General features: G+C 41.8%; 1 long non-coding RNA gene across 1 annotated transcript; it reads right to left on the reverse strand.

The window, feature by feature from the left end:
- Positions 1-10,804: 10,804 nt before the first annotated feature.
- Positions 10,805-33,019, reverse strand: LOC142491085 (uncharacterized). The gene is made up of 3 exons (XR_012800272.1): positions 32,899-33,019; positions 18,176-18,232; positions 10,805-10,905 (listed from the first exon to the last, which is right to left on the reverse strand). It is a non-coding gene; the product is annotated as an uncharacterized LOC142491085 (long non-coding RNA).
- Between the last annotated feature and the right edge of the window lie 39,070 nt (positions 33,020-72,089).

Below are 72,089 nucleotides of genomic sequence, written 5' to 3' on the forward strand. Positions count from 1 at the left end.
ATGCTCAACAGCTACAGTGGCGACTCTAGACCTGGGCCTAGGAAAGCTGTCAGTTGCCTTGTATCCACTGCCCTTATGTGGGGACATCCCAACCACCCAAAAGGAAAGATAATGAACCCACAAGATGCACTCTGGTCTCACCATTTATTATCTATGATTTTATACTTGATATTTTCCTTTTTTTCTACTTTGTCACTTTTGGTGAGACAAGAGTGCATCTTGTGGGGTTCTTTATCTTTCCTTTTTAAGGGGGATGTTTTTAGAGTTTGACCGTTGTATGCAAAACATTGTATTAGTAGGCACAGTTTGGTACCAGCAAATTGCACAATATTAAACAGTTTCTTGACAACAATTTTGTGTACCATATGTAGGGGGTCTGAGGTACCCATAATGGAAGCCCGACCCTCAATGGACATGTAGACATCATTACCGTTCTGATTTCCTGGTCTATACTTCACAGGGAAGGTGAACGTTTGGAGGGACAGGTATTGTACCATCGCATGATGGGAGCATATCATGCTGTTGCACCACTATAGGTACACCAGTTTAAGGGAAAGCCTTGGCAGGGAAGCATTGGGATCTAAAATGATGCATCGTAAAGTGATCATCTTTAAGTGAGAATATATAGTTAGGCTATGTTTGACTAGAGGTGTACTGGGGACTGGATCTACTGCAAACTCTTCTACACAAGTCAACAAAGTTTGAGCTACTCTGACCACACTATGATCCCATACTTGTTAGCCTGAATTCTTAACCCCCCCCCCCTTTACACCTTATTTTACTGCAGCCTCTCCCAACACTGACTGCACACAACTGCCCCCCCTCCCCCACACACACACTCAACCCTCTGCAAACCCTGAAGAGGCCCTAGCATTGAACTGCAGCAAAACATTTTGACAAGAAAAAGGCACACCTCTGCTGTTTAGTCTGCACAAACTCACTTGGTTAATAACAGCTTCATGCAACATTACCTACCTCTGCGATAATGAACCTGCTATGTATCTCAACTTTGTTCTTTCATGTGGCCTCATGGAAATGTTTCTCTCTCTATCCACTACAAATTCATCCCTCCTGGCAAACACCCAACATCACCATATATCCTGGATTACTCAAAAGCCTTGCACTATCTAGTGAATGTTGGTGGAGAACTCTGAAAACCAGCACACCAAACACAGCTCACTCTAATGGCAAACATCATAAATTTACAACTTGCAAACAACGACTCAAATTTCTACTCATACTATTACGCTCTTTAGCAGGTGATATTGAACTTAACCCAGGCCCTTCCTTTTAAACTCTGCACCATACCCCTGAGAATACCCCCTTCAAATTCCAAAAAGGTCAATCTGTCACCCATATAAATATCCAGAGCCTGCTGCCCAAACTGGATGAATCAAGGGCATGGTGCCTTATGAATAAACCCAAATACATCATTCTCACAGAAATATGGCTAACCCCTCAAACTCTTGATGCAAATATCGCCATACAGGGATACTCCATTTCTAGAAAAGCTAGGTCAAAGAGAGGAGAATAGGTGTTATTTTATGTTGCAGACACCTTACAATTTACACTGTTAAAAATTTACACTAAACAAGCCCACCCTCTTTTGAAATCCTAATTGGCAAAATCTGCCTCCCCTTTCTATTCCATTTAACATTTGGAATGCAAATTGATACCCTGACATTCAAAACCTACACTGGCGACACACTTTATTCGAGCTCGGCTAGTCCCACGAATTCGGGTATACCCGAGTGTATTGAGGTTTGTGACTGTTTTCTGCCCGAGTGCATTGAGTTATTTTCCAGCAGGGATTGAAGCATTTTATTCCCGCTGGCTGCAATACTGCACAGTACATATATATATACTGCATTACAATTCATGAATTGATGCCATCTGGTAGACACGCGAAGCATTGCAGCCTATTAAATCCTAATCATTATCATTTAACAGATCAGCCGCCCGTCAGCCAGGCATGAACCCAGGCTGGGAAGGCAAATGCAACGGGGCTTGTCAGAGGTGAGGAGCGGCGCATTCCAGGTATCTGCCAGGTACATACTGGGTATTTGCTCGAATAAAGTGTGTCGGTGCAGTATGCCAAACTAGGTGTACTTTACAGGAACAAATTTCTCCCTAAGTCTGCTGGTCAGAAAGCGTATCACACAGCAGATACTAATGCTATGGGGACATAGTATACGACTCGGCACCCCAAACCCACCGTAGCAAACTTGATACCCTCTACAATTCAATATGCCATTTTGTTTTCCAATGTACTTATAACACACATCACTGAGAAATGCTCAAAGAACTAGAGTGGTCATCACTTGAGTCTAGGCACAAAGTTCATCTTTCCTTTCTTGCCTTCAAATACTTTCTGGGCAAGCTACCCAACTAACTGAACAAGCTCCTCACCCCTACCACATGCAGCACTTATCATCTAAGATCTGAATCCAAAAGACCCAAGGTCCCAAGGTTCAGCAAAGTATCCGGCCGCTCCTCCTTCTCTTATCATGCACCCCAAAACTGGAACAATCTACCGGAGACTCTCACAGCCACCATCAGTTTAAGTTCTTTCAAAACTAAAGCTGTCTCACATTTTAATCTGGTCTGTAACTGTTACATATGCCTATAATATATATTATCTCTAACTGTGCATGCAATGTATTGTATATAATGTATACCCTGTTCACTTATGTAACTACAGTATGTATTTGTAACCAATATAGAGAGGAAAATACTTCAGTGGTAGGTGCTACAAACCCTTTGACAATTGTATATAAATTGGAGATGCAAGCAATAAACCCTTAGAGTACAGGGATATGGGCCACTAAATGGTGAATGATAACTGCAGTAAAAATCATAGGAGCCTTGTCGGCAATCACATAGTATAGGGACAGACTGTCTCACAGTGATGCTAGAGTCCCCCGACGGGAACCGGCAGACCCGCTCGGCATCAGAGAGGCTCCTTTAGTGATCGATATGAGCAGCAGTGAACGGTTTGTGGTTTGAGTACTCACGGAACCATAAACAGGTGGCCCAAACTTCCCGGCGTGCGGCGTGTGGCCTCAGGTATTGTAGCAAAGCACCAAAATAGTAAAGAAACGGGGAGCACTGCAGAAAAATAGAGAACTGGAGGCGAAGTAGAAAAAATAACAAGCGCCCCTGCCGGGAAACGCGTTAGAGGTTTCTCTTTTTAATTAGGCTACATGCCTCAATAAATTGCTGTTATTTTTTCTACTTCGCCTCCAGTTCTCTATTTTTCTGCAGTGCTCCCCGTTTCTTTTCTATTTTGCTGTATTTGTAACCATGTATTATTTGTCGTCATCTTAACTCTGTGCCCAGGACATACTTGAAAACGAGAGGTAACTCTCAATGTATTCTTCCTGGTAACACATTTGATAAATATGTTACGTGTCTTGTAGCCAGACGTTTCTCACTTTAAAATACTCACTGGCATGATGATTTCCACAGCTCACTCAAATAAATAAAGAAAGCCAAACATAGTGTGGCATATAGATCAAAATATATTCATTATGTGGCAATACCACTCTCATTGGGTAGAATAAAAACAAGTACAGTATAAGGTGCAAGTTATGACGGGATCACAGCAGTGCTCAGCTCAGACATCAATCGGTCGGTCTCCTGTGACGACCTACGTCTCTTCCGGATATGATGGTAGGTAAATCGTCTCTTACTTCACAGTTAAATGTCTCCGTTTCCTCTGTACTCAAGCACTCTCAATCAGCTCTAAAACCTAGTATTACTTGGACTTTTCATATATGTTTATTGTTTATTACTGTACTTCCCTATAGATATTTATTACTTCTTTTGAGTACTCATCTGCGCTCCAGCAACACAAAGTAAACCATAACTGCAAAAGAAGACTAAGCAGAGTCTGCACTCAGGTTGGAGCTGCATCATATGTTCTGTGTGTCACTATCAGCTACTGTATATCACTACTATTTTACTATTTATTATCACAATTCATTTTTTATAATATTCACAGTCAATACTACAAAGATTTTCATTTAGAGCGTTCCTTTTTTCGTTGTACTTTTCTTTCCTCTATAATAGTTGACATTATAGTGCCATTAATCCTGTATTCTGCTGTAAATTCTAGTTGCTACACTCTTGACCATGTCTTCAATTTACCTAAATCATTATTCATGTTTCTTACCCTCCCCCCATGGAGTGGCAATCCAGTTGCAGATTCTTGTTTCATCTACAAAGGAAAACCTTCCCTTCCATGAGTTAGTGACATTGTCCTGTTACCCAGCAATACATAATACATTTAGCTTTGTGCGCTTTTTTAGGTTCTACCATGGTATGGTTCCTTTAGTACAAACATTGTTCCTCTCCCATGCTGCTACCTATTGGTTACCTTTTAATAAGCCATTTGAAAGACATCTGGGCTTTTATGACATTACCATTTAAATTCTAGTTATGAGTGACGTTCAACAGGTCAGATATCTGTTAACTATGTCCAGCATATCTGCACTAGTTACAATGCTGATCAAATGGGCAGCAATGTAATAGATGTGACGGAACGAATACACAAGAGAGGGCAGATAATAAGTAGTCTTTGTGATAAGGACATTGAAACTGTAAACGATGATGTCCCACTTGATGTGTTTAGAGTTGCATTAAGGTTTTTAAATAAATAAAATTGTACGTATTGTTCTTACAGAGAATCGTAGCAAGGACAAGAAACGACTTTTATATGACAGAGCTGACCTGGTGATATTTTCAATCGCTTTTCAGGGATTTAGACAGATGCTTCATAACACTGGAAAAGCGTTTACAATGTCGTTTGCGTGTTATATTTGCCATCTTCATGCTCACCACAAAGATTGAAGAGAAGCCATTTGAAGAAGCTTGACCCCATTTTTCAATACATCCCATGCTCTCCCTTCACTGTAAATAAATGATGTTAGATTCAATCCCAGCCTATTTCTAAAAACTATTCTTACAAAAAAAGTTTTATATCAAAGTAAACAGTGAGTCTAATTAATTTTCCTCATTGATTCCCCCCATCAATTCTTATGAGGGCTAAGGGAAAAGCAAATGGGCTGCATCACTATCTCTCTGTCTTCAAATGCCAAGTGTTGGTATGTTCTGTATCGCTGAACTGATTAAATCTCAAATGCACATTATTATAGATCTGAACTTCATTATTGGCTAGACAGATCGTACACCCTATTTAATTTGCTCTTTACACTGCGATAATTAGAAATGAATTGCAATCTCTATATTGGACAATAGCAGTGTAACCATTTCTAATTTGAAAACCATGTACTATGTGATCAATACTAGGGAGTGGGGCACATCTGACTCAAAGCATACATTTTGGAATTCATGTGACATCTGGTCTTAATCCCACAGTAGCCCCTTGGCTCTTTTCAAACAATAAGAAATGTCACATTTTCAGGATTTCTAATACCATGCTTCACAACTGAAAAAAGCTATTCCCCCGAGGAAAACCCTCATTTACATTTTTTGGTTCTCATGGAGAGAGACAGGAAGATTAAGGGAGAGAAAGTATATGTTCTTGAGATGTGGCAAGACTCAACATGCAGTGACAAACTGTCAGAATTGTTCAGTACATGGCACTTCATAACCCACATGAAACAAGTAATTATAGAAAGAGATAAAAATAAAGTCGTTCCAATGGTAAAATGATTAGAATTTTGGACAAAACAGAATATTCCAACTCACAAAACACTTTGGGGGCTTTTGTTTAAAAAAAACATCACATCTTAACACATCTAGTATGATAATTGCACACCCAGCCTACATTATGGATCTGTTAATTGGAGACACCAAAAAAAATGCATATCCTGTGTCTTATTTTTAGATTCAAAACCTGAATTTCTAATTTTCTCTCAAGCTGTGTGTTAATGATAAGGAATTATGACAGATTTTTATTAAAGTTTAACTACTGCCGGAATGTAGATACAAGTGTTCCCAACCTTTAACCATACCATAGATCAAACATTCATATTCTTAGATGGACACTTTTATAACAACTAATTATACTTTTATAAACATTTCTCATCTTCTGAACATACAAACCTGGCATACATTAGTACTAAAGGCAAATACAATTACCCATCTTGGTCACCGATTCAGTGTTTAAATTCATTAGTGAGCATTACAGGCTTTATCTCTCTAGTAATTTGAAAGCCTTACAATAAAATTAAAATAAAGCTTGCTTAAGCAACTGCTATGCGTCCATATATTGTAGAACGCCAGCCAAGTTAAACCACAGTATGGGGACAACTACAGAGCGGAATGTTGGGGTATTGTGCATTTAGAGATAAAATAATGGCCATTGCACAGTCATATATGCATATTTTCAGAGATGGGATTTTTAATTGCAAACTAATCTTTAAACATGCATAGTCTATAAAGGGATAGATTCACTATTCTCTATTAAATCAGGCTCAAGTAGCGTGATTTAACCTAAAACAGGACTGGCTATTATTTCCCCTGAGTTAACGCTTTATTCACCAAGATAACCATATGCAAAAACAACAGCCGTAGTTGTGCTCAATAGCATAGGGTTAACATCAGAATTAAACTGCGTTATCATCTAACATCATAACGGTATTTCAGTCTTGGTGTTACTCCCATTCAGACACTGAAAGAGACCAATTTGTAGAGGCTCCATTGACTTATATACCTCCAAATAGATTCAGCTATACTACATGTGGGGAGATACATGTGAACACAGCCGAGATACCTAGGGAATTCACGGTCACTATTACCACTGCTAACGAGTGGGAGTTCAGGTTGGGCCATGTGAGGAGGTGTCTTATCTTAGACAATGATGGTGTCAGGAGCTTATGTATGAAAGTAAAAAGTATTTCTTGAACCTTAGCCACAAAAATCAACTTCACCTGACAGCAGAGTTCCTAGGTTTTCACTGACATCCCATGGATAGCAGAAGGCTGACCTACTTGGAGGTAAGGATCAAGGGGTCTCTACTAGCTTAAAGCTGCAGTTCAGTCTTTTTTTTTTTATTATTTATTTTTTTACTTCAATAGTTTCATGTGTGCAATCTCTAATTACCTAAAGAACTGTATAGCTGCAGGTCAATTCGTTCTCCATGTATTGATAGGCGAAATTTGGTGACATAATTAGTGAAGGGATCTGTTTTTCTTCTGCTTCTGTCTCTCAGTGGAAGCTCATGAATATTTATGAGCACTCCTGCACTGACATGTGCTAGAGGGAGGGCAGGGCTGACAAAGGGGTGTGCCAGGGCTTGTGACAGGACATGAAGGGGCAGTGCCTTAGCAAATGGCTGTTAAAATAGAATACAAGAAAATTGGTCTTTCAAAGTTGTTGTTTTTAAAACAGAAAATGCTAAAAGTATTTTTTCTTACTACAGAACTGATTTATTAAAAAAAACACACATGCAGGATATTGACTGAACTGCAGCTTTAACATCTTGTGGCAGCACAGGGTAATCTCGCTCAACAGCTTCCCAGCACTTCTATGATCTGTGTCCTGTCTGTCCTCTCCTTCCTATTTGAAGTGGAAATCCTTTGGCTCAGCAGACATTCAATCTCTGCAAAAGGGCATGATACCACTGAGGTCAGAGGCTTGTGTCACCTAGCTTGCTCTTCTGGTTATTCCTAAACACACCCAAGAGGACCTCCCTCATATACTGTAATCCATGCTACTCCTACAGTAGGAGCCCTAAACCTGCTCTAAGATAGTTAACTCATTAGTGCCCTGACTGGTGTAACGGATTTTCTGACCTGGCCTGACCCACCCAATCTCATATTGGCCCCTGTGGTCTAACCAGCCCCCATTACATGGTCGTGTCTGGTGGTGCACCTCTTGGCAACAGGACTCCTGAGTCTCCCGCATGATATTGTGTGGGGATTGCCAACCCAGACAGGCAGCTGAGGTAGTGTGCATGAGTCCTACCTATATCCAGTGCAGCGCCTCCACCTCATCAGGATCCCAGCGTCCGCTTGTGGATGGTCCTGGTGAGGAACTCCTCTGTGGTGCACTCCTCTGTGTAATCACTCCACACTTACACATGAGGGTATGATTTAACAAGATCATCTTTATTGACTTGCGGCGGGCCAGCTGCCCCTCACAGCGGTTGTACTCAGCCGCTCATGTTCACCGCACTTCCCTTTGAAAGGTGTCTTTTCCCAAATTGGTGGATTCCCTATCTCCCCTTAGAGAGATATTCCCTGTGCCAGGTCCCTGGTCACAGTCTTATGAGCTGCATTCTCCCAAGTCTGTACTCAGACTAGCTCCTTACTCCAACTACCAACTGAACTCCTCTCATAACCAATGAACCACTAACTTCTTGAGCAGTGCTGTGCCTTATGTATCCTCTGGGGGCAGGCACAACTCTGACATCCTAATTATGGATTCAGAGTATGTGGCCACTCCCATCCATACATAGGGCACCTCACCAGGGTGTGAGGGCAAACCTCCATAATTACTGCTGGCATGCCCATAACTTGCCAGGCCTTACTGTCAGCAGGAGAGATGACTGTAATCCATTTTACAGCATGGTTACACTGGCTACACGTGTCAATGGTCATTCTCCTAAATCGTCCCAACCCCCTGTCTTTCCCCTCTGCCTTTCCCCTCTGCCTTTCCATGTGTGTTTATCTCTCCCCACTGTATCCACACTGACAACATTCAAGACCATGTTATTTTATTCTGACTACTGCCATTTCTGAAATAAGTTAATAGTTAATACAAAGATCAACAAAATTAAAGATTTTTTTTCTTTGAAGGCTTGCAGAATTAAATGGGATTTCTAAATCATTACCGAACATGAAAAAGACAAGAAAGAATTGATAAGAAAAGTATGGCAAGATTTTTCTTGGACTTGGTTTTGAAGAACCAAAGACTGAATACAGAGGTCTGAAAACTCTTATATAATTTACTCAAATAAAATTCCACTGGTGTTTACCCAGGCATTAGATGTGGGAATGCTGATGGGAAAATTAGGGTATTGAGAATCCCAGCAGAACATAGTATACCTTCAAATGATGTAGCATTATATATATATATATATATATATATATATATATATATATATATATATATATATATATATATATATATATATATATATAATGCAGTATATATATATTCAATTTCAGTGATATATTCCAGTATATTACATTAAAAATAAAGACCTACTGTAACATATTTATGGGAGCCTCAACATTCTGAAATAAAATTAGAAAGATATCTCAATAGACAAAGTACACCATGAACCTTTTACATTGTCAGCACTTTGTACCCTTTTTTATCCTTCCAAAATCTAATAACATTCATTGACTCTTCATCATGCCTGTTTTAGAATTGGAGAATATAACAAGCAAAAAAATCTGTGTTGAAATTCTATTAAATATGAAGTTGCCTTTTTAACTACTATAAAGGACAAGGATTTCCACTTAATAATTTCACCTCTAGAGATTGCCAAAATGATATCATTCTTATGTAGCAAATAACTACAGAAAAAGCCATATTTACAAAACATTACCAAAAGGTCCAGTTCATCGACTAGTGCTTTTTAAATGAATGAAATCTCAATGAGTATATCAGTGCATAATCGTATGTAAGTGTTTATTGAGGACTTGAAAGTCTTTGGCTAAAGACCATGGTCCATATTTACTAAGCTGTGTTATTCCACAAAATACATTATGCAGACGAAAGAAATCTTATGGCCCATTCAGGTGGACCTTTCTGGAGGATTCTTTCAGCAAAGCAAAACATATTCTGGAATAGCAACGCTTAGTAAATATGGCCCATTCCATTATTCATTCTACACTCTTACCAGAACTAATCCATTTGTTATTAATAACTAGTATCTCTAGATCCAAGTCTCCATGGCCACTCAAATGAAGGGCTCTATGTATGAAAGGCAAAATGTTGGTGCAAAGTCGTTATTTTGTTACAACTTCCCACTGAAATATATCTGTGCCAGGTAGAGTCTATATACAGTATTAATCTTAGTTAGTCTATATATTAATCTTAGTTGTCCATTTTTCAGGTATGTCTGCGACGAGATAAAGCAGAGGTCCCCAACCCCAGTCCTCAAGGGCCACTAAGAGTACAGGTTTTACGGATACCCCTGCTAGAGCACAGGTGGTTCAGTCAAAATGATTGGGCCACCTGTGCTAATGAGAGGCTATCCTTAAATCCTGCACTGTTAGCGGTCCTTGAGGACTGCAGTTGGGGACCTCTGAGATAAAGGATTTAAGGGAGCAATTGGAAGGAGTTAGGGTGGAGTTACATATGTATATTAGTGCAGGTCTACAAGTTTTTAAAAAAATGTACAGCGTACGCTACTTTGGAAAAAAAAAATTTCTGCGTTGGTTTTCTCCGTTACTTTAAAGGTGGTATAAGCCTTTTGCGCAGAATACTAGTGCAGCATGTGCCAAATTCTAAAACAGTACAAATAAATTTAATAAATATGTTGTGTTTTAGACAAAAAAAAATACAAACATTTTTACGCAACTACGTCAGCGCACACGTACCTCTTGATACATAGAACCCGAAATCCTAATACTGTACCTGAAAAAGTAGACCATGAATGCTGGGATGAAATTACATCTATTCATCAATAAGTTATCATCTTTATACAAAATCTTGACTTTGTAGCCTTGAGCCCCCCTCAATATCCTTCTCCCTTTCCAACCAAACCTTCCACCCATATCATAAAATAATCCCGGACACCGAGCTGGAGGTTAAACGACGCCAGCTTTATTAACCAAAATGTTATACAAAGATTTAATAAATGTAACAAACAGATTTTTTTTTTTACCTGATGCTGGTCTTCAAGGTGGATGGCGTTAGATTGCGGGTGATGACGTTGCGGTACAAGAGCTTGCAGATACAACGGGATTCGGAGGGTGAAGACTTCTAAAGGTAAGAGAAATAATGAATGTATGAAATTGGTTTTTTTTTATTGTATTTATTTATTTTTATTTATTTACTTGCACATTGACTGAGAATGTATTAATCTATGCCCAGGGTACAGATAAATAAAGTGACAGCCAATGCATTTTTTGGCAAATGCTTGTTTTCTATTGATTGTTATTTTTTTTTTATTTCTGTTTATTGTTTGGATTACATTGTTTTGAATTTGGATTGCTTGTTTTTTGTACATTTTAGGATTGGTTAGCGTTTTAAATTAATTATTTGTTTTGTTGGCTAGTGTTTAAAATTAATAATTTTTTGGGGGTTAGTGCTTTTATTTCTTGAATTGATTGGTTGGCTTGTGCATTTATTTATTTATTTATTTAATTGGTTGGCTAGTGCTTTTATTTCTTGAATTGGGGTGTTTAGGTGCTTGTATATCTTTTATTATTGTGTATTTTTTACCTTGATTATTTGTATTAGGTTGACCATTGACTGCTATAGTGGCTTATCATGCACATATTATATAGGTATGATATACCACTGTGCCAATCAGTGGGTATAGTGGCTCTTGGGTGGGTGGTTAGGCCTCCCGGGTGGGTAGCGGGGGACGGGCGTTAACCCCTTAATTACTATAGCGGTTATTTACCGCTAAAGTGATTAAGGGGTTAGGAGTATTTTTCTTGTATTCTTGCTGGCATCGGAGGACATGGACCTGCAGTATGCTGCTGAGGACGCCCTTCATGATGGCAGAGGTAAGTAGAAAGTTTTATTTACTTTATTTATGCTGGCTGGCTAATGTTTGATTTTATAATGGGCAAATGAGCTACACCTGCGGGGACCACCGAGGAACCCCAGAAACCCGTGGGGACCACTTGAGGACCCCCGGACACCTGCAGCCTCTGATACCAATCATGTGAGGGTAGAGGAGGTGGGTATTAGTGTTATTGTGTTTTTAATATTTATTGTGGGTAGCAGGGGTGGGTGAAGGGGGTATTTGGCCCTTGGTGGGTGGGTAGTGGGAGGGGTTAACCCCTTCATTGCCTTAGCGGTTAGCTGCTAAGATAATGAAGTTGCCTGTAAATGCATTTTTGTAGCATGGCATTCATGGCGGGGGTTTCTGGTGCTGATATTAATGGTTATCAGCTCTGGAGACTCCCGGCATCATCCGCTGCAGAAAAAATGCATTTTTTCGGCATCAATCCGCTGCAGAAAAAATGCATTTTTTCGGCATCAATCCGCTGCAGAAAAAATGCATTTTTTTTTTCTAAGTCATGTCTCGCCGCCTCTCAGCAGCTTCTCACCAGCCTCACACCATCTTTTCGTGGCGTGAGGATTTTGGGAGAAACTCACCATTCTAGAGCCATGATTGGCCTCGATAACTAATCGTGGCTACTTGAATTGCACGAGTTTCAGAACCTGCCAATAACCTGCCTGGCTTATGACGGCTGAAAAATTTGGCGATTCATTCCTTTATCGCCCACTTGTCGAGGCTTACTGAATAGCAGTAAGCATTTTGGCCGATAAGTGCTCGATAAGTGACTTATAGAGGCTTATAGAGTAGGCCCCTTAGATTGTGTCAATTGAGTTTATTTCACAAAATCATACTAAAATGTAAAGGTGGGGTATAAGGGTAAGCAAACGTTAAGATCAAAGAGATCTGTGAACTTCCCTGAAGTAGTTTTATCTGAATTACTTATTAACTTATGTAACGGGTATTCCCCCACCCAATAACATATAGTATGTGTGTGCGGGGAACTTAATGTTACCAGGTGTGGTGCTTTACCTGTTAGGCTTACAGGAGGCCTAAACCTCCGCCACGGGGAGCTTGGGGCAAGTATAAATAATAGGAGTAACCTCGTACTCGGTGCAGCGCCTCCACCTGCGATGGCTCCCACCGGAGGGGGAAGTGGTTCGTCGCAGGACAATATATATCACACACACAGCATGTAAAACAACCAATAACTTTACTGTAGCAACCGTACTTATGCATATATATCAACAGGTGTCCCTCTCTAGAGGAAACACTAACTACTGCGTCTCGCAGGACGCTACCCCCTTTCACCGGGTGATCCCACCCCGTGTCCAGTAACCCCACACAATATGTCCCTTCACGTGAGATTGATATGTGTGACTGTGCAGCCACTATGTCTTATATGAATAGATGGTATAGTTGGTGCACTTGTAGATTACCTGCCAAGCACTCCAGTGCCCGGGCCTGCCAAGGAGCTTCACAAAGGATCCTGATGACGAGGGAATACAGGAACTACCATCCGGGGCGATCCCACCCGGATGGCTGCTGCAGCCGCAACGGAGGTTTGAGCCCGCTGTGTCCCTAACTGACTCTAGATAATAAGGGGCAGGGTCCCTAACCTGGGGCCTGTCCCTGAACAACACAACACTACTGGTGACTCAGGGCTATCTGGGGCCTAGGGGGCTGCTGGCCTAGTGCAGGGAGTCACTGACTCCTGCACCCTACCTCCTTCCCCTAGCTGCTCCGGTCACCATCTGCCTAACGTGCTCAAAGCCCGCAAAATGTATCTATTCTCCTCGGCAGGGAGATGCTGTAGCCCTATTTGCTCCCTGGGGTCACGTGGGGCGCTCCTGAGGCTCATGGGAGATGTAGTCCCTCTCTAGAGCCCTCTGCTGGTTGTCTGCCTCTCGCGCGCTATCACTGCGCATGCGCGAGCTTCCTTGGTGGCCACCGCACAAAGAGGTTCACTGCGCATGCGCGAACTCATGCGAAATGGCGGTGCCCTGACGCCCTGCTTCGGGAGCGCCGGGAGTCCTCGCAACGCGATCGCGGCCCTAGCAACGGGCCGCACGCGTCCCCGGCAACCCCCCGAAGCAAGATCCTACCGCGCCCACTCTTGCGGCCGCCCGACGGGACCGCCATTGGGCTCTGCGGCACCCACGATCGCCAGCAATGTGAGGGGGGCGACATGCAGGGGGGACACGGCTGCACTTATTTGCAGAGATTTTTTGTCCTGCACTTATATTCCAACTAATGAATTGAACGTCGAGAAGTAAACACTACACAGTGGCTGCAAAGTGGTTCAGCTCCTGTACAGAAAAGCAGTGAAAATAGCTCCTGTTTTCCTTTTATGCATCAGTGCACTGAGCACAGGCCCAGGAGCTATTGAAAATTATGGGGGAAATGTGTCTACAGCATCAATTTTTAATTGGCAGAGATTAAGTCATTCTGTGAGAAATAAATATAAAACCTTATTACCATGCTCTTTTAAAATGTCACAGTGTTTATAATGTATTCTTTTTGGGGTTCTAACAAAACAAAAAAAACTGTGGTAAAAAAAAAAAAACATATATATATATATATATATATATATATATATTCCTTTAAATGTACTAGCCTTCCATTTGAAATTCATCTTCAAACAGCCCAATTTTGACATGCTTCCATAATCGCATATAATGAGTATAGTATGTATTAAAATTGTCTGCAACTAACGCCAAGAAAAGAAATAACAAGGCAGTGACTGGAATAATTTGTGAAAGATGAGGAAATATTAGAAATATCCTGGTTCAGTACCGCAGCAATCTTTGCATATACAAACGTGTACGGAGTTTCAAACTACAAATCAGTCTTGACTGGGGGGGGGGGGGGGAGGGAGGGAAACTATATACCTTGCCCATTCGCTGCTGAAAATACCAAAGACACATTTCTTCTATGCAGTGTATCAGTCACCTCCAGCAGCAAAAAGGTTAATTATACCACTGGAATGACTTGTGGTTTGAAACCCCTTTTGGTATGTAAGTGGTTTTAAGTAGGTTTGAAAGCAAACATTCTAAAGTTTGGAAATACACCTTGGAGAATGGCTAGAACAAAAAAAAAATGATTTATTAAATAATTAAGTAATAGCTTCCAGCCATATCTCCCATTAAAATCTAAAGGCCATTGTATTCTATATTTCCTTGGTCCTTTTTCTTTTAGTTATGCTTCACCAGCTTTAATAAATAAGTAATACTGAAAAAAAAAAAAAAAAAAAACATTTATTTCACAGTGCTTTGCTATAGCCCTGTAGGGCTCTTTCATTCTCTCTTGCTCAAAATAGATTGACTCGGGAACAATCATTTCTCTGCAGACGAATGATGTTGCTGTTTTAAAAAAAACCTTAGAAGTTTGAGGTGATCAAGGAATTTAAACTCTAAAATTCACTTATGATCCTAAATTATTGTTTCAATCATTGTAAATAATGCATTTATAAAAAAAATAAAAAAAATAAAAACTCAGTCAAATCTGCCCGTTCCAATAGAAAATAATTAGTCATCATTAAGATAATTGATCCTTTCTGGACCACAATAAGGTAAAATAGCATATTTCACTCTGTTAGAAGTTTTAAGTATGTTGCATATACAGCACATCACATCCACTTCTCTCTGATTATGTTCTTAATTAATTAATTTATTCAAATGTCACAGAGTCTTTCAAACTCTTTGCAACAGGGAAATTACCATCTTCGTAAAGCGATGTTTTATAAAGTGATTTATGATGCACAGTGAAAGCTAAGATTAAAGACTCAATGAGGCTACCAGTGAGTGTGCTACAATTTGCGAAACATTGTGGATATAGGAGCCTACTGAATGTACATTGTAAACTGCTTTTTTTGCGCAAAATTGGTTCCCGGGAAATCTAATTTGAAATTGTGCTTGTGTGCACCTGTGTACCAATCTGAAATTCCTCAATCTGCACCATCAGTATCAAAATGCGTTTTTCTTCTTTTTTTGATGGACCAAAATGGACTGTGCTTGGCGCACAGCTGATAATGGTATGTACTATTTGCACATAAAGTAGAAAAATGGATCAGGAAAAAACAACTTCGGATGCCCCTAAATCCTGGGGAACAAGTGAAAAAATAAGCTGAAGAGGATGGGTACTAAAGGTAAAAAAATCCCAGTCAAGGAGCAGCATAGCAAGCAGCGGGTGCAAAGCACATCAATTGAAGAATAGAAGATGAACTTAATGCAAAGAGATCATTTAATGACTACATAAGTCAAAAGTATCCAATGTTTCGGTGCGGAGCACATCCTCAGAGATCCCTAGCCATTCTCCAAGGTGTATTCACCGCGCCGAAATGTTGGATACTTTTGACTTGTATACTCTTTGCATTATGATCTCTTTGCGTTACGTTCATCTTCTATTCCTCTATTGATGTACTATGTGCACCCACAAAAAATGAGAACGTGTGTCAAAATGAACTTGGCTTAAACCCTAAAACAACTGTTATCCCTCGGGAATTACATAATCAGACGGCATGGCCTCGTTATCACTGCTATGCAGATGACACTCAACTCTATTTGTCCTTTGCACCGGGCACTAAGGGTCCATTATCAGTCTTCAATAGATGTTTATCTGAGCTCCTCGAGTGGATGAGTTCCAGTTGGTTGAGGTTGACTCCTGATAAGATAGAAGTGCTCATGGTGAATTCTCACCGGCAGAAGACAACAAGACTGCAGCTACGTAACACACTGGCCTTAAGCTTGGGAGCTCCCAGCTGCTAAACTCTGTCCATGTGCAGAATCTTGGTGTTGTCCTTGACTGTGCAATGACCATTAAACTGCAGGTGTCAGCAATAATCAAATCGTCATTTTTCCACCTAAAGAACATAGCCAGGATTAAGCACTTGATCCCACCAGAGGATCTTACTAAACGACCTGTTCTTGTCACATGACACCTGTTCTCCATTCTCTGCACTGGCAGATTTATTTCAAGATTGGCTTGTTGACATTCAAAGCACTACATGACCAGGGTCCCAGCTATCTAAAAAAGCTTCTAGTTCCCTACACTCCCACTCGCTCACTTCGATCTGCAGATGAAGGACTCCTGACAGTTCCCAGAATCTCCTTGGCTTCCTTTGGGGCCCGAGCTTTTAGCCACGCTGCTCCCACTCTTTGGAACAGTTTGCCTTGTACAGTTCGAAAGATCCCCTCTATGGAAATTGTTAAAAACAGTCTCAAGACCTACCTGTTTTCCCAGGCATGTAATTAATGAACCACAACTTGTCTGGTATTTAACAGCTACTTTACCATCCCATCCTGCATTGTATCTTTCCTTATGTTCGGTCTCTTTTATAACCTTAAATGTTTTCTTCTTTTCTCTTTTTGTAACTGAATTGCTTTGAGTCCCATTGGGAGAAAAGCGATATATAAAAAATGTTATTACTATTATTATTATTAATGGATGTAATCACTTTTAATCCCTCTTATGGGATATAGGGTCACACAAAGCTTGAGAGGCCTAAATGACCACACATCTTTGCCCACGTCAAACAGGTGAAGAGGGTTGGGGGGGTGGGGTGGTAGTACTACCACTTTCTGCTGCAGAGGACTCAGGGGTTGTTGGGGTGTGAGGATTGGTGGGGTTTGTGGCTGCATAATGGCCATGCCTCGCTCCATCAGGAAGCAGAGCTGCTCATGGTTGGCATTGGCCTTCATGTTGACATGGAGCACATTTTTGGCTCAGTTTCCTTAAACAAATGTTTTGTTGTTGTATTAAATCGTTTTTTGGCCAATTTAGCTTTCAGAACATTATTTTTTTATCACATTGCTTTCTTTCTTTAGCAATATCTGCTGATTTGATTGTTTGATGTGCTCTTGCACACTTGTTGCAAGCACTACAATGCCCTGGTGAATGATGTTCAACTTGTACATGAGCTGTTAGCGGTGCTGGACCTGTGCAGAATGCAACCCCTTGCTTTCTGGGGAAACCCGGGAAAGCCTCTCTGGCCTCTGTGGCCTCTGTGGCTTTTTAGGAGGGAGCGGTGGCCTGGGTTGTGCCATGTGGTCCGGTGAAAGGATGGCTGCATAAATGGGTGGGGATTGGGATAGCTCTAGTGAAGAGGTTGTACGTTGCCTAGTTGGGCAACCTTCTCTACTTGTGCAAGGAGCTATAAGAATATAACATAGTATGTTTTTATTTAAGGTTCACTACATCATGATGTGTGATGGTTTTACCTACTGTATGTAAATGTACTAACCTTTTCAAACATGTATATCTAATATAGTATAGTCATATGTGCAATAACTATATGTCATTGAAATGGCTGTAAAATGTGACATTACATTTATAGAGATTTTATATATAGTTTTTTTGAAGGTTATTATATTAATGTCATATAGGTCATATTTTGTCTTCTAATGTATAATTACGTTATGTCAGTCACATAATGTGTGTAACATCAATAGAATGTAGTAGGTATGTGACTAGTAAAGAATAGTCTTTGTAAAATGGTAAGACTTGTTTTCATGAAAGTACCTGGTGAACTGGAACTGTGTGTGCGAGTAGGCACAGGTTTAGTACGGCTGGATGGACCTATAAGAAAGGTAACATAGAATTAATTAATTCTGTACATTGTGATGTGTGATGGTTTTGGACATTGACATGTACTGACACAGATCTAAATGTGTATGTACTATATTTTACAAATATATATTTACATAGTAACATGGCCTAAAATGAGACATGACATCTAAAGACAATTGAAATATAGGGTTATTGTGTATTATTATCAGTATGCCCTACAAATAATATTTAATAGTTAAGTGTATTGTGACCTCATGTCACTCAAATACTGTGTGTTACATGTAAATAATGTTCCAGGTATCTCACTATTGAACAATAGTGTTTGTACCATTTGTACACATTAAATATTATATGCTTACCTGGTGAAGACTAAGAAGGTAATATAAAATGTATAAATTTAACTTTCACAACGGAATGGTAAGTGTCATAGTTTTACATATTGACATACAATGTTATATGAAGACATTCATTTACATGTATAAAGATTTCTGTTATATGCCTTGATAAACGAAGTGCATATTAATTATAGTAACATAGGCTTATATGTAACATAACATGTTCAAACAACTCCTACTGTATATAGGATAATTATAGGGTTAGAAAAATATTGTTCACTGTGACTGAGTTATTTTAACAATAATTACATGCAATGTCACTCACATACTGCATGTTACATGAAGATTATGAGACATTTATGTGAATATTTAATAAAATGTCAAATAAAATCATAGAACGCTGCTGCCAGAATCACTCTAATCTTTCCTAAATATGTATTTCCTATATATGTCTCAGCATATTTCCTGCTGAAATCCTTCTCCTGGCTTCCTATCCAATCCCATATCACACACTCAATTCTCCTCCTCACCTTTAAAGCTTTACACTCTTCTGCCCCTCCTTAAATCTCAGCCTTAATTTCTCGCTATGCACCATCCCGACTCTTGGGTTCTGCTCTAGGATGTCTTCTCTACCCCTTTTCTATCTACATCCCTCTCCCGCTTCAAACCTTTCTCACTGACTGCAATACACCTCTGGAATTCCCTTCCCCTCAATATCAGACTAGCATTTACCTTTAAAAACCACTTTAAAACACACTTGCTTAATGAAGCTTATGAGTAGCTCTGCTGATACATTACACCTCATACATAAATCTTGGCCCCTTGAAATTGAAATTTCTCGGGCCCCCCCTGCCTGATGTAATCAAAATCACATGGAAAAAAAAAACCTTTATTAAACGATATACAATGTAAATACAAATATGTCTAAATACTTACATATTTCAAAAGCTCGCGCTTGCAAAATTAGGCTGCGTCCACGCTGCCGCTGAGAGTCGTGACATCACCAACTCTCCAAGCATGAGTGTATAATTTTGCAAGCACGAGTGGGGGGGAGGGGGGGGCCTTATGGCTGTGTGTGTGTGTGCATTGACTGCTGCTGAGCTCGCTTCAAAGTCAATGTTGTTTGTCTCCCCAAGCGCCAAGCTTGGGAGAGTGCACGTGCACAAAGGCAATCCTTTGGGGAGTGGAGGGGGGGGGCATTCATCCACCTCTTTGCTACCTCCCTTCCCTCTCTCCCCCCCTTTTTTTCCTTCCCCTCCCCTTTTTCCTTCTTCCATTTGCCTTTTTATTCTCCCTGCTCCTTGACTTGATGTCCCCAGTGTCATCCAAACTCCTACCTACAGTATTATGTATTATTTATTTATTTATTTATTTATTTCAGTTTTCAATGTTGTGTTTTCACTTTTTTTAAATTATTTCTGTACATTCATAGTATGATTGATATAGTGGCCGCCTACCCTTTCACTTGTAGAGGATCGCAGCGAAGCAGGTTGCAAGCAGAGGAGAATAGGACCACAGCGCTATTGCAGGGCAGACACCGGAAGGAGGGGCGTTTGACATCAAAGCACTGGGGCGTGCTCCTCCCCCTTACCTCCGAAGCCGCTGCGCCTGCACACACACCATCATGTGGCCACCCCCTGAACTATCATGTTCGCCCGCCCGCGCACATCTTCTTTGGCTGCCCGCCGGCTCACATCTTCTTGACCGCCCACGCACAGCTTTTTCGCCCTCCTGCGCACAGCATCTGCCGGCCCGTGCAAACCAGGTTTTGCCGCACGCCATATGTGACCCCCCTAGATAATCTTGTGCACCGCTGCATTTAATCACAACACCCACACACAATCACAACACAAACGCAGCACACCTACTCAATCACAACACACACAGAACACATACTCAATCACAACACACACACTCATATCACAACCAACACACACACACCACACTCAATCACAACTCACACTCAATCACAACCAACACACACAGACACAATACACGCTCAATCACCACACACACACAACCCATACTCAATCACAACCAACACAGACACAACACACACTCAATCACAACACCCACACACACACACCCACAACCAACACAGACACAACACACACAGCACACGTACTTAATCACAACACACACAGCACACATACTCAATCACAACACACACTCATATCACAACACACACACAATACACACTCAATCACAACCAACACAGACACAACACACACACACAGCACACATACTCAATCACAACACACACAGACACAACAAACACAACATACAATCATATAACAGTCACACCCTTTCACCTGGGGGGGAGTACAAGCATGCTCCGGTCCCCCGTGTGCTACTGCAAAAAGACAGGAGGAGGAGGGCTGTCTGTATGAAGAGAGAAGCCCCGCCCCTGCAGCAAGGCCCCACCCCCGCAGCAAGTACAGGGAAGTAGCAGCACAGCGCTTGAGCTTCTTGGCCTCCTGCGCACAGCATCTGCCCGCCCCCAGGTTTTGCTGCACGCCGCCTGCACCCCCCTAAATAATCTTGTGCCCCCCAAAGGGGTTGCACGCCCCCCAGTTTGTGCACCGCTGAAGTAGGGTCCAGTTGTTCCAGAGTATAGGCCCCACGGGATGTAAGCAAAGCAGCAAAGCATATCATCAAGCAGGCGAATAAAGAAGAAGCCTTTTTCCTTGAGCAGAGAGGGGTGAGATTCCTACAGTGGCGGCCGCCTTTATCCTAATGCGGCCGCCACCGCGGGAATTTTAAAACGCGGCGTGCATGCAGCTTTTTTTTTTAAGGTTTCCCACGCTGCGGGCGCTTTTAATGATAAGCGCCATTAGCGCTTAGCTTTTGAATGCGGCCGCCGCGCGGGAAACTCCGGAAGAAAAGAAGAAAAGGCCCGGATAAATGCAGGTAATTGTTAGACTAAAGGTGGCCGCAACAGTAAGTGTATTTCCCTGGAGCTAGGAGACCAAGAGCAGCTACTCTAACGTGTTAGGGGGTGAAGCCAGCCTATACGTGGGAGGGGTAGTGTGAGGTATTAGTTCTGTATGACTTACATACTGAAAACCTTTTGATTATTGATTATTGCTGCTTTGTATACCGATCCTGTGTCTGCTGGGGCTGACAATAAAGCAAGTATCCTGTTTTAAAAGTTGCTAATGCACTGTTCTACTTATTCTACATCTACTAATCACTACAGCCTTGGCCTTGATCCACCAGAGAAGCCCTAAGACCAGAGGTAAAACTGATGAAGCTACACTACGCTGAAGCAGGTAGAAATCCAGTCAGCAGAGTAGAAAAAGACTGATTGCGTGTACACCCTATCTTCTGCAGCCGGATGGGGATAGGGGTGTTACATGCACTTACCAGAACTCCCTCCTACTGTCTTTGTACGTTCTTCCTACCTACCAATTAGATTGTAAGCTCTTCAGAGCAGGGACTACTTTTCCTAAATGTTACTTTTATGTAGCACTTCTTCCCAATATGTGTTATTTGTATTTGTTATTTATATAATTGTAACGTGTATTATTGCTGTGAAACGCTACGAACATTAATGGCGCTATATAAAGACATGAATACATACATAGAAAAGTAAACATTATGTACTTGTGTCTTGTAAAGTATTGTCAGCTGTCTACATGTATGTTACATGTACTGTATGTAATGTAAAACAGTTGACAATAGTGAACATGTCATGAACATTTAATTACCTACTTCTTCATCAGACATTGGTTGCTCAGTATCTCTGAGATTTTCAATTCCCACTATAATTTCTGTGTGCATTATTGCCTTAAGGGTATTCTCATAGAGCCATGTACAGAATGTTTAGAGCAGCACCTCCACCTGTTTCTCTGGCATGTCTCTTTTCAAGGGCCATTTTTTTTTTTTATGTTTGCATATCATTTCTTGCAGCTCTGAATGATCTGTGGGAAGCTGCCAACACTATTAGCAGCAGCTGCGATGTCTTTCCATTTGTCGTTTTTTGATGGACATGGACGTTTTAGATGCCATATTCCCCAGAATCATTTTCTAACATGCCACAAATTTTTCAATTAATACTATATTCTCATTGCGCAGCCGCTGCATCACTACCATGTGCAGGTTGGGGAGGCTGTACATTTGCCTCCCCTGGGCCTTGCCCTGTTTCCTCACTGCTCCTCCCACGCCTCCTCTGACCTGTTCCTCTCTCCTCTCCCCTCTACCCGCCGTCCTCCTGCACTCACCTGTGTACCAACACTTCTAGACTCCTTCTCACCGCTCCTCCTCACACTCCCTCCACCACTCCTTCCATTCCTCCATTCCTGACTCCTCCTCACACTCTCTCCACTCCTCCGGTCACCACTCATACTCACACTCCTCTGCTACTGACTCCTCCTAACACTCTCTCCACTCCTGTGCTCCTCACTCCCTCCATTCCTGCACTCCTCACTGCTCTCACATTCCCAGCACCCACTCAACTCACTCAGTCTCCTCCATCTTTAACTCTCACACTAAACACTACTTAACACAATCACACAACAGATATGATCTCAAATTAATTTCTAAGTGTAGCCATGCCACCTGTGGCTACTAGTTTGTTTCCCTCCTGGCAGTAAGTCCTGATATAAGCAGGCCTTGCCTTTAGTTGATATGGGGTTTTCCCCCTCTAAGGAGCTGCAATTGAGTGACAGCGGGTGGCGGTGACATCAGGTCTGGGCATGACCAATCATGAGCCAGACCTGATGCCCTCCTCCTGAGTGTACTTAAGGGCAGTACCGCCCCAAATTCGGGAGTGCCTTTCCCCACTTGAGGAAGGCAGGTAACACAGTGGAGAGGCTGATTATTGGGTCTTCTCCAGTTCTCTTCCCTCCGGGGGAGAGTGAGTGTGGATCATACCTCTGCCTATGCTATTTATTTATTTATTTATAAAATATTTTACCAGGAAGTAATACATTGAGAGTTACCTCTTGTTTTTAAGTATGTCCTGGGCACAGAGTTAAGACAAATAATACATGGTTACAAATGCAGTTACATAAATGAACAGGGTATACATTATATACAAGACATTGCATGCACAGTTAAAGATAATATATATTATGGGCGTATGAAACAGTTACAGACCACATTAAAATGTGTGACAGCCTTAGATTTGAAAGAACTTAAACTGGTGGTGGATGTGAGAGTCTCTGGTAGGTTGTTCCAGTTTTGGGGTGCACGGTAAGAGAAGGAGGAACGTCCGGATACTTTGTTGAGCCTTGGGACCATGAATTGTCTTTTGGAGTCTGATCTCAGATGATAGGTGCTGCATGTGGTAGGGGTGAGGAGCTTGTTCAGGTAGCTGGGTAGCTTGCCCATAAAGAATTTGAAGGCAAGACAGGAAAGGTGATTTTGTGCCTAGACACGAGTGATGACCAATCTCGTTCTTTGAGCATTTCGCAGTGATGTGTGTTATAGTTGCATTGGAGAACAAAATGGCAAATTGAATTGTGAGGGTGTCAAGTTTGCTAAGGTGGGTTTGAGGTGCCGAGCCATATACTATGTCTCCATAGTCAATAATTGGCATTAGCATCTGCTGTGCGATACGCGTTCTGACCAGGAGACTTAGGGAGGATTTGTTCCTGTAAAGTAAACAGAAAAGAAAGTCTGCACGCAGTTGGAAGCTGCAGAATTAACTCTGCTCAAGCAAAGGAGGGACTAGATCCAAACAATTGCTGACAGGGTGGTGCTCACAGGGAATAAGTGTACAGTAAGTAGGAGGAAAGAAAGAGTCCCTTTAATGTGGCACTAGTAGAAATACACCCTAATTAAAACTTTACTTTATTATAATTGATTAAAATAAATTGTTTGGAGAAACCACATACATAAAACAAACAAACAAATAGTAATTAAAAGACGGAGAGGTGTGGTAGGGTGTTTATTGGAGGTGTAATTATATATAAATACCTATCTAATATTACTTAATAAACCCTAGAAAGTGGGTGATCTCTATACCAAGATAGGTATAGGTATATATATCTCTGGACCCCTATAACCAAAGCAATGGAAAGAGGTAAGGCAGGTGAATGTGCTTATCTGCTAGATAGGAAAGTGAGGCTTGATATACTGTTGACTGAATTGAAGCAGCCACTACACACCTTACTGAGTATATCAATATACACTATGTAAGCTCTATTACAACCAGCCCATTGAAACGTGTCATGTGACGTCGGCTCATCGGTGAGGTGTGGGTGATACACTGTCTGAGTGCTTCGTAGACTGCGTCCGTGGGCAGCAAGAGCACTCAGACTTCAGGGTTGATCTATTATATACAGGCAGTGAGTGTGGCTGGTCTTTCAATAGGCTGGTTGTAATAGAGCTTACATAGTGTATATTGATATTTTCGGGCCAATAAAATGGTCACTTTATTCTAGCGCAATATTAACTACATATTATCGACATTTTATGTATCCAGGCCAATGTTTCAAAGCAATTTTGGCACAAAACGGGGACATTTTTCATCCTGTACTTGTCTATGAAAGAACTTTGCTCCAATTTTGCCCTGTTTTTCTCAGCTTGTGACTTGGGCCGCGTCAGGACGAGTTGGGGGATGAGTTACATGGTGCACAGATTATAATGAGATGTATCACATTCTGCATCTATGTGCACCATTATTCTCTCCCGTCTTGATTACTGTAACCTTCTGCTGTCCGGCCTTCCTTCCTCTCACCTGTCTCCCTACAATCTATCCTAAACACTGATGCCAGAGTCACGCTACTCTTCCCTAGATCTGTCTCAGCATCTCCCCTCATGAAATCCCTCTCCTGGCTTCCAATCAAATCTCGCATCTCACACTCATTCTTCTCCTCACTTTTAAAGCTTTACACTCTTCTGCCCCTCCTTACATCTCAGCCCTAATTTCTCGTTATGCACCATCCAGACTCTTGCGTTCTTCTCAAGGATGTCTTCTTTCTACCCCCTTTGTATCTAAAGCCCTCTCCCACCTTAAACCTTTTTCACTGACTGCCCCACACCTCTGGAATGCCCTTCCCCTCAGTACCCGACTAGCACCCTCTCTATCCACCTTTAAGACCCAACTTAAGACACACTTGCTTAAAGAAGCATATGAATAGCACTGTGGATATTCTGAACACATGATACATATAGCTTGGCCCCATGCAGACGCACTTACCAGAACTCCCGCCTACTGTCTCTGTACGTTCTACCTACCTACAAATTAGACTGAAAGCTCCTCGGGGCAGGGACTCCTCTTCCTTAATGTTACTTTTATATCTAAAACACTTATTCCCATGATCTGTTATTTATATTATCTGTTATTTATTTGATTACCATGTGTATTACTACTGTGAAGCGCTATGTACATTAATGGCGCTATATAAATAAAGACATACAATACAATACCATTATTTTTAAAAGAAAATTGCCCTGGAACTCTGCCATAAGAAACTATTCTTATATACAGTATGACGCAAGTCTGCTCCAAACAGAGCACTGCATCAAAACACACTTTTCAATGGGTTGATACATAGATAAATATGTAATTTAAAAAAACGAGAATAGACCCTGTAACAAGGAAGGGCCTGTTACCCTGGGCTTCAGTGTGGCTACATACAATACCTGCTGAGCATGTCTGGGTTTCCTGTGAGCTAGGGCTGCTCTGAGAGCAGGGCTCGGGTGTATTTCAGTCTCACTCATGAAAGGGCTTCAAAATGCAGCTTCTGAAAGACACAGATTTCTCTCTCTGGCTAAAGGGAGTCAGCAGAAGGCCGCATTAACATGCTAAAGGTGTTATCCCTGCTCCTATGGGCTCTATATAGAGTGGTGCTACCTGTTATGTTGGACTCTATTTTCTTTTGCTGAATGAAGCTGAATTTGAGTTGTTGTCAAGTATACTGCCTAGTGCTTAATAAAAGCTAAGAATTATGAGCGGACGAGCTTCTGTGTCCAGTCCCTCCTTCACCCTGCAAGTAGACCCAAATTTGCGACATTGAGCTCTGATGAGTTGATGTAAATTGTGGTTTCGAATTTGAGCAATTTGAATTTGAACATGCAGTTCAAGTAGAGGCAGATACAAAAAGTGGTTCCCAAAGTTGCTAGTACTAGTGTAGTATCAGATACTTTTTTTGTATAATCTCTCCACATGGATAAAGTACATCCACATTATTAAGGTGTAACGCCTGCTAGTTTTGTTTATGTAGTATTCGCAGAGAAGAAGACATTGCACAGGAGAATCATATGAGACAAGAAGCCATACACATATTGTTTATTTTTCTCCTAAACTGTTGTCCCCTGGTAAAGTAGACTAAGCTTAGTCTCACTGTGATATCAATGCTACAATGTTAAGAATAACGGAATCGGACATCGGATTTTTAGGTTAAGGGATTATGTAAGGGGAATAGGGTAAGGGGTTAGGCAAAGGGGTTTTAGGGAAAGGGGTAAAGGTTTTTAGGGTAGGGCGTAGCCTTAGTATTAGGGGTTAAGATTAGGTTTTTTTAGGAGAAGAGGTAAGGTTAGGGATTTACCTTGGCAGCAAAGCAACCGGTGGAGAGATGTCCCGGTGAGTAGCGGCTAAATGGCGGCGGAGATTTGGTCGCGGCTAAACGGCCACGACCAAATATCCTAGACTGAAGAATAACTCCTCAAACACCATACTCAATGGTCAACAATGGCAAAGGGATGAGTGTAAAATCTAATAATGCAATAAAGTAACAACAGATAATGGCCGAATGCTATGATATATATTAGTGTTTGACAGGATCTTGAAATCCCCTGTCTCCTGTGCCTAGAAGAAGCAGTAAAACGGGTGTGTTAGTCCTACATTGGACGTTTGCTCAAACCAGACCTCAGAGATTTTAGTGGCCAAAATCAGAATTTTGTTCTGTCCCTGCCAACAGGTCCAGAAGAATTAACATAATAAAGATGGCAATAGATAGACGTTATTCCTTTTGTGTTAAACAAGGTGTTGTTGCTAGAAATTGGTTCAGTGCTTCTGCCAGCATGGGGTGTCTAGTCACCCAGAAATCAATCATAATATAGGGAAAACTGGTCAAGATGTGTAAGAACGCCAAATACTATCTTAGTAACAATTAAGGATATTATTAGTGAAGAAAGTATGCAGTCAATCAATGGGCTCCAAAAGGGAAACAAGGTAGTATTGGAACAAATATACCTATGTACAGTATAAAGGTTTGGGTGGTACTGGGGACACAACTGGAAAAAAAATGGAGTTGACTAATTTCCTTTCCTAGGAAATGCTTTATTCGCTTCTCTTCAGTGAGGCCCAAGTCTGTTTTTATAAATCCTGGGGATAAAGACAGTTCATTGCAGAATACAATGAATAGTGTCTATTCTCTCTTCAATTGGTCAACAATGCAGTGTAATTAATAGTGTTGACTGACCTGCTGCACATCAACATGCCTTTCATTTACCATTCTGCTGGCACCTGAGACTTACTGAGCCATTGATCTCGCAGAAGGAAAGCATGCGTTAGTGTTTCAGTTCGGTTATTAATGCTGAAATCATGTATCCAGATATGCTGCAGAGGCACCTTCTTTAAAATCGCCTTGTTTTTTGCCAGTGCAAAATGTTGCAGCACTAGCAATAAATGTACAAATGATGGCAATACAGCATTCTTACATCCAAACAAAAGTGTCACATCACTTTGATTTTTATTGGGGTTTTGCTAATAATAGTAGTGTATTCATACCTATTTTGGTCTGTCTCCATTGTGACAAGATTTATTTTCCTTTTCAGGGTAATGAAGGGCTCCTCACATCTGGTTCGGAAAGTCTTGATTAAATTTCAAACACAAATAGCTTACATGGAGAAACTGAATCTTTACCAAGGGAATTTAGCACAGAAGGAGGATGCAGATGATCTTATTAATTCAGACCTACAGTACATACCATAGTAGAGATGGAGCAATATAAAAGGATTTGATCAAATCTATGCAGTTGCTTTAAGGTTAATACTACTCTGCAATCACTGCCTAGATAAAGATTATGAGTTTTGCTCATGTGACAGACTATGCATCCTTGATACTTTTTGCAAATGGATGTAATCCTTATCCTTTAAGACTGAAAGGATTCCTTTTTTTTTTTTTGTTGTTGCTTTCTTTCCCTGGAAGGGGCGTGTGAAGAAGAATGACTGTGGCTGACCTTGGAGAACAAGGGAGCAAAAAAGCAATGAAGCGAACAGGGGACAAAAGTCAGCAGCTCCTCAAAAAAAAGAAATGAGAGGGCAAGGAGGAGGAAAGGAAGAGGGGAGGCACAAAGCCACGTATATTATCATTGAAAAGTCATTAGAAATCTGGTAGGCACATCGGCACAGATTGCCGGCACTGACATAGTATAAAACCACATGTTTCTCCCCATCATGATGGAAATGGAAAAGCAGTGAGCAGGGCTCAACGTAGACACAAATCAAAAACAGTCAAACAAGTTGCCCGTCCCTCATAGTATTGTTTCGTTTCTCTTCCTTTTCTCCATTAAAAAGGTTGTATTCATGAGTTGTTAAGCTTTCTGTTCAGCAAATCAGTTTATCCAAGTGACCTCCTCTTGTTTATTTTCTAGATGCCAGATGGCACCGAAGAAAGACCCTAAATCCAGACCCCACTGAGCCGATTTGCGTACATAGTTTGGAGGCATCAGCTTGTCCAGCACAGCCACAGGAAAGGCATTTGTTGTAGGAGATGAGAGAGAGACAGGCTTGAGCCTCTTAACGATTATCAACTTTCCTCTGCTATTTGCAAACATACAGCTAACTTGGCGGGATTTGCAGTGTCACATTATGGCACGTAGCCTATGATTCCCGCTTCAATATTCCCAAATGATAGCACTTAATTGAAGCATGACCGTATACTGCAATCTGTCTGCACACACAAAAGTGTGCTAAAATAATAGGACACAAGTTTGATCTGATCAGCAACATTTCCTTTCTTTCAGCAAATTGGGCAGGGATCAGAAAATACAAATTGAATGGAAGAGTAGCAGAGAGCTTCTATTCATTAAGTCCACGGCACCATCTACAATGCCATCTGGTCTGTCTAGCTACTGAAACCCGACTTCTTACTATACAACACAGATCTCAGAAGTGATATGGCAATACAAACACATAATTCCAGAGATTATTTATCTCCTGTGCTGTAACTGATAAGTATCTTGTCCAAACTAGTGCAGGATACTTTATCTGCCAGAGATTAATACAATCTATCTTGGTTGTTTTTCTCTTTTTCCATTTGCAATGTATTCACATTGCAAGTCACTTCTTATTTGGTTTATGCTTTTATCCCCACAAATTTCCCATCCAGTGTTTTATATATATATATATATATATATATATATATATATATATATATATATATATATATATATATATATATATATATATATATATTCTCCGTCATATAATTCTTATTGTAATATGTCACTCAATGTAACACTGTGTTCCCAGGAAACAAGATGTACAGGAGAACAAGAGATATAATACTGAATATGTAAAATCTGACACAAAAATAATCACATTGATATGCCAGGCACTTTATTCCCTGGTATGCTTTTGTATTATCCTTACCAGCATTTTCTCTTTCAAAATGAATGCTGTCCTGCTAGAACAAGCACTCAAACAGCAATCATTGATAGCAAGAAAATAAGGTTTTTAATAAGGATGCAATATGAAGAGGTTAATATTCTGCAGAAAAATAGCTTTGTATTAGTCAATGGAAATTTATGAAATGATAACGTCATAACTTTTACAGTAATCAATAACATGCATACATCCTAACGGATATCCTTAAAGACTTACATAAAATAAACAGTGCATTGTCTTGTCAATCATTACAGCATCAGCAGAAAATATGATACAAGAAAAGTTAATAAACACTGCATGAAGCTGCAGCATAAATGCAAATGTCCTAATGCAAATAGGACAAAGCCTCGTCCAGGGTGGCGATGAGCGGGCGGGCGGGCGCGCTCACACTGGCCGCTCTGAAACACATTGAGGCAATGTGTGTGGCCAGCGTGAGCAAGCGCCCGCGCATGCTCGACGCTTAAATGCTTGCAGAGCAAGCACATTTGATTTTGCCGCTCGCAAGCGCATCACGTGAGCGGTTCACCCAATGAGGGCGAACCAGCTCTGTGACGTCGTGGCAACGCCCCCAGACGAGCACGCACCTAGCCGGCCACTAATTGCTCGGCCGAACAGGGCGCAGCGCACGAGCGCCAGCGCGCCGGCTCCCTGCTTGGCCGCAGCCTAATACACATGCAAATTGCATGCATTGCAAGGACCACAGGACTACAAAGTAATAGCCATTAATATTTTGCCAAATAAAACTGTGTTACAAGCACACACTAGATTAAGAGCGATAGATTATTTATTGTGTTTGCCATGTATGGTAGCAAAGATAAATTCTCTTGTTCCAGTAGGAAATTAACCATGGCACAATCTCAAAAGAGGAAGTCAAATGAATGCCATATTTAGGCTTTCAACAGTTTTCTTCAGTGATATGGACGTTGTACGTACATTTGTTTTGTTTTTCATTTATTCATTTTATTTTACCGTCGTTTCATTGACGACTTATTGTTTATTTGGGATGGTGATGTCACTACGTTATTATTATTTATTGATACACTTAACACTAATAATTTCAATCTCAAATTCACATACACTTTCAACTATCATCACATACACTACCTAGATTTATATCTATATATTAATAACTCACTTAAAATAAACACTGATGTATTCCGAAAACCGAATTCTCGGAACACCTTTTTGCGCGCTAACAGCTGCCACCCCAAAGCCGTAATCAGAAGTATACCAAAGGGCCAACTAATACGACTCAGACGCAATTGTTCCACTAATGAGTCTTTTAATACCCAGGTCAAAGATCTATATGACCGCTTTATCAAGCGGGGCTACAATCACCATGATCTGGTTAAAACAATTAAGGAGGTCTCAGCCATGGACAGGAAAGACCTGCTCCAGCGGTCCCCAGGGAAGCCCCCCCTGGATGAGTGCCCACTCTTTATTACCCCTTACAGTAAACAGGGAGAACAGATAAGGAATATCTTCAAAAAACATTGGTCTGTTCTCTGTCTAGACCCTGTTTTAAGACCAATAGTCTCGTCAGGTCCAAGAGTTGTCTTCAAAAAGGCCAGAACTCTAGCCAATACCCTCTCACCAAGCCTCTTTAACAAAGCAATAGCAAAACACCCAAACCTACCAAAAGGGACATTTAAATGTAACAAATGCAAAATATGTCCAAAGATGAAACAAGGTAATACTTTTACATCTACTGTGAACAGAATGATTTATAATAATAAGATGTTTATCAACTGTGATTCAACCTTTGTTATCTATCTGATCACGTGTGGGTGCAGGTGCCAGTACGTAGGCCGTACGACCAGATGTCTCAAAACCAGGATGATGGAGCACTTCAGGCTCATATCCAAAGGAGATCTCAGTCACCCTGTCTCCAAACACTTTTCATGCTGTAATAGAGGGGGTTCTACTAATTTCTCTTTTCAAGGTATTGAAATAGTTACTCCCTCAATCCGAGGGGGTGACAGAACCCTACAGTTGGATCGCCGTGAGGCATTCTGGATCTTCACATTACGGACCAGGGTGCCTCACGGCATGAACATTGACTGGGACCTCACACATTTTCTGTAGCTGTTTTTTTAGGTTCATCAACACATATATGAGTCTGAAGTGCTTATGATCATTATGGTCAACTTATCTTCCACATTTGAAGATAATGATATTCATATCTTTTATTTCTATTGATTATGTACAATCACAGGATGATGTTTCCTTTATATGTGTTTTGATTTTTGTTCCTCTCTAATGACCATATGGTATGATGTCTCTATTATATATGCTTATGTCAAAGCAAAATTATGCATCATCAAGGGTTTAATCATTTGTTCTTTTTTAACTTTTTGATAATAAGGGAGATTATATTCTCTTTTAATAATACTAACTATATCCAGGTATCTATATCCAGTATTTTTCTATTTTTCTTTTTTCCTATTTTTCTTTTTCCTTAATTATTTTTTTTGATTAATTTTTACCATATGATATATTTTATGATTCCTGTTATAGATACTTCTATCTTGTCCTTGGGGTTAAAATAATAATAATTTTATCAATCACTTGTGTTATAATGAGTATTTCTGTGCATCTTTTATATTGTTTGCTGGATTCAGTACAAAGAAATAATTGCATACTATTAGCTATATACCAAACTATAGGTCATACCTATTTTATCCATACTGCTTTCAATGTATGATTACAGCTCTAACAATATATTGAGATTGGGAATGAGAGTTCCCTGCTCCCTTAGCATTCTTCTGATATACTTACCTATATACTTGGTATGTTGCCAGGAATTAGGATTGTTATCCTCTACCATTAATTGTATAGTACTGTATATGCAATTGTAGGCATTGATTTGATCACTCCTAACTAGGTTTCCATATTAAGTATATATTTTTAATTTTATTTTTTATGGGTTATTGATTGATCTTGTCTGCCCTCCTCCTTTTCTAAGGAGACAGGCTCAATCATATATCCACTGGTTTTGTCTATATGAGTTTCTTTTGTACAAATGTGTGTTTGACGAAGTTTTTTTCATTAAAGTTTTCACATTCAATATTATTGTTTTTTCAGCCAATCGCGGCGTTTCATGCGTCCTCTCCATTATGGGCGTGAGTTAGGAGCCTAGCGCACGTCACAGTAGCGACGAGACCATCGGTCGCATGGAGATGACGTCATAGATGCCGCGATTTTGGCGCGAAAAGATTTGTGGCTATAAGGATGCATCTATGAACCTCTCATTACACCTTGAGAAAGTCCTTTACGGACGAAACGCTTAGGTGCGTCCCTACCATTGTTGTTTTGCTCTGACCATTAAAGTACCCTTTTAATACATATCCCTGTTTGGAGTTACCCTCATTTTGGTGATCCACTAGCTGGTATGCTGCCAAGAAACGCTGCTGTGCTCCTCTACATCCTCGCTGCTTGTGTTCACTCTGAGAGGACTGCACGCTGGAACGGATCCACTCATCAAGGACACCATCAAGGAAGGTAAAGGGCCTAGGCCCATTATACCATTACCCTCCAGTGCTGGACTGTTTGAGCTATTTCCCCAGGGTGTAATATACCATTACTAGGAGACCTATTTTGGGGTACCCGCGTGGGCACCACCAGGCCTCTGGTTTTTCACCCTGGGATGTTATGGATGTTATGGATTATACTATATGTCCTTGAACTTGGATCCATCATGGTATATGGAATTATCATTATATGAGCTATCTATGGTGATGCACCAAAACACCACTCACTTACCTAAACACTGCATGAAGCTGCAGCATAAATGCAAATGTCCTAATGCAAATAGGACAAAGCCTCGTCCAGGGTGGCGATGAGCGGGCGGGCGCGCTCACACTGGCCGCTCTGAAACACATTGAGGCAATGTGTGTGGCCAGCGTGAGCGAGCGCCCGCGCATGCTCGATGCTTAAATGCTTGCAGAGCAAGCACATTTGATTTTGCCGCTCGCAAGCGCATCACGTGAGCGGTTCACCCAATGAGGGCGAACCAGCTCCGTGACGTCGTGGCCACGCCCCCAGACGAGCACGCACCTAGCCGGCCACGAATTGCTCGGCCGAACAGGGCGCAGCGCACGAGCGCCAGCGCGCCGGCTCCCTGCTTGGCCGCAGCCTAATACACATGCAAATTGCATGCATTGCAAGGACCACAGGACTACAAAGTAATAGCCATTAATATTTTGCCAAATAAAACTGTGTTACAAGCACACACTAGATTAAGAGCGATAGATTATTTATTGTGTTTGCCATGTATGGTAGCAAAGATAAATTCTCTTGTTCCAGTAGGAAATTAACCATGGCACAATCTCAAAAGAGGAAGTCAAATGAATGCCATATTTAGGCTTTCAACAGTTTTCTTCAGTGATATGGACGTTGTACGTTCATTTGTTTTGTTTTTCAGGTTTACCCTAATGTTATACTTTACTCAGGGCCGCTTTATACATTAGGCCGACTAGGCACAGTGCCTAGAGCCTACGAACCTTTTAGGGCCTACAATATTTCACTTGAAAAAATACCTAAACAAAAAAAATCACAAAATAAGAGAAAAAAGCAAATTTTTATTTAAAATGCCTTCGAAGTATCGATACCTTTAAATATCGAAACAAAAGTATTGATGCCAAATATCGCTAGTATCGAAAGTAACAAGCAAACAATGAAATTAGCATAAAAAGGAGTAAAAATATCGGACACACAGGGCTCTAGAAATAAAAGTGCCTAGGGCCTCCGAAGGTCTTAAAACGGCCCAGACTTTACTCAGGGGTTATTTGTTGAAGAAAGAAGCAGCATTACTCGTGAAATGTTGCTATCTATACATGGATGCACAATGTTAATTGTTAATGTTAAAGGCAAGAAGTACACAAACAGCAAGTGTGTGCACCTAATGCACTACTAAGATTGCAATGTAGGCAGTATAAAAGGTGACATGTAGCATGTGAGTGTATATGAAATTGCTTAACCTGTATTATTTTTAACACCTTTAACAGCGAGGGTTGTTGTCATCCAGGATAGTTGGCAACAATTCACAGTTTTTGCAATGCTATGTTTGGATAACCCCTTTTACACTCCAAATAGTGATCATTTTGTAAGTCTTCAGAAAATACAACATTTCTTCTTATTTTTTTTTAGGGTTAGTTAATGTGTTAACATTTTTGCAACAGAAGAGGGTGGTAGCCGTAACGTGGAATGAGGCGGATTTTGTTGCACCATTATATTTTCGGCCTTAACTAATCAGGACTTGCATCAGATACAAATGATACTTTATGAAAGTAGATAAAGAAGACTCCATAATAATCAATCAAAGCACCGCCGACCATATACTGTAGGCCCGTTGTTTCTAAGAGGTCTTATTCCAAAAGACACCTTCCAGCGCTATAATGTACCTTATGGTCCATTCAAGTTGATGGACTATGAATGGGTTATAAGGTACTTTGTGGTGTAGGAAGGTACTTTATGGAATGGCACTGTTTGATCAATATGTGAAATTGCCCCTAAGTGTGATAGATATCTGTAATCATTTTGTATATTATTATGTGTTCAATTTCTCAAGCCTGGGATACTTTTGAATGAAGGATACTGTCCCCATCAATACATGGTAACTCAATATTTGTGCTCGCAAAACACAGAATTGTAATTGTAAATTCAACATGTATTCAGATAGTTCATTTTTCAAAGAACATCCCAGAAAAACATTAATTACATACAATAGTGGTGACCCAAATACAAATGTAGAAATAACACTCTTTGTAGCTAGGCTGCCAATCTGCAAGCAGATTTCTTCCTTAGCCTTTAGGCTCTATGAAGGTATAACATCAGGGTGGGAACTTTAGAAAAGGTTTGGTAGGTTAGTAGTAGGGAAGGGTCTGTATGTATGTATATCTTTATTTATATCGTGCAGCACCATTTATGTATACAGGTATATCCCGCATTAATGTACGCAATGGGACCGGAGCATGTATGTAAAGCGAAAATGTACTTAAAGTGAAGCACTCCTTTTTTGCCACTTATCGATGCATGTACTGTACTGCAATCGTCATATACGTGCATAACTGATGTAAATAACGCATTTGTAACACGCTCTATAGTCTCCCCACTTGTGCACAGCTTCGGTGCAGGTAGGGAGCCGGTATTGCTGTTCAGGACGTGCTGACAGGCACATGCGTGAGCTGCCGTTTGCCTATTGGGAGATTTGTCCTTACTCGCGAGTGTACTTAAAGTGAGTGTCCTTAAAGCGGGGTATGCCTGTATAGAGATTCACAGCAGTAATACATGTGACATAATATTATAAGACATATAATATTAACACATGGGAATAAGCACCTGAGACATAAAAGTAAGATTAGGAAAAAGGATTCCGTACCCCGAAGAGCTTACAATCTAAGAGATGTGTAGAAAGAACGTACAGAGACAGTAGGAGGGTGTTCTGGTAAGTGCGTCTGCAGGGGGTGTCACTTGTCTCCGAACCTTACAGTAAAGCACATTTAACCAATATCACCAGGAGGAGGTTGGGTGGATCACCAGCAGAGAAATCGTGCTGCCTGCAGGGAATTCTTAAAACAGTGCTCCCTTCAGTTCGAGCTCCAGCAGTCCATGTTTGCTTGTTTGTGAAGCACAGGCCTGCACCATACACATTATCTCATGAGCTCCAACAGGTGTACCTAGAATCTACAGTTCAACCGTGCAGCGATCATATTGTTACTGTACCTTTTATATGTGTAAGAGTGTCTATGGTGATCCTACAGTTAAAGATCAGTGTCAGGTTGATATAAAACGTGTACATTCATATATATACAGTAGTGCAGAATAAATTAATCAAATGTTTTCCGTTCTTGGGTGCGTTTAAACATTCCATTAAGGATTTTAATATTAATAACATGAGGGGTTAATTCAGTCAATTACTCCTCACCTGCAATGCACTCCGCCCCTGCCTATCAGTGGACAGCCTATGTCTGATTTTTCATTACCCTGCAGCTGGGTACTGCCATTACCATTGGCCTCCTGCCCTTTAAGTACTGAGCCAGTCCTCCCACAAACTGGCTGAGCATAAACTACTGTTTATGTACCGGGCTTTCTACAAGCTGCTCGCTGCTGTGTTGTGCTGTTGCCTTGTCTTTTTCTCTTCGTTGTGACCCAAGCTCATGCCCGGACCTCTGTCTTCTCGTACCCCTGGACCTCGGCTCGTTATTGGACTCCCGCTCTCTCCTCAACCACGGCTATAGATTACGACTACTCTTCTCTCTCCAACCCCTGACTACGGCAAGTACCTCGACCTACCCAAACTCTCTTACACTGACCCGGCTACACGACCCTGACTCTGCAATCCGGACCTGGTCTTGTGGTTGTAGATCGGCGGTTATCTATATCGCCTCCTCAGCCCCGCGGTCTAAGTCCTGTATGTGGTGAGTGCCGTCTCTCTCTCTCTCGTAAGCATTCCTCCCTATTACCCCCTCTTTTAAGGGGGCCCACAGAGTCAATAATTTGAAACTAAAGATGGCTCACATTATATTAAGCCCATCAAAAATGTGTAGCAAGTGGAAATTCGAATGAAGGGACATCAAATTTTTGAAGAGCTTTCCTAATTTTGTGTTTGTGTTCAATTAGACGCTGATAGTGAAATAGTCCTCCTACTTGTTCAGTATCCCCCTGTACCCCTCAGGAAGGGGTCATGACTGAGGGGGCTGGAGGCCCAAGGACAGATCTGAAAGTGTTAAAGGAGTTTAGGTCAGAGTTAAGGGGCTTGGGCCTAAGGGGAGGGTATATAGTGAAGGAACTACTCAACCTCTTCTGCTCCTGTCCGATGAGGATCATGCTGCCGTAGAAATACTCCCACGTGCTCTCTCCTCCTCATGCTGCTGGGGCACAGGGCCAGGAACCTATGGTGTGGCCCCATTTTTGGAACAACAGCTCTTTGCTGCCACTCGATGTAGGACAGTGCATTGTAGGACCAGCTGGCCTTCAAGTGTGCTGGAGGCCCCCCTCCCTGCAGCTGCACACTCAGCTGCATCTGCGGAGCCCAATATAAGGACGTTCCAGTGGGGGAGTAGGTGGTTTTGCCGTCAGACCAAAGATCCGGACAACAGCTTGTGGCAGAGGCTTCCAGAGCCAGGAGGAGCTGGGGTTTGGTTATGGAAATTCCAGAGTGTGTAGATATCGGGTTTATAGGCCGAGCTCAGGATGAGGATTTGAGATTGCTTACCGGTTTATATGGCACTGGTAGTGGGGGTTCCGGCGGGAGCGTGAGGTGTCAACAACATCAGTGGCTATTTGGGATGGCAAAAATTAGGCAGAATGTACCAGTGGTTCAGGCCTGTGTTGAGCGGCCTGTGGGTGGAAAGGAGGTCAGGTCGGAGGGTTTAGAAGGGAAGGAGGGGGTACGAGAAATGTTGGCTGTGATGCATTTGCCAGTAGCTAGGCATTTTTTTTAATTATTGGGTGGGGGGGGATATGTGGATATTTGGACAGTGCTCTCAGGTTTAAAAGACCTGGTGAGAGTGGACAAATGGAGGACAAAATATGATGTGGAAAAAGAGAAGATGGTACGTAGAACTTTTGGTGATTGGCTAGAGGCATATGTCTTTCTTGCTAGCCTGATAGGTGAGAATTGCCTTACTTGTTCTAAGAGCTGGATAAATACCATTGTACCAGTTGTGAGTCTTTCAAGACATATGGAGAATTGGCCTGATGGAAGTATGGTGGAAGCCAGGGGAAATGGCAAGGTAGCCCTGAAACACTAGGCCTTGTCCAGGGCGATGCTGAGCGGGCACGTGCACTCACGCCAGTGAGCGAGCGCCTGCACATGCACGGCTTTAAGCTGCTTGCCGAAGCAAGCAAATTTGATTGTGCCGCTCGTTGGCGCGTCACGTGAGCGGTTCGCCCAATGTGGGCAAACCAGCTCCGTGACGTCGTGGTCGTGCCCCCCGACACTCTCCCCACACGCAACTAGTTGGCCAAAAATCACCCGGCCCAGCAGAGCGCGGGATGTCACCGCTCCATGCCTGACCGCAGCCCTGGTGTTGTTGCTTGGATACCTGTGTGGTAAATATGTACGTCTAATATACTGTATTTTTTATTTGACTTTACACTCTTTCTGATTATTAATTTGGATTGAATATAATTTTTGTAAATGTATTCTTTGTATTTCTAATTAAATATATATTGAACTGTACCCACTGAGTTAGCAAGTGTTTCTTTTTTGAGTGCTAGTCAAATTTCATTATTTGTATATGTTCATTGTACCTGTTGGTGGAGGTACTGGGCCTGAGCGCCAGATACTGTATACTTATCAAGAAAGGGTGAGTGCAAGTTATACTTTTTGTATTTTGCACATTCTGATATTACATACAATTTTGCATTGACTGTTTTTTTTGCAAATTTATACAGAACCTAGATACAATAAATAAAATGTATTTTTTTGCAGTTTCATGATTCAATGTGTACAGTCCTAAGAAGTTACAGTTAGGTAGGACATCTCTGACCGGCTTGCAAATATTAGCTTCTATTATGCTTGTGTAACGGATTTTCTGGCCTGGCCTGACCCACCCAATCTCACATTGGCCCCTGTGGTCTAACCAGCCCCCATTACATGGTCGTGTCTGGTGGTGCACCTGTTGGCAACAGGACTCCTGAGTCTCCCGCATGATGTTGTGTGGGGATTGCCAACCCAGACAGGCAGCTGAGGTAGTGTGCATGAGTCCTACCTATATCCAGTGCAGCGCCTTCACCTCATCAGGATCCCAGTGTCCGCTTGTGGATGGTGAGGAACTCCTTCTTGGTGATGCCTTCCCCTGCTTAGTGATTCCAGACTCACACAGTGAAGTGTCTTTATTCAAGGTCATCTTTATTGGCATGGTGGTATGGGCCAGCTTCCCCTCACAGCTATCAGCTTAGCCGCTCATTCCTTTGCTGCCCTCCATCTGGAAGGTTCCTCCTTCTCCTAATGGAGTTGCTTTCCACCTCTCCCCTTAGGGAGATTCAACAGCTTTTCATGTTCACCGCATTTCCCTTTGAAAGGTGTCCTTTCCCTAATTGGTGGATTCCCTATCTCCCCTCAGGAAGATAGTCCCTGTGCCAGGTCCCTGGTCACAGTCTTATAAGCTGTCTCCTCCCAAGCCTGCACTCAGTCTTGCTCCTTGTCTCATAGTCTCTTACATAACCTTCCAACAGCTTCTGAACTCCTCCTCTAACCACTCAGCAATAACTAACTTTTGAACAGTGCTGTGCCTTATGTATCCTCTGGGGGCTGGCACAACTCTGACATCACTAATCATGGATTCAGAGCATGTGACCACTCCCATCCATACATAGGGCACCTCACCAGGGTGTGAGGGTAAACCTCCATAATTACTGCTGGCATGCCCATAACTTACCAGGCCTTACTGTCAGCAGGAGAGATGACTGCAGCCATTTTACAGCATGGTTACACTTGTATACAAATGTATTCACAAATTTGGTCCCTTCTTGTGCTCAACAATACTTGGGATCTTAGTAGATATATATATGACAAAAAAAGACAAAAAATCTCAAGAAGAGGCACTCAGAATATCCACTACTGAATAAACAAACTTTAATGTTCAATATAACATGTTCAATACACCTATTTGTAGGTTGGTTATGCAGTATATACATCTTGCCAATTCTGTTATTTGAAGCATGTAGTGCCTATTTCAGGTCCCAGCCTCCCCCCCCCCCCTCCCCCTCCCCCTTTGTGTCTTTGGTTTTACACCGTTTTTAATACATGTTATATTGAACATTAAAGTTTGTTTATTCAGTAGTGGATATTCTGTGTGCTCCTTCTTGAGAGTCTACCCTTTGGTCTTAGTAATACCCTTTATCTTGAGGTGTGTATTCAGAGTCTATCTGTGTGTTTTATATATATATATATACTGTATATATATATATATAATCACCAACAGTTGAAGATTGGACAGTATCAGTCTAGCATAATGGATGTTTGAATCAACTATTTCTGACACCTTGCAAAGATATTCCAATATCACTGTAATACTTTATTTACCCAAAAACATATTAACCACTGAACATTTATGTTTTAAAATTAAATATTTCATTACTTCATTGTAAAAAATTTAACGTGTGTCAGACTTTAGCAATAAATAAGAATAACATCACAGAATATTAATATATCACTTTTTTAATACATTGTTTGTAGGTTCAAATATTAGTTTGCATCAATGGTGGGCAATGGAAATTCAGATAGAAGAGAGAGCTTTAAAATGGAAATGATCAAACTGAAGAGCATTCTAGCCAAAGTTGCAAACAATTAAGAAATTCAGGATGCAATTCTTTTCGTTTTCTTGATTGGTACTTTACACAGTCTGCATTTTAGTGTTATTACGCAGCATCTGCAGTTAGAGGGGGACATGTCTGTTGACTTACAGAAAATGTAATTTGTAAAAAGAAAACCAACAAAGGGTTTCAAATAGAAGATGCCTTCAATTGACTAACTCATGGTTTCAGGATTATGCGGTCTCTTTCCTACATTATCTGCATATTGTTTAGGTATCACTCTTCATGCATTGGACTATTACAACTGTGACTGCATCCTCAGTTAAGAGTAAAACAAACTGGTGGTCTTTATTCTGCATACATCAGACAGCATACTGACATACTGTATAGTACATCTTCATTCTTGCTAGGTCCCTGGAACCAACCCCAGGAGCTTGAGGTCCCAGGAGTCTCTCCTTAACTCCCATACTCCCTTTTGGAGTAAGGGTTAGATGCTTCCATTTCCCTGCGGGAGGGAAGGCCTGAAACCAGGTCCCTGGCTCTGCACAGAACACACGCCCCACTCCCCCTGAGGGGAGAGAGTAGAACAAATACATTTGGGCTGAAACCCCTTTTTGTTACCAGGGGAGGGTCCCAGGTCTTAGGCCCGGTTATGGGCAGTACCTAGGCCTTGAGCCCACCCCCCGGTCACTACTAGGGAGTTGTTTACTGCAGCAAGGGCAAGGATTAACCCTAACACTGGCTGCAATGGTACCAGGACGTATGTGTTAGGCAGAGAAATGTAGTAACCCGGGGGAACCTATCAACACAACATTTAGAAAAGTATGACGCCTAGGTGTAGATCAAAAATATTAAACTGGGAGCAATTTGCAATGTGTGGTACACTGGAATGAAAACAATAGGCTGCTTTATTTGAAAATTTGCATAAGTACGTTACACCTTTTATTCACAAAACAGCGATGGCCATTACTGATCGTTACAGACATTTATTTGAATGATCCCAAACAGATAACATTATTTAGCAATTTTGCTCCTAGACACACAATTTGAGCAGCTGAGGAAAAGATACTGTACAGTTATTTGTACTCGCCGTTATTTCAGATTGCATCTTCCTCATGAATAGGAAGCGTAGTTCTCTCAGTCCAATAAAGCCACTTTGCATATGCTGTGTTGACTTAACTTTGATGTAAAGTCAACATCTGTAATTATTCTACTTACATAACGGCTTAAAATACTGCATGCCAGAATATAACACTATTACATCATACACCTCATTTAGTAGTGCACAAGGAGATTCTCCAACAAGGGGTATCAGAGATCGATCCCTCATTAACTGCCATGAAAGTCTATAACAATTAAGACGGGATCGATCTCCAAAACCCCTTATTGGAGCTTAGTGAATCCCAGTCAATGTGTCAGTCCATTTAAAGTCCACTAAAGCACTGCTTCTATCCATATTTCATTTAATTGAACGCCCTGCAAGTTTGCAACTCTATGGATTTAAGAAGAAGATATCCATATGTGAGTAAAACTAATTTATTCTGAACATTCTTGTTTACCTTGGAGGTTTCTCTAGGCGCTGGGACACATAGGACTTATTGGATCTCTAGACAGAGGGGGAGTTTAGTCTAACGCTATCCTCCACAAGACATATACAGTTTATGTTATCTCATATATACTTGCTAACAGGGTCAGGTTTTTCAAGATTATTATATCTGCTACTGAAGGATTTCTGTCATTCATATACACAGTTTTCCTTTATTTTACAGTGTATCCTATTCCCTTGAGCCCCAGTTCTACCTACTCATGGAAATTCTATCCATGAAATTCTATGACAATTAAGACGGGATCGATCTCCAATACCTTATTGGAGCTTAGTGAATCCCAGCCAATGTAGCAGTCCATTTAAAGTCCACTAAAGCGTTGCTTCTATCTACTGTATATTTCATTTCATTAAACGCCTTTAACATAACATATAAGCTGCTAAATATGGACATCCCCTCCATGTCTAATAGGTATGATTAATTGTTGCCCTACATATATACAATAGAGTATATTTGAGATCTTCTGCTGAAATGTAAGAGCCAAACTCATATTCTGATTAGAAACAAACATGCCAATTTTGTTTTCTAAGTAACATTTTTCCCCCCAGGGTGTACGTGAGAAGCTGTATTCAACATTAAAGAGGCCAAAGTCCAAAATCTGCAGCAGTGGGGCTGCTGCCATGTATCAATATAATTTATATCACTATAAATTACAGTGCTCCATTTTTTTCTTTGTACTTTGAATAAATTGCTATAGCAGTCTGTAAGTCACAGAGCCCATTATTTGCCTCACTTCTGATGCTTTAACAAAAAAAAAAAACATTATTAGTATTCCTGCAATTACATAAGTGCACTAAGCTTTCAGAGATATTGAAAATTTTGACTTTAACCCCTGTTTACAAGATTTGTTCTCAGTATGCATAGGCAGACCTTTTTGGTAAATCACATGAGATCAGCTGTCTGGCTTGAAATAAAATATGCTTGCCAGTGTTTTAGAGTGGAAAAAGAGGGGCTCTTTATCAAACGCACATTAGCATATTCTGCCTCATTAATATCTTGGGTTCAGCATTAATTTGCTTAATTATCACATTAAGAATTCCACATGGCAGCTGATTAATTCGAAGGCTAAAAAAACTAATTCAGAACAGTAAAACACATAAACATGACAAAGACCGAACATTTTCTTCATGCTATTCTGCTCTCTATTAAACAGTGGGCAGCATTTAAAAATGAGACTGTGGAAGCATAATGGGACCACGGCAAAATATATATTGTTACAATTACAAACTATTGTTACTCCATTGCCTCTGAAAACCTTATTAAGAAAGATGAACATTTAATTGATAGATCATTTTGCTTTCAACATTTTGATGTGCATAAGGAGGTGTGTGAAATCAGAACCTTATATTCCAAACCCAAACCCTTAAGATTTTTTGTACTAAAACCCCAAACTTATGTAAAACCTAAACTAGAACACCAGGAAAAGTGCTAAATTGTATAGCAGAGTTGAAAACGTGGGGCGTTTCCCGACACATTTTTTAAATTATTTTAGCTATACAGGCTCGCTTATCCGACAGACTGCATCCTGCAAACCACCGTCCGTTAATGGTCCGTCGGATTGCGGGTCCATGTTAATCGGCGGCAGTGAGCACCGGATAAGCTGGTCCGATGTCGAATAATGCATCCGGTGGACTGCATTATGCGGCGTCGTTAAGCGGGACGTCGGTAAGCGTTTATGCGTTTAAATCATATGTTGATGTTTAATGCTATTTTAGCCTTTTGCTGTCTAATTTGTTTTTTTCCATAATTTGGTATAAAACTAAAACCAAAAGAGAAAAATTGAGCTTAGACAAAATCAGAACTAAAACGATGCTGAAACCCATACACAAAAATGCATTAGGACCGAAACCAAAACATGAATGAAAATACCCACCTTTACTTTTAACATTGGGAAAGATCTTTTCTTGTTGCTTATATCTTTGGCTTCCGGTGACCTCATCCCTAGACCTTTCCTTTTTTATAAAATCACCAGTTTTTAGCTGTTTATTTCTTCCTTTTTTAGGAGATTCAGGAAGCAATCGCTCTGCAGTGATTTTCATGCTTCATTTGACTTTTTAATGCACTTGCAGAATTGTTTTTTTAATGAAAATCTTCAACAGCAAACATACAGTTGCTACTAAACTCCAATATCAGCAGCAACTGTGAGTGTGTGGGTGTCATAGAAACCCGAGAATAAGATATATTATTTCAGGGTTCTTACAGTACTAAGTAACATTGAAATATACAGACAATAAAGCGACATAAAACGAATTAGCATAAAGTGTCAAGTAGAAAGAATGAAAGAAATCAGAGATATTGATTATCACAATTGATACAGTATTACTTGTAAGTGCTCCCACCATGCTCTCATCCCGACTGACATTAAGGTACAGGCTCAGTGCCATATATATGTATGCTTCTCTAGCAGCAGATGGAATAAAAATACATAGTACAAAAGCTAAGTAAACACCGTCATAGATGTAATAGTAGCTTGAGGTGAGTATAGGTACAGTATGCACTGCGTAAATCCAGTGTCTGAAATTCTCATCAACTGCTGTGCTGAAAAGCAAACTACTAGTATAAGTATGAGCATTTGTTTGATTACAATTAACATAACATTTGTCTTCTGTGCCTCACATGGGTTGATTGAGTGGTGTCATGGCAAAACTTAATTGTGTCAGGTGACGTCTTAGGTCTATATATTTAGAGACAGAGAAGGGGAGCAGCATCTGCAGGGGCAAGCATCAGCCAATCTTTGAAGTGGCCATTTTTTAAGTGGCATACAGTGTGGAGTTTAATAGGGAGAACTACAGAAGTGAAAAAATGAGGGGACAACTGCACACCTATGGGCCCGGGACTCTGGAGTTGCACTGTACTAGGAAGGAAGATATTTTTTTTTTATCAAAGACTCAAGAAAACACAATAACCTTCATTTTGAGCACCGCCATTCGTATATTGGATTTATCACATCTTGCACTTTGTCCTTATCCTAACTTTTCAGTGCCTTGCCCTCAACCAACTCCCGACACTGAACTTTCACTCCTACCACTGCCATGTCTCCTCTACATATATTTGTTCTAACCTCACTTCTTTTCAATGTACAACTTTCTACCGTCCACATTATTCCTCTAACTCGGGTCATATATCACCATGTCTCCTTCCTTCTCCACTTCTTAGTTCACATGAACTCCTTTCCTATCTGCGCTCTCTGACACTAATCAGCAATACACCATGCACTAAAACACACCCCTACAAATCCTCCTCACATATTCTGTTTCTTTCCATGCATCTCCTCCTTGCTTCTGGGGATATCTCATCCAATCTTCGACCGTCTTATTTCTACATGCTCTTGCCCTCACCTCTCACATCCAGCTATACATCCTCATGGTGTAAACCCCTCTAACCTAATAGACCTAACCTAATATACATCCCTTGTCAAATTCCCTCCTCTCTCCTGTGCTCTTTGGGATGCACACTCCCTCTCTAACAAGTTCCTCTCTGTGCATGACTTATTTCTCTCTCACTCTCTACTCCTTTTTTATATAACCGAGACTTGGCTCACTCAGTCTGACTACACTCAAAGCTGCCCTCTCTTATGGTGGCCTTTCTTTCTCCCACACTCCCCACCTTGATGGTAGGGGTGGAGGTTTGGGGTTCCTCCTCTCCTGAATCTGCCGCTACGAACCCTTCCTATTTCTTCGGTGTTCTTTCCTTCCTGCTTTCTCGCTCTAACCTCTTCTTTTGGCCTCCACCAATGGACTTCTGCCAGCACTCACAAGGATGGCCACAACCTGGACATGGTCTTCACTAAACACTTTTCTCTCTCTGATTTCTCTATGACCCCCTTTCCTCTCTGACCATCATCTCATCTCATTTTCACTCTCTCACTTCTCCCCTTCTCCACACCCATCTATCTCTCATTTCTGCAGGTCTGAGAAATGGGGTGGATGGAGAGAGAGAAAATGAGATGAGATTATGGTGTTCCATTAACCTACTGGCTCTTGATTCCACTTTGTGCTCCTCCCTTTCCCCTCTCTGCTCCGCTACAGACTCTCACAACCTGGTCATGAACTACAACTCTGCCCTATCCTTCTCTCTTTATCTACATGCCTCACTTTTTATCAGTCATTCTTGCCCTTCTAATCCCACACCCTGGCTAAATAGCCAAACATGCATGCTCCACTCCTGCACTTACTCCTCTTAACTCCTCTGGAGGAAATCTCAGGCTTTCGCAGAGTTTCTTCACTACAAATTTAACCTATACTTTTTCAACTCTGCCCTCGTCCAGGCTAAACAAACCTACTTTTCTTCACTAATCAACACTCACACGGCAAGCCCATACTGCCTCTTCTATGCTCAGACCACCGTCTGTTATTTGTTTTTGTTCCTCCATTTCACCTGAGGACATTGTTGACTATTTCAAGACAAAGGTAGATTCCATTTGTCAAGATATCCGCTCTGTTTGCACAAAAAAATAGAATGAACTTGCACTCACCTCGTCTAATTTAATTCAGATGGAGGTGCAAGGATCCTGCATCTATACTGCTAAATGCATATAAAAGAACTGTTGAAATGGACTGGGGGGTCTCTGGAGAAGAATTATGAGCAGTATTCAGAATCCATTTTGTCTGTCATGTCGTGTCTCAGTATCCATTTCTGTGTGAAAGAATGTGTTTGTTTGTAAGGTTGAGTTTTGCTAACAGAAGACTTTCAAGGCCGAGCCTGTGGCTCAACGCCCAGAAGTATAATGATAACAAAAGAATTCTGTTGTTGTACAGAATTAAAGTGATAAGATGTACCCTGATGTACCTTGTTGTTGTACTGAGCTGTTTTAAAGCAGTTTTTACTTACTTTTAATGATCTGCCTAGTAACCAATGTTAGACTATGAAAATGAAAAGTATATATAAAACCTGCTTGGGACCTCCCCTTGCAGAGACTGTTGACTCCTATATGATCATTCAGTATCTATACGCAATAAATTATTCAGTATAACGAACCTGTGTTTGCTCCTATCTGTATGAGCAAGCAGACATCCACAGAACAATACTGGATCAGCACTCAAACATAAATAAAAGAAAATGATAGACTTATGCCTTCCATTAGGTCTCACCAAATTTATTTAATGTATCAAAAAAGCAGCAATACAGAAAAAATATCAGAACACACAATGGAAGGAAAAGTTATCAGACATACCCTGTTTTATGTGCAAACTACAACAACGTTTCAAGGACCCCTGATGATGGGGGCAGGGGGCCATTAAAGAAGAAATTTGGTGAGACCTAAAGGAAAACGTAAGTCTATCATTTTCTTTCATTTAGTGCTTATCCAGTATGGTTCTTTAATCCCCTCTGTATCCTCCTCACATTCTACACTCCTCCTGACTCCCCTCCAGCCTTCCTCGGCTCTTTTTTTTCTGTCACAGAGGAGGGCATGTCGCTGCTGATCTCCTCTTCTCCCTCTACCACTTGCCCTCTTGACCCCATTCCCTCCCATCTCCTCAAGCTTCTTGCTCCTACTATAATCCCTACTCACACATTTTCAACTCCTCCAACTCCTCCAACCGTCTCTCCTCCTTCAAGCATGCAACAGTCATACCCTTATTAAAAACCGGCAAGCTTGACCCTACCTGTCTCTCTTATTATCGCCTGTCTCCCTCCTGCTTTTGGCCTCTAAACTACTTAAACACCTTGTATTCTCTCGCTTGCTCCATTTTCTCACCTCCTATTCTCTCCTAGATCCTCTACAATCTGGCTTCCGCACTGCTCACTCCATGGAAACAGCCCTCACTAAAATAACTAATTACCTCCATGCTGCCAAAGATAATGGTCATTACAGTCTGTTCATATTACTCGACCTCTCTGCAGCCGTTGATACTATGGGCCACCCTCTTTTCCTTCACATTCTTCAAACTCTTGGTATCCCTAACAAACCTCTATCCCGAATCTCCTCTTACCTCTCCCATCATACTTTCAGTGTCTCGTTTGATAGCATCTCCTCCTCTGTTGATCTCTCTGTGTGCGTATCCCAGAGGATTGTCCTGGGACATCTTCTCTTTTCTCTTTATACACTCTCTTGGTGACCTTATCACACCTCTTGGGTTCAAATATCACCTCTATGCTGATGATGCACATCTATGCTGCACAGACCAAAGTCTCTGAATGTCTCTGTGCTCTTTCATCCTGGATGGCTGTCCGTCGACTCAAACTTAACACGTCAAAGACAGAGCGCCTCATACTTCCTCCCAAGCCCTACTGCCCATTCTACATTACTGTTGGCAGCACTATCATACAACCATTATCACAAACATACTGCTTTGGTGCTAAATGTGACTCCTCCCTCATAGTCTCCTCTTCTAGGAATCTAGACCTCTGAATGGTGCATGGCACTGCAGAACTGGTACAACTGTTCGGTGGAAGCCTTTCAATGTCTGTTTAATCAGCATACAGTATGTGGTGCTCTAAACAGTATGTGACAAGTCTGAGCAGCTTTGCACAGATATAAAAGTATATACTCCTCAACTATATGGAGTGAATTTCAATACAGGTCAATTTAGGAAAAGCACAGCAAACATACATGCTATGTACATTTCAAGATCTGCAATCTATCTCTTCTGTTATGAGCTGCTTCTGTGTAACAGCTTTAACTCTATGTGCTGTGTGGAATCGGACATTTGGTTGTGGCCGTCTTGCCGCAATCAAGTCTCTGATGGCGTTTGGTCGTAGAGTAACCTTCTGGACCTTCCACCGCAGGCCGCTTTGCCAAGGTAAGTTAATTTCATGGTTAAGGATAGGGGTTTTAGGGTAAGGGTTAGGTTTTTTGGGTTAAGGGTTAAGGATTTTATGGTGGGGATTAGAGAAATGGGAAGGGTGACCATATTTGTCCCGGCAAGAATCTCACGCATGCGCAGACATGAGCTCTGACTGTGCATGTGTGAATGGCAAGTGTTGACTGCGCAAGCGTGGTCGGTGTTTTCTGGCTGCTTATGCGCATGTGAGATAGACATTTGCCAACCGCTCATACGCATGCCTGATCGGAGCTTGCTAATTTCGCATGCACACAAGCGGATGGCAAGCGCCAATCATGCATGCGCATTTGGCAAGCACCGATCATGCATGAACACAAGTGGACGATCACGCATGCGTGGCCAATACACAGAAAAATTGGGACAGGTGCCAGGAAAGTTGGGATCAGGGACAAACGGTGAAAAATCGTGACTGTCCCGGCTACATCGCGACATCTGGTCACCCTAGGTATGTGGTTAGGTTGCATTGAGTATTATTAATGTGTGCTATTTAGCATTTAAGGGGCACTATTTCAGGGACTAAGAGGGAACAATTGTTCCCTCCTTTGGTTTGCAAACCAGGGATTGCCTCATTGTGTGACCATATGCATAACATTTATACCTGTACTAGCACTTTATTTCCCTTAGCACTTTATATTGGAACATCATTTTCATTAGGATTGCTGACTTATCTGCACAGTTTTTACCTAATACTTGTGTATATGTAGTATTTTCTGTTTGATGAATTTTATTGTTGTTGTCATGTGTGGTATACTTGTGTGGTATACTTACCATCTGTGTGTCATTTTGTGATTTAATACTTAACTTAACATCAATTGTTAATAAATGGTATTTCTTGGAGTGCATTGTTTTGGAATACCTTTTTGTCCCCTTATTCTTCATTTATTGGTTTATTCCATATACATGTCTACTAATGTACTAGACTATTGATTGCCATATAATAAGTCTTGAGCTGGTATCTGAATTCCCCCCATGTTTGCAATAAGGGTAAGGGGTTAAGGTTTTTGGGGAAGGGGTTAGCGTTAGTATTAGGGGTAAAGATTAGGGGGTTTTAGGGTAAGGGTTAAGGTTAAGGACTTACCTTGGTGGCAAAGCGGGTCGCGGTGAGGTGAGCAGTGACTAAACACCGTCAGAGATCTGGCGGCAAAACGGTTGCAACCCAATGTCCTAGACAAGTGCTGTCTAGGTCATACAGCTCATTTCCTAACTCATTGTGCTGTTTGTCACAGACAATCTACTCCTTGGGTCTGTTGTGTAATTACCCCTCTGCTCTTGCTGAACTCTTGTTTTATACTATGTTTTTGTTTTCTATCCTCCCAGGACAAGGACTTATATCACCTCCCCTCCACTGTTCCCAGGCAACACCCTTCCACATATCAAAGGGCTTCTAGCACTGAGTCCTTCGCTCTGCAACAGCTCTATCTATACTGGCAGGAGATTGGCTGGGAGTATCATAGGTAGGCCAAAGCCGGGGGACTAAATTAATGTTCTTCCCTAGAAATCCACACACTGAGTTCTAACACTTCCCAGATTACATTATTGTATTGTCTGCAGCATGGGGATGAACTAAGACTGTAGATCTACACACAATGTGACCCCCAGGTATGTCTGGGAGTATGGGGACACTGAGGAACCTATAAGGGAACCTCTTTACATAAATAAAGATATACATACATACATACATACATATGCAACATTTTCCCATTCATTTGTGAACCAGATGGAAATGTTCAATTATCCAAAATGTAAACTTTCGAGAAATTCACAAATAATTTTCAAAGCACATTTGAAGACCTCTAAAATCAAGTAGCCATCAGGGCAAGGATTATCTATGCCTTACTACAGAGTTAATATGTCTTCTACTTTAACATCCATTAAACAAATCTAATCTTACATTCATTCTATGATATCAGTATATTAGCCAAATAAGTCTAATAGTGTCCGACCCATCAGGATCTGCTGGAGCAGCTTCTTTCAGTCAGAATGTTTACAAAACTATATCTTTGAAGGGCTTACAATATTTATTTTTTATTTATAAAATGTTTTACCAGGAAGTTATACATTGAGAGTTACATCTCGTTTTCAAGTATGTCCTGGGCATAGAGTTAAAATGACAAATCATACATGGCTACAAACACATCGTTACGTAAGTGAACAGGGTATAAATTATACACAATACTTGCATGCACAGTTAGAGATAATATATATTATAGGCGTATGTAACAGTTACAGACCAGATTAAAATGTGAGACAGCTTTAGTTTTGAAAGAGTTTAGATATAATCCGGAAAAGGAAACAGTGCACAGCCGAAAGAATGCCAGTTGGACGAGAGTGACCATTAGAAAAAAAGTATTAATTAAAAAACATGAAGATAGAGTCCTGACAGATCCTTTCGAGATTCTCGAGTGGAGCTGTTTTCTCTGCGGTGGACCATACCACACTGAAGCCATCGGAGCCTGTCCCTGTGACTGTGAGTAGCCGCAACAACATTATTGTGCTTATCGTGTTAAGCCAGTTGTCCTTTGACCATATAAGTATTTTGTTATTCTTTGGCTTAAGCGGCAGTGTTTATATTAGCCTCACTCACCTCCGTCATTAGCAGTGGTATCAGGTACTCGTCATTCGCATGTACACATGAGAAGACAAAGACATAAAGTGTTTATTTTGCTAAAATCACAACCCTTTTTCAGCCTAACATTAATCGTGGGTTTTTGGAGCACCGGACCTGTGGACTATCTGCAGCCACTACTACCTGTTTTGAAAGAACTTAGACTGGTGGTGGCTGCTAGAGTGTAGATTGTTCCAGTTTTGAGGTGCACAGTAAGAGGAGGGGCGGCTGGATACTTTGCTGAACCTTGGGACCATGAACAGTCTTTTGAGTCAGATCTCAGATGATAAGTGCTGCATGTTGTAGGGGTTAGGACCTTGTTCAAATGGATGGGTAGCTTGCCCAGAAAGTATTTGAAGGCAAGAAAGGAAAGATAAACTTTACGCCCAGACTCAAGTGATGACCAATCTAGTTCTTTGAGCATTTCGCAGTGATGTGTGTTGTAGTTGCATTGGAGAACAAAACGGCATATTGAATTGTAGAGGGTATCAAGTATGCTAAAGTGGGTTTGGGGTGCCGAGATATATACTATGTCCCCTTAGTCGATAATTGGCAATAGCATCTGCTGTGCCATACAGTATGCTTTCTGACCAGCAGACTTAGGGAGAATTTGTTCCTGTACAGTACACCTAGTTTGGCATAGGTTTAGGATGTCAGGGTATCAATGTGCATCCCAAATGTTAAATGGCAGTCAAACCATTTGCCCAAGTATTTAAAACTAGTAACAGGAGTTAGGGTGGTGTTAGTGTTGCTTCTAATCTGGAGTTCAGTCATTGGAAGCTTTAAAAATTTAGACTTGGGGCCTTATGCAGAGAGCATTGTTATTTCGAAATTCGCCATTTTTGTACAATTTCGCGCAGAAACCGGCAGAAAATGGCGAGTTCTGAAAAACGCGCCATTTTGTTTTTTCAATTGCTAAAACTCGCCTCGCGGCTGGCGAGAACCTCCATCTCGCCATTTTTAAAACTCTCCGAATGCAGAGAGGTGCGAACGGCATAAAGCGGCTGTTCGCGCCAAAAAATGCCGCGATTCTCGCATTTTTGCCACGCCAGGAAAAGATGGCAAGATGGCGCTCGCCGCCTATAGTAAAGGGGAAAAAAAGGCGCGAATTTGTTTTTACACGTTTCTGAAGCGCGCATCTCGCCAATTTAAACTCGCCACACGCATCCATGTTAAACATAGCAGAATTCGCACTTTTCTGCATATGGAGAATAAAACTCTCCAAAAAAGCTACTTTTTATGAAATTCGCCAATTTTCAAATTCTATGCTCTCTGCATAAGGCCCTTAGATTGCTGTAAGTCAGGTCCACATTGGCTGCTTAGTTTTAGTTTGAGGAGCGCTTGTGTAATCTCCTCTTCGGATACTGGGACAAATGTAAAATTGTGAGCAGTGTTGGGAGAGGGTGGGCCTATAGGGGTACTCTCAGAATGAGGTTCATGTTTGTGGTTTGGGTTGCGTTTCGCTAATAAGTTAGTGGCACACCCCACAAAAGTAATCAATGAATGATTTGCAATGTCAGTGGGATTTGTCTGAGTAATATCCTCCTTAGTGATATTACGTGCTTATTGATGGCTAGAAGCCCTCTCCCGCCTTAAACCTTTCTCACTGACTGCCCCGCACCTCTGGAATGCCCTTCCCCTCAGTACCCAACTAGCACCCTCTCTATCCACCTTTAAGACCCAGCTTCAGACACATTTGCTTAAAGAAGCATATGAATAGCACTGTGGATAATCCTGGACACATGATACATAAAGCTTGGCCCCCTGCAGACGCACTTACTAGAATTCCCTCCTACTTTCTGTATACGTTCTCCTACCTACCAATTAGATTGTAAGCTCCTCGGAGCAGGGACTCCTCTTCCTTAATGTCACTCTTATGTCTGAAGCGCTATGTATATTTATGGCGCTATATAAATAAAGACATACAATACAATACAATATATTGTTGATAACCTTCAAGAAGTTAGCTGGGTTTGATGTGTTCTGGTGAAGATTATCAGAGTAACATTGTGCTTTTGCATGTCTTGTTTGCCTTGTGCACATATTCTGCAGTCATCTGTAGTTATTAAGATCCTTGGTAGTGCCAGTTACTTTGCAGTTTTTCCACAAGGCATCCCTGAAATGGTAGAGTGCTATAAGGTCAGTTGTAACCCATGGAAGGTGGGCACCACGTACTCTTATTCTGCGTAGTGGAGCATGGGTATCACAGTGTTTTAAGAACTCAGATTGGAAATAGTCGAGCGCAGAATCAGGGTCAGGAATCAAGTCGATTCTGTACCAAGGGCAGTTGGTAAGGTCAGCCAAAAACTGTTGTGGGTTAAAGTTTCTAAATGTTCTAGTGAGTTGTACCTGCATTTTGGTTTTTTTAGGATCGAACCAATTGTAGTTGAAATCCCCAATACATTTAGGGGAGGAATGAAAGGCAGCTTTAAGAACCCATTATGGTCACTTAGAATAAGTTCTGATGTCCTTTGGATATATCACCCGTTATACCATTTAGCCAGAAAGTTACGGATGACCTATGACTTACTACAAAGTAAATATATCCCCTACTCTAACATCCCTAAAAAAATCTAATTTAACATTCATTATATGTTATTGGAGCACTATTAGCCAAACATGCCTAACAATGTCAGACCCATCATTATCTGAACAGTGAATCTTAGCACTCAGAGGCAGAAACTCTAACAGAGAGTCACTGCAGCAGCTGGTTAAGTGCACAGATACAAATGTGTCTGTATTATTTAATCCTTGCAGGCAATGCTAATTGTCTTGCATGTAGTTGCTAATTGCCTTCATTTGTTTGCAGTTAACTACCGACACACCCATACTGTATAACTGCTTTATAAAATCCCGGTAAGTACCTGTTACTAGATCAATTTTGTCACTGTTGTTTAAGCCGTCATCTGTCCCTGACATGATCTTGGTGTAATATTGATTCTGTCTGACCAACCTTGCTGGCCACCTTCCTTGACCTCTGTTTGGTTCACCCACAATTTTGCCTTGCCCATTGGTACAACATCAGCATTAAATATTGTGTTAACTCTTCTTCCAGCCTGACATGACCTCAGCCTGTTTGACCTTGCTCGTGCCTTAGGCCTTTTATACCTTGCCAGCACTGGAAAATGAATTGGTGACTTTTCCTGTATCTGCAGACCATTGTACTTCATCTACAAACTTGAGGTTTCAGTAGTACTTCAAGGACGTACTCACCAGAGATAGTTTTTTTTTTTGTCCTTTGATTCTTGTGCTCTGGGCTGGGACCAGGTCGGGAGGGCCCAAGTCCCTCTACTATTACCCTCCTGTGTGTATCTTTACTTTACACAACCTGACTACTGGCTCCTGGGACTTTGTCTAACTGGTAGACCCCCAGTTGGTCTTAGGCTGCGCTTATAGTGCCGGCGACGTGACGACTCGGCAAAACAAATGTATTGAAGCCGTCACGTGTGCTTATAGTAAGCGCGACACGACGGAGCGACGGGAGCGACGCTGGCGGCGCAAATTCTTGAAGCTGTTCAAATTTGATTTTTCAGAGGCTATAGCCACATGTGACAGCCTCTGAACCAATCAAAGACCTGGTCGCCCGTGACTTCACCGGAAAGTGAACTTTCGCTAGCGGCGATGGCACTGAGAGTAGCGCTATTGTGGGCTTAGAGGGCTCACTAAAGATGGCGGAGAGAGATACATGTGCTCTGCGGGGCATGGAGGAGGTTAAAATGGCGACTGCGGCACCATTCACTGCAACGCCTGTTGCAGCCGATCCAAAATGGCGACTCCCGCCAAGCCTAGATCGCGCACGTGCTGCGTGCAAGCAGGCTGCATGAGAAATGTGGCGAGAGATGTGCAAGGGTTTGGCGCCAAAACCAGAACCCCAGCTAAAAGAAGGGAGCGGCGCAAAAGCTGAAGCCACGCCCACGTGTGCAGTGACTGGCCAAAGGACGAGCCCACGTCACCCAAAGAGAAAGAGTTCCCCACCTCTATCTTCCACCAGAGGGAGGGGGCACGCCGAGAACCAATCCCAACAGTCCTCCCCAGCGAAAGGAGGGACAGGAAGTGGGAGTGAGGAACTTCACTTCTGCTTGACTGGTGAAGGAGAAGGAGCTGATTGTCAAACAAGTAAGCTGATTGAATCAACCCCTGCGCAAAAGATGGCTGACCTAATTATGAACACTTACCAGCTTCCAGGAGGCTTCCTGCTTATGGAGGTTGATGGCTGAGAGTATCTGCGGTGCCTGTGCGTCCAATGCAGGTTACCAGGACCGGCCCCAAGTACGACAGCACGGTGCCAACAGTGTGGCATTTTCTACCTCTGGCCTATTGAGCCATATGCTGCTATCGTGACCCAGTGAGAGGCCTCTCCAGCGACACTGATCAAAGTGGAGGAGGCGGATGCCAAGGCTGCCCTGGTCCCATATATCACCCTGCGGTAGGGACCCAGGCCCAGCCCCCAAGATGTGCTCCGACAGAGGAGAGCTCGACCGCAGTGGAGGTACAGGAGCGGGCCCGTTTCGTACCTATACCCACTAGCAGTGCAGCAAGGACCGGATGTGCCATTGCCATCCACGTCGGATGATGAGAGAGACAGCCTGTCATCGGTGGTGATGCGCCGGCCGGCGGACCACCCCAGCTGTGAGGAGCAGATTCCACTTATACCCAAGATGGAGCAGACGAGTTCGGAGACCACCCGACAGCGAGCGCTGGTGTGGCTTGAACCCCGTAGAAGTCCCACGGCCGTGGCGACTGCCAGGGCGGTGGAGATGGGACCCGAGACGGCTCCGGAGAAACCGCAGAGCATTGCAAGGCAGCGGAGTGGTAAGAGTACTCCACCACCCCCTTATTCCCGCCAGGTGAAAGAGGAACCTGTGGAGAGAGACTTGAGGCCTACCTGCCCGCCCGCGACCCTGATGGTCCACCGCCGCCACTTCCGGTCCTCGACGTACTTCCGGTGCAGGACCAAGAGGCGGATGGAGACTCCGCGATGACAACGATGACGTCACTTCAAGGTCGACATGGAGCCGAGGCCCGGAAGCCTTGATTGCCTCACTGAAGAGAGCTGGGCTAGAGGAGGAGTTCGAGAAACTTAAGGCCCAAGTGGCTAAGCGAGGAGCCAGGCACACTCCAGCCAGAGACAGTAAGCGAGCACCTACCGGTCATGGCATCGCCCGACTCAGAGACATTATGATGAACTATGGCCATCCTATGGTCACCGCCCCTAGTGCCATGGCCCCGGCCACTGCCCCTGCCCCGTCATGTTCTATGCCACCGGGTCCTAGTGGGAGTAAGCCAAGTAAAACGCCCAAGTTTTAAACTGATTGGCGGGATTGGGTTTCAAGTGATGAGGGTTCTGATGGGGAGATATTTCTGTCAAGTGTTATACCTGTACCTAACCCACTGTGTTTATTCCTGTACCTAGAGGTAGGGCCCGAGGGTCCCAGTCTACTGCAAAAGCGGGTCCCGTAAGTCCCAAGGCACCCAAGATGAATCCCACGGTTTATAAGAATGTCATTAGAGGGAGGCGTAAAGGCTCGCACTCTACTGAGGCAGAGACTTCTGGTGTGTCCTCGAGAGCTGAGTCCGAGGAAGGTATGAGTGTGTCATCCTCATATGAGCACCGAGATAAATGGTGGGCACCGTTATTCACAGGGTATGATGAAGGGATGGACCGTACCAGATTTGTACTAATAAAGAAAGACACTGTAGATCATTGGTGGGATGTAGGCACATATTCTCTACAGGAGGTTGCTGACAAGCTAGACAGTCGATGGAGATAAATTATGCAAAAGGTAATAACACCCAAAGGTTCATCTATTTTATATGATGACATTGCGTCTGAGGAGCCTAAGTACTGGGTACTGCCAGGAAAGGCTGGGAACCGGAAACTTACTAAGTTAAGTCGAGCAGATAGAGCCATAGTGGCGAGATTCCGACAGTCTCATGGGTATGAGTTCCCGTACGTACCAGAGCCAATCATGCAGGAAATCGAGGATCAAAGGGACACCTGGCTCAGAGATGCAGTCATTGAGCACCTAAGAATTACATTTGGTAACTCTTCTTATTTGAGGGAAGACAAAATATGTTCTGTAATGAAGGCTTGGAGTACAGGCAGGAATATATTTATGCACAACATACTGTACAGACCGGAGAATGGGCCTGTTCAGCCTTTCTTTGTTAAGATCATGGATCATATTGGACGGGATGTGAGGAAGCCTGATCCTCGTCATTATTACTGTGTTAATGGTTCTCCATGTTGGGAGTTTCCCGCTATGTTATGTCACCATCATGGGTGTTACAGTCCTGTGTACACAATATATTAATTTTATGTTTGTATGTTCACAGGTTGTTCACCTGCAGGATGGCCCAGCAAATTAGGTCCAAGTGGGGACCATTGGATTCCACCTGAGGGAGAGTGTAGCCCTGGTAAAATTAGGGGCTATATTTCTATCCTCCTCCTTTGTGTAATCCCTGCTAAGGGCAGGTTGCCAGGAGTAATCATGGATTTTCCCTACTTCTGACACTGTGCTGAGTAAGTGAAGGTAGGTCACTTGACCCTGTGTCCAATCAAGAGACACAGGGGCGGTGCCTACTGGAAGCTACAAAGAGCAGTGTCACTTCCTATTTAGTGGTTCTAGTCTAGTGTGTGTGACAAGAGCTAGTGTGTCTAGTCTGTGAGGAGTTATGAGTTAGCTAGAGAGAAGAAGAGAGTGAGCAGGCTAGGAGTAGAGCTGATAGTGAGGTGGACCAAATACCTCTTACCCTGCTTAGGGGGTAAGGGAAAAACTAGCCCCACTCTGGATTGCCCTGGGTCCAGAGTGGAGGCAGAGACCATCCTAAAGGAGAACAGCTAGCTGGCTGTGTATATTGATTGTACCTGTCTGCTACTGCTGAGAGAAATAAAGAGCTGCTGCTAATTGGAAAAAGACCTATTGTGTGAGACTGGAATCTCTCATCCCTGGGAGGGGATTCTGCGTTAGGGATTCCACCCCATATCCCTGGGGCTTACTGAAGATGGAGGCGCTGCACCAGTAGAAGGAGGGCGAAGGCATTCACCCCAGAAACCTGTCCTGTTGTTCCCCCATGTTACCATGGGAGACTCAGGCCCTCCTGTTGCCAGCAGGTATGCACCACACAGAGACATGTAGCCAGACCCCAGAACACCTTAGGGACCTGATCTGCGATTGGGTGGGGATCCATGGGTTACATTTATATAAAAGCACTATAAAATAATGCGTTACATGGATAATGTATCTATGATCTATCACTCCTTCAGTCCATGCTACGGTCTATGCCAGGGGCTCCCAACTCCAGTCCTCAAGGACCACTAACAGTGCAGGTTTTAGGGCAATCCTCTCATTAGCACAGGTGGCCCAATCATTGTGACTGAATCACCTGTGCTCAAGCTGGGGTATCCTTAAATCCTGCACTGTTACTGGTCCTTGAGGACTGAAGTTGGGAACCACTGGTCTATGCACTATTCACTGGTCTACTCTTCCCAGGTAGTGGGGAAGTATGTAGAACACGAAGTGAAAGAGGGGCCTGACACAGTCTGCAATTCAGTTTCAAGGACCTCACTTCCCCTCTGGGTCTTAAACCCCACTCTGACCTCTATCCATAGGAGTTTGCAATAGATAGTGCCTGTTAATTTTCTTAGCACTGTGATGTCAGAAGGGCAAACAAGCATCTTCTTTACACGTAGCCATACATATCAATATATACTGCACCGACACACTTTATTCGAGCAAATACCTAGTATGTACCTGGCAGATACCTGGAATGCGCCGCTCCTCACCTCTGACAAGCCCCGTTGCGTTTGCCTTTCCAGCCTGGGTTCATGCCTGGCTGACGGGCGGCTGATCTGTTAAATGATAATGATTAGGATTTAATAGGCTGCAATGCTTCGCGTGTCTACCAGATGGCATAAATTCATGAATTGTAATGCAGTATATATATATATACTGTGCAGTATTGCAGCCAGCGGGAATAAAATGCTGCAATCCCTGCTTGGAAAATACCTCAATGCACTCGGGCAGAAAACAGTCACAAACCTCAATACACCCGGGTATACCCGAATTCGTGGGACTAGCCGAGCTCGAATAAAGTGTGTCGCCAGTGTATGTAGGAGGTGTTATAATTGAGTGGCCAGGCAAGAATACCCCGATGGCATTAAATGGGATATACTCAAAAATAGACACAGGAATCTTCAGGGCCACAGAAATAATCTAAAAGGTGAAGAAAAAAATTAATGTCCACCTGAAACTTAATCAAAAATGTAAAAAGTTCCCAGGAATTATGCAGGGACATATATACTAAGTGGTTTTATTCCATAAAACACCTTCAGTGCCATTTTAAACCCAATTTAATTGAAAGGACTGTAAGATGTTTTCTGGCACCACTTAATTAATACAAGCACAAGTCTCTTGGCGGCCACAAAAAGTAACAAACAAAATGTTTTCCTTTTGGTGGAAGTCGTCAGTCCAAGGCCCGGACGTGACGTTAGACGCTCTCCATCGGCGATCCGGCGAGGGGGCACTCTCGTGGAGGGACTTTGAAGTGGCTGCAGCTCTAACACCTCATTTGCTGACCTACTACCTCAAGTAAAATCTTATGTGATTTTGTTCCTTGTACACAATGTGAGTACATGTCTTATGTGCTTTTAAATATAAAACTTACGTTTTTATGATCTACACTATGGCCTCTCCCTGTTTTGCATGACCCTGACTGCGAGTGGAAGTCTGCATGAATCATCTCCCATTTCAACACCAGTATATGCTGCTGTAACACCTACCTGTTACTACGAGTGGAAGTCTCCACGAACCACCTTTTGTTTCAACATCAATACTCGCTGTTTTAATACCTACTTGTTGTAAGTAGGCATTTTATTAGAGCCAAGATTTGTCTTAGATCCACATTCTGTGTTTACTTGCTGCACCATTATTCCCCTTTTTTCTTTTTTGGGTGTTCCTGATACCATCGCTCCCTTCCTACCCTGGATGCAGGCCACAAAAAGTAACAAACAAAATGTTTTCCTTTTGGTGATATTCAATGCCCTAATCCATGGGTGCTCAAACTGGCTGGCGCACCCCTAGCGGTTACAGAGGCCCCGCACTCTTCCCCAAAGCATTTCAGTTAAATGCCAGGGAGTGTGCAAGGCCTCTGTAACTCGCTTACCTTGGCTTCGGGTGGCGCATCCTATTGGCAGCACGGTGTAAAATCACCGGATCAATGATAAGAGAAGGCGTGAGAAGTGGGGGAGAGCAGGCAAGGGGGCGCAGCACCTAAAGTTTGTGCACCCCTGCCCTAATCTAACAATTTTGGATTGTTAATGGCATATTTGAGGCAGTCTGATGCCCTCTATGTGTACAGAATATTTGTACATTTTCTCCTACTCCAGTGTTTCTCAACCTTCTCCTCAGGGACAGTCACACCAGATTTTAATGATAACCTGTGAATTACCAAGTACACATGTATACACTTACCTTCCATGTGGTTGTGTGGGGTGGTTGAATATCAAAGTACAAAAACATATCCTGAAAGGAGGATTGAGAAGCACTGTGCTAAGCGAATATAGGAAAAATTACATCTTGTTTATAAATTTTATAGAAATAGCCATGTTAGTCCAGTTACCACAGCGCAGAGTAAATGAGCACTTCAATATTAGGTGATACCTTTTTTTATTTGGACTAGCAGTTGATATTAAAATATAAATTGTTAGTCCAAATAAAAAAGGTATCATTGAATACTGAAGTTCTCATTTACTCTGCGCTAATACGTTTAAATTATATGACTTTTTTCTCTTTTTTATGTATTTTGTCATAATCTTTTAAAGCAGACACCTTATTAACATGGAAATGATCCTGAAACCCTAAAATAAATTGTGTAAAATGATAGGTTAGCAAAGAATTTGTTTTCCACTGCGCTGTTCCATTTATACTCATGGTATTGTGCCATTTATACTCTTGGTATTGTGTCAATTATACTCTTGGTATTGTGCTATTTATACTCTTGGTATTGTATTTATACTCTTGGTATTGTGTGAGTGGAAGTTAATTAAATCAGCAGTCCCACCACAAATTCAACTGAATGAAAAGTGGCCATACTGTGTTTTTAATGTTCCAATTACATCTCAGCCCTAATTTCTCGCTATGCACCACACCGACTCTTGCATTCTGCTCTAGGATGTCTTCTTTCTACCCCCTTTTTATCTAAAGCCCTCTCCCGCCTTAAACCTTTTTCACTGACTGCCCCACACCTCTGGAATGCCCTTCCCCTCAGTACCCGACTAGCACCCTCTCTATCCACCTTTAAGACCCACCTTAAGACACACTTGCTTAAAGAAGCATACGAATAGCACTGTGAACATTCTGAACACATGATACATAAAGCTTGGCCCCCTGCAGATGCACTTACCAGAACTCCCTCCTACGGTCTCTGTACGTTCTCCCTACCTACCAATTAGATTGTAAGCTCCTCGGGGCAGGGACTCCTCTTCCTTAATGTTATGTTTGTCTAAAGCACTTATTCCCATGATCTGTTATTTATATTATCTGTTATTTATTCGATTACCACATGTATTACTACTGTGAAACGCTATGTACATTAATGGCGCTATATAAATAAAGACATACCATCCGTGTTGAATCAGTTAATATATGGTGTTTCCTAATGCACATACATACTTATCCCTCAAATGCCACAGATCTTCAAGTATTGTATTGTATTGTATGTCTTTATTTATATAGTGCCAAAAGTGTACTCAGCACTTCACAAATAATACAGTACATGGAATAATGATAATACAATAAGTACAGCAAAATCAGACAATAGGAAAGGAAATCCCTGCTCCGAAGAGCTTACAATCTAAGGTTTGAGGGGAAAATACAGAGACAGCAGGTGAGGGAATAAGTGCTGTAGATGTCTGTGCTTGGCCACAATGGGTGGTAGGGGTGACTGGGTGTGGGACAATAGCCATGAGTGCAGGCTATTGGGATGCTTGATTTGTGGGGCAAGTTTTAAGGTTAGTCAGTATTAAATGACAAGGTTTACACAATTTGCATGGCAGGAGATGGCAGTGAGGTATGAATGAGAGCAAGTGTGTATGTCTGGCTTCAGGGAGATCCCCAGCAGCAGGAAGGAGTAGATAAAGGGTGTGAATAGAGGATTTGTGGGGGTGTTTTTTATTGAGGGGTGAAGAAGTTTTGGGAAAGAGGTGTTTAAATAATGACGCAGTGGGGAATGGGGAAGTTGGAGAGAACAGAGACATTCACAAAGGAGTGAGGAAACAGTACAAAGAAAAGGCAATAGGGAGGGCATACTGAGATGCAGGAGGAGAGACTTCCCAGGTACTGGATGAATTCTATGTTAATATCCTGTGGTTGTTCCTAAATGAGGGATTTCTTTCACTGGCCATGGACTAAGCAATATTGCTAATCATAACACTAATAAATAGAAGGTTATACATTTGCAAGGTAAAATGTATTTATGGAACAAAGCACAGAGCAGAGCACAGCACCTGCATGTAAGTTAACATTAGCAATAATCAGATGTTTATTTGCTAAAATGCTGCTTCTCAGCACTGTGAGTAGGAAGAACCACCAGGAGGTCACTAGGTACAATACGGGAACATCTTTGCTTTATTACAGTTTTTCATACCAATTACCAAGGCATTTGAACAAATTCCAGTGTGGTAAAATAATGATTACAATTAAGAATATAAAACATGTGGGTGTTGATGAAAGAAGTGATTCAAAATTGCTGAAAATAAAAAATAAAGTATATACATGGTAGCCCCCACTTTTTGTCTAGGTCAGGTCCCCAGTGGCCACTGCGTCGCATGCTACAGCTTGCACGCTGCACACCAGATAAACACCTATATCCGGCAGGGCCCAGTAGCTTCTTGTGTGGGCGCTCACATATCATGATGGTGTATGTGCTGGCAGGGAAGCCGCAACGCGATCACGTGGTCGGCGGGCAGCCAACGGAAAGGCAGATATGCCCGGTCATGGCCGTGCTCCCGCCATCATGGCCGCGCTCCGCGCCCTTCCCATCGCTCCCCTACAGATCGCAGATCGCAGATCGCGGCTTTTATCTGTGCACGCAACGCCAGGTCACCGTGTGTGCAGCAGTAAACACTTGGGCTGTAGTCTTAGCAAGCTCTTGCAATTTTGCCCAGCTGAAACCATTGGATTTTGTTCCTGATGTACTGTAGCTACCACCCACCCCTTGGTGAGTTCACAAACACATTATATATATTATTATTATTATACATTATATATAATATATATAATATATATATATATATATATATATATATATATATATATATATATATATATATATATATATATATATATATATATATATATATATATATATATATATAAATAAATAAATAAATAAATATACCATAATACTGAGTTAAGTTATGGTGAGTAAAAAAGTGACAAAAACCCTCCACAGGAAAGCAAATATGCAAATACAACTGTATGCTCATCTGCATGTCTTAGGCAGGTCTGCAACCCCGCCTTTCCCCATTATCACCATTTGCTTTCCTGTGGAGGGTTTTTGTCACTTTTTTACTCACCATAACTTAACTCAGTATTATGGTTTAGCCTATCCCATAGCCTCTTTGCATACCCAGTTAAAATCAACCCCACACTAATGAGACCCATTAAGGTCGAAACAGCTGTCTGTGGGTGGTTTTCTGGGTATGCACCTTAACCCTGGCTGTGCTCAAAGCTGTGACCATGCAGCAAGCTTAAGCTTATAGGGAACCATGTTAAAAATGGTTTTTGAGGCAAAAAGTGACACTGTGTGCTCATTTGCATGTCATTTCCCTATAATCCCTTGCTGCAGTGGAAGTGCTGTATGCTGGGTGATAATGGGGAAAGGCAGGGTTGCAGACCTGCCTAAGACATGCAGATGAGCATACAGTTGTATTTGCATATTTGCTTTCCTGTGGAAGGTTTTTGTCACTTTTTTTACTCACCATAACTTAACTCAGTATTATGGTATAGCCTATCCCATAGCCTCTTTGCATACCCAGTTAAAATCAACCCCACACTGATGAGACCCATTAAGGTCGAAACAGCGGTGTCGGTAATGCTCCTCTCGGCCTGCACAGCTATGACCAAATGCAGTACCATCCTATCTGGGGCTTCAGTAGGAAAGGTCTGTGGCAAGCATTTGGCCCTCTAGCTTGTTGAGAGGTGGTGTCCAGGCCCCGGACCACAGAACCCCTGAGCCTTCAGGCTAAGGGGGGATGGCATTCGAACAACCAGCCCTTCGGGGCTGGGGTGCACCCGCACAACCCTCGAAAGAGGGGAGATGACGCGAACTCCCTTGCGGGCCTCGGGCCAGAGGAAGGAAGAGACGGATGTCCTGAATCCTAACTGAGGAAGGCATCAATGTCCCCGGAGACCTAGGCTTTCGGGCTGAAATCTTCAGGGAACCCGTTACGAGGGCGGCTCTGACTTCGGTTGGACAGTCCAAGGGCATGCACCTGAACCATTGAAGTGGATTGGGATCTGATGAACGAGAGGGGAGGGTACCCCCCAACCCTCTCGGGAGGGTGAAAAAAAAAAAAAAAAAGCTGTCTGTGGGTGGTTTTCTGGGTATGCACCTTAATCCTGGCTGTGCTCAAAGCTGTGACCATGCAGCAAGCTTAAGCTTATAGGGAACCATGTTAAAAATGGTTTTTGAGGCAAAAAGTGACACTGTGTGCTCATTTGCATGTCATTTCCCAGAATCCCTTGCTGCAGTGGAAGTGCTGTATGCTGGGTGATAATGGGGAAAGGCGGGGTGCAGACCTGCCTAAGACATGCAGATGAGCATACAGTTGTGTATGTATATATATATATATATATATATATATATTGTGACAGAAACCAGGGGTTGGTAATAAACTCCATATACAGGGCTCCCAGGATACTGAACAGTTTCTGTCCTGTCTAAGCTGAACAGGGCAGCCTCGTGGTACAGGCACTCCATTCCACAGTTTGTCTGCTGCCTGTTTTCTGTCACCTGTCATGCTGATTAGAGTTCAGGTATATAAGACCTGTTTCCTGTTTCCTCTGGGCCCCGCCCAAGAGCCTGGAAGGCTGCTGAACTGCAGAGGGGTGAGAAAGCCTCTTTCCCAAATCGCTTCATTCATTCTGTTAGTTTGTCTAAAGACTGCAAAGGTACTTATTTTGTTGGTGGAAGTGGACAAGCCTCTTCCAACTCTGAGTCAGGGACATCTAAGTTTAAGTTATCGCTCAGACGAGCAGCTTTTTGTTTGGCTTTGTTTTCTGTTTAAACTGTGGCAGTCTCAGTGCCTGGGACTGAATAAACCAGGCATAGCCTGTTTAAAGGAACAGTACGTGACGTCTCATCATTTAACCTACCCTAAAAGACCGTGTTCTAACAGTCCCGGACAGACGGCGGAGCCCCGGAGTAAGCCGTTTGTCACAATATATATATATATATATGCTATAAACTAATGTCTTACATGGGGGGATCTATTACTCCTTCAGTCCAGTAGAGATTCGCTAGGGGCTAGGTAATACTCTTCCCAGGTAGTGGGGAAGTATCTAGAACAGAGTGAGAGGGGCCTGAGTTCCCCCCGGTGTGTGCGGTAACACGCATTGAATCTTACCCCAGGGAGAATATATATATATATATATATATATATATATATATATATATATATATATATGAGAAAGAGAAGAGAGCGGACACCCCATAGTGTGTAACTGTATATTTAATAAAGGGAAGAGGGGGGGGGGGGAGAAATCTCACTCACAAGGGTAAGGAAGTTAAAAGCATGTCGTGAATAAATCACCACCATCCGGTGTCTTTACTTGTCTTTGCTCGTCTCTGATGTCAATCTCTGGATGTAGACGATCCGTGGTCATCAGGAAATTATCCAAGCGTGGAAAAAGTAAACCGGCATCGGATTGGAGTCCTCAGAAGATCTCCTTGCTGTATGGCCTGTAGCTGTTACACACACGAACCGGCCTGTTCATGCGCAACGTGGTGACGTAATGTCCATGACGTAATGCGTGATGACGCTCCCTGACGCGTTTCGTCACTCTCGGGCGACTTTTTCAAAGGGTGATCACCGGCCGGTTCGAGTGTGTAACAGCTACAGGCCATACAGCAAGGAGATCTTCTGAGGACTCCAATCCGATGCCGGTTTACTTTTTCCACGCTTGGATAATTTCCTGATGACCACGGATCGTCTACATCCAGAGATTGACATCAGAGACGAGCAAAGACAAGTAAAGACACCGGATGGTGGTGATTTATTCACGACATGCTTTTAACTTCCTTACCCTTGTGAGTGAGATTTCACCCCCCCCCCTCCCCTCTTCCCTTTATTAAATATACAGTTACACACTATGGGGCGTGCGCTCTCTTCTCTTTTTCCTCTACAGATTCCATAGGATGTGGTTCATCCTTTCGAGAGCAGCCGGAGACCCCCTGCATTTAAGTCCAAAATACCTTTGACGAACTTAATCATAAAGGACTGGTTTTTCACTTCCTTATTCATATTTTTTATTTTTATTTTTATACAATTTTATTATATGTTTCTTTTTGCACATATATGTACTGCGTTATTTTAAGTTATTCAATTGATTATATGTTTATTGTTTATTATATACATTTTTTACGCAGGCACTGATATTAATTACATTATTATTTGTATTAACACTATATAATATTTATTCACCACTTATATACCCTTTGAGGCGCTGCTTTTCCTCTGTTTCTTAGTTTATATATATATATATATATATATATATATTTATATATATATCAGATGCATCACAATACACTTCACATCACATGTACTGTAATCAACAGCACAAAAAATATAATACACTGTAATATCGCTGCATTAGTAGTGTTATGGAACAAGGTTCCTAGATACAATTGGTGCACAGCACCAGCATGACAGTTAACATTAGCAATAATCAGGTGTTTATTTGCTAAAATGCTGCTTCTCAGGATTTTAAATAGGAAGAATAATCAGGAGGTCAATAGGTATAACACAGGAACATCTTTGCTTTATTACAGGCAACAACAAAACAGGCAATATCCAACATCTGTGCATCTAGAAAACTGTATACAAGTATGTATCCACAGGAATAGTCTAAAAAGGATATGATAGAGTATACTAATATGGATTCCAGTTGGGGTATATACAGAGTCTTCTTGAGTGAGTACATCTCTGAAAGCATCTTAGTACAGCTGCCTTGCAACATTGTGTGTATGAGTCATGTCCTGATACTCTGAGTGACTTTAAAGCAGAAGTCGAAGCAGCCGTTTGGAAGAAAAAAAAATGTCCCTTTAGTACTGTATGTGCATCAATATAATCCACTCAATGATAACTAATCAGCTAAGTTGCCGATCAATCCGTTCTCCTGTGATTGATTGGGGAAGATTTGGCTCGGGGGTTCACTAAATGACTATCAGTGCAGCAGAAGAGGACCAAAGATGCTAAGTTCTGTGGAGAAGATCATGTAACAAGGCAGTCACTATATACAATTGGTGCACTGCTAGAGATAGAGCAGGGCTCAAAAAGGGTGTGCCAGAGCCTGTTTCAGAAGAGGAAGGGGATGTGACTTTGGAAATGGTTGCTATAGAAACAAAAAATGCTTGTTACTTTATATACATTAAAAATGTCATTCAGAGTTGTTGTTTTATCAATGCTACAAGTATTTTCACATAATACAGAACTTATTTATTTTAAAAAAAAACCATAGGATACTGCATAGTCTGCAGCTTTAAGGATTCATTAAAATTACATACTTTGCAATGATACATTTGACAAATCCCTTGAGGAATCTTGATGACAAATCCATGTCTGTCTTAGATCTATACAAGCTTGGTGATAAGTGTGTTGCTAAAGATGTTGGCCTTTCTAAAAGCAAATTTAGGGCCTGTGATAATATTCGGTTGTAAATCGTTATCCAAATGTAACACACTTGAATGCTCTTAAATTATAGACCTGCTCTGGTGGGCCTGTTTGCTGTGTTGTCTAATGAATAGAGCGGTGTCTTGCTCTTCTTTGCAATTGTTGTCCCTCTTATATCCACCATTTTTTTAGATCAGATCTGCTCGATAAGTTTAATACACATGGTTAAATGCATCTCTTAACTCGGATTCTTTGTATCCCCTATTCCTAAATCTCTGAGCTAGGTCTCTGGATTGCTTAATAAAGAATTCCTGAATCGTCAATCGCAGAAAATAGTCCTCCTTGGTGCTGGTCCCCAGCGTTCAGTGCAATGTGCAATATGTGAAAGAAGAATATCTAAAAAAAGAACATTGTATAGTATCAAACAGTAGAGATACTGTAGTATACTTCAATATCCATTCAGTGGTGACCAATTGGTATCAAGAGAATCTAGTGTTATAATCACCATACATATAGAGGTTTAGTACCAGCAGTGGTTGGAATATTAATTCAACAGCACCCTTGATTTGTTTTTTGTTTTTTTAATGAATCTAATTACTTATCCCCTATGGTGCATGCAGGGCATATTATATATCACACAGTGCTTTTATACTGTACTGAGAACTCACAATGATATGCGTCTTAATATGAGTTAAAACTCCTTATGAGACAGTGGAATGCCGGATTGCATGAGCTTCTCGGCGCTCCGCTTTTCGGCGATCCGCTGATACGGCGGCACCGAGAAGAGGGCCGCCATGTTGAATTTAAAATCACGCATGCGCAGAAAGGGCGGGTGCGCCCGGCGCGCATGCGCAGACCGCCTGTTGTGCGCGCAGACCACCGGTTGCGCGCGCAGACCGCAGGTCGCACATGCGCAGAACGGCGAAAATGCCGGTTTGCGCATGCGCACCACTGAAAATTGCCGAATTCGCATTCCGGCGATTTTCACTATACGGCGGGCCTCTGGAACGGAACCCGCCGTTTACCCGGGGCCCTGCTGTATCAGTTATTTTACTGTGGGTACAGCGCTGAGGTTGTGTGATATCCTGCTCCTCAATCGGAAAAACTGACCATTGGGTGTGACCCTACTAAGAGACCTGGGGTGACTGCTATCAGCTCTAAGGAAAGGGTTTCGTGAGTTCCTTTTTCCTGAAGATGTCAGTTTGAATCTCTTGGTTCAAATCAGTGTATAACAAAAAATCTTCTGTAGATGGGGAAGATTTTATTTGGGATGGAGATCACACCCCACTTTTATTAATACACTTAATAATAGCACTTTCAATTTATCTTTCACATACTGTATGAACTTCACCATCATCACATTCATTATCTAGATCTTTATCGGTATGCATGATTGAATGGGCAAGGTATAAAGACACATTCCATACTCTTTATCCACACTGATACATTTCTGAGGTAATAAATGTTAGTGTATTTAAAGCTATATACATCAACATCAAGAGGGTTAGTACAGATAGTCTCAATATCACGAGGGTTTTTTAGTATTTTATCAATGTATGTTTTTTGATGTCACATATTACTTTTAGTTTTGTCACTTTTGTATTCTATTCCATAGGATTACATTATAGTGAAATGGTTAATGTATGACGCGAGTCGTTAGGTCACTGTCACACCTGAGTTTGTGCCCCATGATTGAGCAATGTTTCCGCCCCCTGTCACTCACCTGTTTTTCATTCCATATGGATTTCTTGAGAGACAGAGACAGCGACTAAGGTGTATGTGACTATTTAATAGATGGGAGTCAGTGAGAGTCCTTTACACCCTGACAAAGCGCCGCATTGGGTGTGAAACGTGTTAGAGTATTCCCACCCTCGTAGTTCTTCTTTTTGGTATGTGTCAATAAAGTTATTTTGCAAGCTCTCGCATGCAGTCAGCTTGGGATTTTTGGGCTGTGCACCGCCATTCCTCTCTTCCTCTGCCTTTATTATACACAGGGGTTTTCATACCAATTACCAACTTGTTTGAACAAATGCCATGGTGGTAAAATAATGATAACAATTAAGAAAATAAAACGTGGGTGTTGATAAAAGAAGCGTTCCCAAATTGCTGAAAGTAAAACATTTTTTATATACATGTTGCAAAGTTAATGACCATTTGTGATGAATTGCAAATACTGTACAGTGTGGGGTCGTTTTCAAAACATGATTATGGATACTTGTTTTGTTTCCTTTGGATTTTAGTTTTTATCACTGAAGTTATATTTTCTTAAGGTAACATAGATCTATTCTATTTGAACTAGATGGAATAGTATCGTATGAACTAAAGACTAAAAAGTGGAATCGTTTAACTTCTAAGAAAAAAATACATTGATTTATTGTTTCTTTTAAATTCGTCTAAAAATGTATTCAGCATATTAAAATGATGGCTGTTTTTCGTCTAAATGTATCTCCCCTTATGTATTTGGGAATGAGTTGATTTTCCTCTGATGAGCACCGTCTTGTCAGAAGTGGCATTCAATCACAAAATGCATTAGGAGTACTTCTTAATGTTCCACAAAATGCGCAGTGCAATTGTATGGATTTGAAGATTAGAATCTGTATGAGCATAAGTGTTACAGATTTTATTGTTTTGACTTCATTATAAATGCTACCACCTACAGTGCTCACATAATGGAAAACACTTCTGCTATCTTCATTGGAACAAATACAGAACAGCAGCTTTTCATGTCACCACTGATGATGAAAACTCAAGGGTACAAACTTAAACTTCCAATTTCCTCCTACAGACCTATATTTATACTTTTATTTCAATTAAAGAAA

Source organism: Ascaphus truei, chromosome 3 (assembly GCF_040206685.1).
Source record: "Ascaphus truei isolate aAscTru1 chromosome 3, aAscTru1.hap1, whole genome shotgun sequence".
NCBI lineage: Eukaryota > Metazoa > Chordata > Amphibia > Anura > Ascaphidae > Ascaphus > Ascaphus truei.